General features: G+C 48.9%; 1 protein-coding gene and 1 long non-coding RNA gene across 2 annotated transcripts; one reads left to right on the forward strand and one right to left on the reverse strand.

Moving 5' to 3' along the window:
- Positions 1–10,302: 10,302 nt before the first annotated feature.
- Positions 10,303–17,267, reverse strand: LOC121102394. The gene is made up of 3 exons (XR_005834488.1): positions 16,679–17,267; positions 12,275–12,465; positions 10,303–10,856 (listed from the first exon to the last, which is right to left on the reverse strand). It is a non-coding gene; the product is annotated as an uncharacterized LOC121102394 (long non-coding RNA).
- Positions 17,268–18,081: 814 nt separating this feature from the next.
- On the forward strand, positions 18,082–39,558 carry WNT5A (Wnt family member 5A). Its single transcript, XM_040628674.1, has 5 exons — positions 18,082–18,752; positions 24,648–24,781; positions 25,992–26,242; positions 30,726–31,018; positions 34,725–39,558. Exons 1-5 carry the CDS (start codon positions 18,747–18,749, stop codon positions 35,181–35,183), a joined length of 1,143 nt encoding a protein of 380 aa, XP_040484608.1. The 5' UTR covers positions 18,082–18,746; the 3' UTR covers positions 35,184–39,558.
- Positions 39,559–70,781: the final 31,223 nt, after the last annotated feature.

Below are 70,781 nucleotides of genomic sequence, written 5' to 3' on the forward strand. Positions count from 1 at the left end.
CAGAATCAGAGTAGGGGTATGGGTTTTAGGAGGAAGACCACGAAGGTAAAATGTTATGCTCACCACAGAGACATCATCGGTACCTATGATCAGCATGACTTCTCACTATCGGGTGTTGACCTTGATCACCTGAGGTCGTGCTTATCAGGTTTCTCCGCTATAGTTACTCTTCCCCCCTGTTTGCGACAGACTTTCAAAGTGCGGACATACATAAATGATCCGATCTCTGTGTCACAATATGCCGCTGGCAAGTGCAGAGGACGTGCTGGCTAGAGAAGAAAACAGTTCTAAAAGCCTTTTGGATCAAAATCGTTGAATCAGCAGCTTTACCGTTTGGACTGGTTTTCCCTTCTATTTGAAAATACCCCTGCCCCCTCCAGCCTTGCCTTCCCCTGTTGAATTACTTAGGCAACAACGGCAGAAATGATCCGCGTGGGGCAAAGCCAGCAGTTCTATAGTTTAAAAACAGATATTGTCTGTGCCACGTAGAGAGGACGCAGGAGAAAACCTTTGCATAAATTCAAGACAAACCCTCCATGTCTGCACAAGTGCGACTCACTGGATAAAGACAGTGTGGCTATTGGAGAGGAGACATATGAATGTTTATTTGAGTAAGGGTATCCGTTAGGATTTTTTTTTTCTTTTGCAAGTATCACCCTCCTCCCCCCCCCAAAAAAGAATAAAAGAACAACAAAAAAAAAGAACACAAGATAACTTGAGCAAAAATAAATATATACACACACATACATGTAGAGTGCTTCATGCAACCGACAGTTGAGAGGTAGTGGGTTTCAGATGCGGCTTGTCCCAGGGGCTCAAATAACGTCTTACTCTCCTTCTCTTGGTTTTGCTTTCTCAGTGTTCATCCATCCTGGAGCACTTTCAAGGTTGCAAGTGAGACCCTAAACCCTAAACCCTTCTCCCTGGAGGAAGAGTCATGTGCTCTTGGACACAAGGGGAATGTAAATTTTCAAATAAGGCAGGAGGCAAACATCAAATGCCCACAGCAGTAGGACACACAGTGGAATGACATTAGAGACTGGTTTATTTTTCCTTCGAATAGAGCTTTGACCCAGGACGCATGTCCAGCCTTAGACAGGCAACCAACCAACATCTCCACCAAAATCTCAGTGGCCACGTGCACGCAAGAGTGGGCGGTGCTCTGTCTGTTTCCAAATCTCATCAGTGGGCATGATTGGTCTCTTAACCGCCTGACATGCGATATGAAAAGAGAAACTGAGACCATCAATGAGAAAATGCTTAGAAAAAATATTATAACAATAAAATTCTGCAAAGTCCTAGAATGGCTTATTTCAATGTTCAGAAGCTATATGCGGAGAAGGAGGTCTTCCTCCTTAGTCGCTTAGTTGGGAGGTATTTGGGTGACTAGACCGAGCACTAGATTTGAGAACAATAGCCTCGGGAAGGAAGTACTGCTACGTGCCCAGCACATGTGAATGTTGCAGAATTTTACGTGAAAGCGGACGGATACAAGCAAACATACCGTGTGGTTTCATTCATAGGAAGCTCAGAAACAGACAAAATCAATCTGTGGGGTTAGGAGTCAACTGGCTACCCTTTGGGAGTTAGTAGCTGGTAAGGCGCAAAAATAGGTTTTCTGGGATGCTGGTAACATTCTGATTGTTGACCTGGAAGTTCGTCAACACGGTTATGTTCAGTTTATGAAAATTCAGCAAGCGATACGATTTGGATACTTTTCTGTCTGTATTTATATCTATTTTAAGAGTTTATCCTAAAAATGTTTGCTATCATTAGGCAAGAATCCAGTTTCAAATTACAGAGGCGAGAAAACTAAAGCCTGTGGAATGAACTCAGGCTTCGAAACCTTCTCCTCTGGCCAGTGCTGTGACTTAGAACTGTTTGACAGGGCAGTAGAGGCAGGCTTGGGGGCCGGGAGCTTGGTGAAGGGTGAGTCGTAGTCCCGTTTCTCCCTTGTCCTCATTCCTCTCCGAACGGCTACACCCGGCCAGCCGGACCCAGGGGTGTTACCTGCCTGACCCCTGGACGTATTTGAGCTCACAGCCTCTGCGAATGTGAAAATCCTACTGCCCAACATCCCAAGAGGTGACCCTGGGCTGCTTCCTTAACCTCTCCATGTTTTCTCATCCTAAAGTGATACTACATTCCCAGAAGTCTTAGTGCTTTTTTGTTTGTTTGTTTGTTTTTTAACAAGGATCAAATGGGCACTTCACACAATGCTGTCCTCATAATAGATTCTGAATGAATGGAAATGATAACGCTTAGTAGTAGTAATATTGTCATAAATAATAAAAATATTTAATGAAGTAAAATTGATGGTCCCTCGCTGACTCCCCGCCATTCTCTCGCAGGAATCGCTGCTGAGCTGGTCCTTGTTCAGATCCCGTTTGCCACGTCAGGGTTTTCCTCGACCCTGTTTAATAACCAGCTCCCAGATCTGGAGATTGGGGGCTGTAAATTTTCCTGGCGACTGTTGCCAATGACAGGGAAGGAAAGACTTGTGTAATTACCACTTGTACTTCCACAAAACACATGAACTCAAGTCAAGAGCGAGCAAGGGTTTTGGACAATAAAACACGGGGCTTTTAAAATACAGAAAAGATCTGCCCAACTTACGTGATAAGAAACGTGTGCCTGGTTAGGAAGACAGAACAAGGACTAATTGCAGTGTAGCAAAGCACCCCTGGAGGGGACCACTTCCCCTTCCCTCCCAAATGCCGCACGCAGCTGGAAGAAGAATCAAGGCTCCGGGATTAGTCGTGGGTTGGTTGGGAATCAGTACCTTTGCCTCTGGCCAAAACCCATGGCTTTGGTTTTCAGCATTCCTTCGGTAATGCGGTGGCTTTCTAAGTTCATTTTATAGCATGGTTGTTTGCAAATGGTGCTATCCTGTTCAACACCCTTCAAACCAGGTAGCTTAATGGGCTCCATGGAAATATCCCGAGACAGCAACATACTAGGATTTTTGGAAATATTCGGACACCATAACTCCATTTGAAAATGCTCAAGATGGTCCTTTGCAAGATGTTGGACTTGCTCCTCCCCCCCTCAAAAAAACTAGTTAAAGATGTTTCATTTCTGAGTGTCATGTTTTCAGTCCATGAGAAAGGAGGTAGAAGTGAGTTTCAGGGAAAGGATGGCTTTGCCATCGCATTCCTCCAAAATGTTTGATTTCTGGAAAGAAGAACACGAGTAAGCTTACTGCCCACCCCCACCCCCTTCAGGGTCTGTGCGTTATTAGCAAGATAGCAAGTAGGCTTAGGTCGAGTTTGTGCTTCTGGAAGGAGCTGTCCACATCAGCACAGGACCAAAGGGGTTGGGAAAGGTTGAGCAAGTTGAACAGTGAGAGGGGCAGAACCGGAATTTTCTAGGATGACCAAGACCACATCTCCTGGACTTGCAGAAATTAAGAAGTCATGGAAGAAGGATTTCGCTAGCAGCCTCATTTGGCTGGTCAAAGAAACCAAATTCAACAAATCCGAAAGTGACCTCTGTGACATCTTCACCAATAAGCTCAGAGTGTGGCTCATCATTTCTACAAGTGTAGATGCCATCCTCCCAAGTTAATAAAACGGGGCCTTATTTCCCTTCTCACAACAACAGTTTCATTGATGTCTCACGTTGCCCCAAACCAGTCAAAACTGATAACAGAATAGTTGATTTTAAATTACATTCGGAGAGGCAGAGCCTTTTGCAAAATTGGACAAGAGGGATGACTTGCAGCGCTGTCCCCAACGGACCCTTTATCTGTACCAGTGCCTTTGCAATGCCAGCTCACAGCGAAGAATCTTCCGGGCTCCCCTGAAAGTCTTCTCTTACCCCAACCGATGACTTTGGCTCACATAACTGTACCTACTGCCAGGGGTACCTAGCCGAAAAGAGTAAGGGCTATTGAACTGAGGACTGAAAGTGAGCTCCAAGGTGAGCCATGGGATTGCAGATTTTGTACAATTCTGAGACAGTTTACGCTCATCGTTCCTCAGTCTAAACATCACAGTAAAATGGCAGATGCCCCTAAACCTTTTTATGGGCTACAGATTATCTGTAAAGAAAAAGAAAATACAAAAAGGACTTCTTTGTAGAACAATTCTCCCTTTACGCTGTGTAGGTGTGATTGAATGTAACGGAGCGAGGTGAAATGGATACCACATTTGGAGCAGGGAGCTGTACTGGCCTTCAGCCAATATTTTGGAGAAATCCGATGTCAGTTTGGACACTGATATTAAACCAATCCGTACAAATTCAGTCAAAGGCAGCTACAGAAATCTCGGGCAAAAGCCAGTCCATTTGTGCAAGGGCATCTAAGTGGGTATGGGCACATGGGGGGACTAGCCAATCGGTTTGTGTCTTAGAGTGGAATTTCAGAAGATAATTGTTCCGTTGCCAGGTCGGTCTAGCTCACCACTTGACCTTGGACTAATTGCTTAATCTCTCTTGGCTTCATGTTTTGTATCTTGAAAGGGAGAATAGTAATAACTTGCAGCTACCTATCTCATCCGGGTATTGAGTGGATTAATGGGGTCATGTTTGTAAGGTCCTGGAAAATTCTCCAGAGACAAAGTTCCACCACTTTCTTGTTTCTGGCTGGTCATGTTTTCAAGCCACAGATGAGAAGGACTGCACTGAATGGGGTCCTGACGGCAGGTGGTTCTCTGCTGCCTTCTCGCTAGAGAATGGACACCTTTTGAAAGTAGAATTTTTCATTCCTATAAAATCTCTGATTCCCTTTTGTTGGGGCAACAATCTGAAATTCCTGCGGTAAACCTGATATTCTCCTCTATCTAAACAGTCCGTGGGACTCTGAGGAAGGTACCGTGATAGCATGGCCACAAGGAATTACCCAGAATATTTCTGCCTTGGTCAACACGTAGATTGACTTTTGGGGTCAGACGGACGTGGGTTGAGTCCTGTCTCTGCCAATTCCTGGCCGGGGGACTCACGGCAAATCTCTTGGCCCTCCTGTGCTTCCGGGCTGGCTGTTGGGAGACAACCTGTAGATAACATGCTTGGCACGATGTCTGACCCCTGGTCGGCTCACAAGAAAAATCACCTAAATTAACAGTGTGCGCCACAGTCCGTGCACGTACCCTCCAGGGCCACAGAGAATGACCCTGAGCGCTCGCCTCTCATTAGCCAGCCAGCCAGGGCTGGCCATTAACAACACCCTCCTCTTGCGAGCGCTTTAGACTTGGGAAAATGGCAAATCGAAAGGAAACAACTCTGTGTCAGAGATTTATCCAAATCCCTATCGTCTATTTTGCTACCGATCTGGCCCAATCCCCTGACTTCCCGGGGGCGACACTGAGGAGTAGCTCTGAATAACTGGCATTTACTAAAAAGGAACTACATGCCAGGCATTGTGCTAACACTGTGTATCTATTTCCTCACGTCATCGTCACAAGGTGGGGACGGTCAATAACCCCTTTTACGGAGGGGGAGCCTGAGGTGCAGTGAGGTGAAGTTTTCCAGTGCCACAGTTATTACATAGAGAAGCCAGATCTCAATCTTCACTCTGACTCCAGAGTCCTGTTCTAACCCAGTGCTGTCCCCCGGAAAATAACGTGAGCCATGTAAGTCATTTTGAATTTGCTAGTAGCCATATGTTTTTTAAAAAGGAAAAAGAAGCAGGAGAAATTAATTTCCATCTGTCTTTAATCCAAAATATCTGAAAATACTATCATTTCAGCACAGTCAATAAAGAGATTATTTTTTTGAAGATTTCTTTCTTTATTTTTGATAGAGAGACAGAGACAGAGAATCTTTTTTTAATATGTTGACAATCACAAATACAGTATTTTTTTTTTAAGATTTTATTTATTTGACAGAGAGAGAGATAGCTAGCGAGAGAGAGAACACAAGCATGGGGAGTGGGAGAGGAAGAAGCAGGCTCCTAGCAGAGAAGCCCGATGCGGGGCTCGATCCCAGAACGCTGGGATCGCGCCCTGAGCCAAAGGCAGACGCTTAACGACTGAGCCACCCAGGTGCCCCGGGAGGGAGACAATCTTAAGCAGATTCTGCCGAGCACGGAACCTGACCAGGGGCTCAATCCTGCAACCCTGAGATCCTGACCTGAGCCAAACCAAGAGTTGGACGCTTAACTGACTGAGACACCCAGGCGCCCCAATATAGAGATTATTAATAAGAAACTTTACCACTTTTTTCTGTTTTCATACCAAGGCTTTGAAAGTCAGTTTATATTTGGCACTTACGGGCTGTCTCAATTTGGACCAGCCGTCTTTCAGCAGTCGGCAGTCGCCTGGGTTCACGATCACTGTTCTGCACACCGTAGCTCTCGGCACTGCACCATCATGCCTGACTCTCGGCAGATTGTATCAACCAGGGTTCCCCAACCGCATTTACCGAGGAAGCAAATCATAGATTTTTCAGTTTGAACAAAGGTAATAAAAAGGGGAGGTTTAGAAGCGTAAGAGAGTTTGGCACGTTACTTTTTATGTTCTCTGTTTATCAAACAATTAGTTCGCCCTCAAAGAATAGCTCTTTTCTGGAACATCCTGCTATCTGAGCTTTATCTTTGCCGTGTGTAATATGCATAGTGACACAAGCTGGTGCAAAGAAATAAACCGTGAACTGACTGACTGAATGAATAGATTCATTAGCATAGCAGAGGATGGGCTTCATGCAGGGAAGCGGTGGAGGCTCCCCGGGGGCAAGAATGTTATCTAATTGGGCCCACCTCTGCAGCCCTGCCTGTAGGCCAGCGCCCAGTACACAGGAAGCTCGCAAAAAGCATTTTTTCGGTGGAATATATTGATGAATCCACATGGAGAAAGTAGATATTTAAAATTTTATTCCTAGTGGGTATCGGGAATCTGAAGTCCTTTCTCTGCCCCGCGTATTTGGATTTTAAGACCCCAAATCAAACCCCGGTGGATATAGCTTATTTAAACCAGTTTATTTATGTTTCCAAATGAAGTAGCAACGGAGAGACCAGAAGAATCAAGAGTCTACTTTAAAAGACAGTTGCTGACTTTCCCACTGATGGTCCCAAGGATGTCAAAGCCAGATGTCCTCCAGTTGTAGGTATAGTCACAGGTTGCATCCTCCATCACTCCGTGGCAGAGTGTTCTGTCTGCAAGAGAAGCTCCTCCCATACTCTCTTCCTGGCTTGGACCTCACTGGCTTATCCTCAAAGCACCCCCAAGATCCCCCCCTGGCTCATATATCGATTGGCCTCCCACTCCACGCCATTCATACAGTGGTGGTGACTCCCCACGGCTATTCCGGGCTGACAAGATGCTCCGTCTGGAGGGAGCCTGAGGGTGGTGTTGGGTCAAGTCTCCTCTAGACTCTCAAGGGCTGGTCCAAACCCAGCACAGAACGGAACGGGTGTTTGGCATTTAACTGTAAAGCTGACTTTGCCTTTTTCGCTCAAACATGAATTTCCCTAAAACGACCCAACATTATTGGATTGCTGGAACTTTTTGAATCGCATGTGATACCACCCAACTGAAACTAGTTTCACCAAGGAAAGGTGAGGAGCGCAATACGGACCTCAGGAACAACTGCGTCCAAGGACTCCAACCAGCTCAGGCTAATAGTGTCTTAGTCTTTCCTCCACGTCTGGGCTGGGCTTGCTTCCTTGTTGTCTTCATTTTCCATGCTGTTTGTGTCATGCAGCACTTCCCAACGCCTCACCCAGAAACACATGTACAGCCAACCTGGGTCGCAGCCTCCAGGGAAGGTCAGCTCCCCTGCTGCACTGTTGCCAAAAAGCAGTCCCGAGACCATCTCTCATTGGGCTAATCTAGGTCACGTGACCCTTCTCCACGGGGCCTTGCTTGAGTCACACGCTCATACCTGGAATTGGAGGGTGGACTCCGCTGGCCTGGAAGGAGAGTGGAGGTGAATCCTTAAAGGGGAATCTGGTGTTTTTTGTTTTTTGTGCTTTTTTAAAAAGGATCTTATTTATTTATTTATTTGACAGGGACAGACAGCAGAGAGGGAACACAAGCAGGGGGAGTGGGAGAGGAAGAAGCAGGCTCCCAGCACAGGAGCCTGATGCTGGGCTCAATCCCAGAACGCTGGGATCACGCCCTGAGCCAAAGGCAGACGCTTAACGACTGAGCCACCCAGGCGCCCCAAGAGTCCGGTGTTTTTTCCCCGGGGAAGGAGGAGACTATGCTGGACAGGCACACTCTAAGCACCCAGACGAAGGGCCCTTATCTCTGCACATAAGCCTTTGTCTCCTCTCTTTAGTATTGAGCCTGCATTTTCTCCTTGCTCCGTCTCCTACGTACCGTATTGTGCAGCATGAATAAACGTCACCCTCCACACCATCATTGCGGGAGCCTGGCTATCCTGCTTTATCGTGAGGACTCGAGAGCAGGGACCGTGGCTCATTCATTTCTGCATCTCCGATGCTTAGCATGATTCCTGGCCCACAGTACATAATTGGGGAAAGTTTGTCAGAAAAAGGAAGAGAAAGATGAACCCTCTGGGGTTCAAACCTCTGGTTGGGGGACCTCGTTCCAAGGCACAGACATTGTTTCACGGCCCGAGTGAAAGCTCTCCATCATGAACAGTGCCGTTTGGGAGCAAACTGAAGAGTGGACCATGATGAGTCGGCTCAGAAAAAGAAGCGATCTAACTTTGGCCTTGTGACCACTTCACGGGGTCTATGGCAACACGCAGTGATTACAGTTTTTGATTTGCATACGGGTTCTTGGTATCCTGAGGCTAATCCTCTGTCAACAAAGAGCGGAGAGCAGATAGAATCCCTTCTCTCTGTGCTTCCGCTTCTGTGAGAATTGACTTCCGGGAGAATTGACTCAGCACCTTCTTCATCCCCGTCTCTCACCCTTCCCACCTCCCTCTCCTCTGCTTTCGTCCCCCCTTACTTCTCCTTTTTCTAGCTCTACCTTCTGGATAATACAGCCCTTACTATTATTCAGGTCAAGTTTGAGGATATTACGTATTATAAAATGCTCACCATAGACCCCATGTCTGTGGGGTAGTCAAGATTGTGGAAAACAGGTTTTGGTTGCAAGTTTGCCCGGTTTCAAACCAGCCTCCCACGCAGAGGTCACCATGCCTCTGCTCTCTGAGCCTCCTAGGAGAAGACAGTGTTTGGGGGCTCTGGTAATGACATGGCTACAGAGTGTTTGTTTCCTGGTGGTGACGCACTGGGTCAGAATCAACCGCTGTCTCCTGCTGGACCCCCCCGTCCCGAAAGTCTAGGGTGGCCAGCTAGAGCAAGGAGGAATTCCTCATGTTAAACTTGGTTCTTAAGCCCTTTTTAAGCCCTGTTCCAAACACACTAAGAAGCCACAGGCCCAATGACATCACCCAAGTAGCAATAACATCCCAGATGTGTTACACATTTTGTGGGCTTCTATCTCACCCATTCATTTGAGCCTGTTTTCTAGAACCTATTAAGGTCTAGCACTTAGTAAGTGCTCAGTAATTATCCCTTGGCTCCACTGGACAAACCAACATGATCTGGCACATACAATACTAATTTGATAAATGAATCCATTACAGTGTGCCATAAATGCTTATTAAATGAATGAGGGATGGTCCAGAGTAGACAACCCATGGATATGTGTTGAATGAGTGAACAATAGAGTGAATAATGAATGAATGCATGCATGCATGAATACCCTATTGGTCGTGCCATAGCCATGCGGTAAGCTGCCCTTCAATTTGTTGTCTGCAGCTGTAATTTCGTCCCAGCGAACTGACTCTAAATTTATGATCTTTTATTTTCTGTTGTTGAATTTTGAAATAGAGACTGCTATCAATACGGACTGAATTCCGTTTTCGAACGGCAAAAAGATATTTTCAAACATCCTTGAATGGAGCGTGCAGAGCCAGGGAGGGATGGTGCCTATGGACCCACTAATCTCTGTTATGACATATCTGCATGACGGAGGGGATCACGCTCCCGGGCTGAGAAAAAGAGGGTTGTCCACGAACAACACATGAGTGGAGCCATCGTGTTCCTGTATATACTCTGTAGATATATGTACAGACTGGAATAGGTGCATTTAATCCTTTGCCATTATTCATTTCACTTCCCTGAATTCTGTGGTATTTCCAAGGAGTGACTGCTTTTCTTCTGGGTTAAGTAGAAATCTTTGCTTAAGTCAAAACCACTTACTTTAAATACATTCAGCGACGTTGGGATCTTTTGCCCTGGGAGTGTTTCTCATGTTTTTCAAAGTCAGTGAATTGTCACTTGACCTTCATGGACACTTATAGATCACTGAATTAAGGATTAAACTGAGTAGAGGAAAGAAGCTTTTATCTGAAATTCACTGATTTATTGAGACAGATTTGGGAAGTCATAACAGTGTCACTTTATTAAGCATTGAAGATTATAATGGCAAAGTATACAAAATTAAGAGAACTTGGGATTTAATTCTGCTATTTAGAATTATTTGTGGTCTCTTTCAAGGAGGTCAAGGATATTTGCATAGAAGAAAGAAATCATATTAAAATCACTCCAGTTAAAATTCAATAAGATGTGGAAATGCTATAAGTCAGAACAGTCCTGAAAAGTTAAAAATGTTCTCAGTTTCCTAGATGGTTTGTGCAAGCTTGGCGTCAGGAAGACAAGTAACTGAACAATGGTAAACTCCGTCTTTCTTACTTAGATATTTTGCTATTGTGTATCTCTCCCTTAAAATATTTCTCCACCATTGGTTTGATATTAAAATTTAAGTGTCACATGGCTGAAATTAACAAAGAGAGATGTTCATATTCGCAGGTAGTTCTGAGATGCCAGGATGTACTTTTCTTCTTTGGGCAAAATCCGTTTTAACAGTCATCCAAATGTGTCCTCATGGTAGGCTTTCCAGGTTGTCATGAAAGGAAGACTGTTCCTCGCTTCTCATCTGGAAAGGATAGATGTGATCTGTATTAGAATCTAGTTTGAACCAAATCTGCTTGGGGCGTCTGGGTGGCTCAGTCAGTTAAGCGTCTGTCTGCCTTCAGTTCAGGTCATGTTCCCATGTTCCAGGGTCCTGGGATTGAGCCCTGAGTGGGGAAATCCCTGCTCAGCGGGGAGCCTGCTTCTTCCTCTCCTTCTCCCTCTGCCCCTGCTTGTGCCCCTGCCCCTCCCCCTCCCCTGCGTGTGTGTGTGTGTGTGTGTGTGTGTGTGTGTGTAAAGAGCAGACGTTTCCTCACAGTTTCTTCTGGAATGCTTTAGTCCACGCCACTGTGTACTTAGGAGAACATTTCATCACCTCAAAAAAAAAAAAAAAAAAAGAGCCAAATCTGCTCATTATCTAGATGGTGTCTGATGAGATTTCATCTGTCTGCCAGCCAGTTTCACAGCATGCCTGAGTCCGAAAAATAGTTTGAGAAAATAATTACACCTTTTCTGGATCCCCCTTCCAGGGAAAGGAACTTAGTGGAAGAGCTTAAAAACATGCTATTATATACCTAGGAGTGCGGCTGGATAATGGGTTGTTTGGGAACCAAAGTGGTCACGAGACGACTGAATCAGATTTCCAAATCCTAACACACAGAATTAGGCACACGATATTGAAAATTCTGGACAATAAGCAAAATAGGACAGAATGAAAATTGCAACATTTTTTCCTCTCTCTCATATGAGAAAGTCAGGTTCTCGGGTAACTGGACTTGTGTCCCCCCGGAAGTGGTTACTCCGCGTTCTAAACCCAGTATCTGGATGCCCAGTGGCCCACAGGGAACACGCATGGATGGATAACAGGAGTGAGTATACCAGCTGTGTTTTATGAAGAAATGCCAGTTAGGAGAAAATTTTTCAGAAGAAACCGTATGACAGGAAAGGAGAGGAAGAGAAGACTGTCTTTCTTCAGAGGAAAACTATTTCTCTTATCAGACTCTTTCCACTTAAGGTAAGCCTTCTGTGGGAGAGGCCAGAGGAAAACGTGTGGGCACGTTTAGGGAACCAGGGAGACACCTTTTAAAAAATAGTTTCCCTTTCTTTATGGGAAGATAAAGTATGGTGGTGAAGCCCTGCTCTTTAGAGCCAGATGACCAGGTCCAAGCTCTTGCTAGCAGTTACATGGCTATGGGTATGATCATTCACTCATTTATTCTGAGCACTTTCTCTGTGCCGGTTACTAGTGAGTATAGGTTTGAACAACACGGACAAGACCCCTGGTCTCCTGGCGTGGATGTTCTCGTGCGGGGAAAACAGAAAATAAAGAAATAAACATGCATGCAAATGAAATCAGATCATTTTAGCTCAGGATGCAAGAAGAACACCAACAGAGGACGTCAGGAGGGGAGCAGGGGCCACATACAGTTGATATATACGCACTGAGGTCCTGCCCTGAAGAGGGTGATGTGCCCAGATCAGAGCAACAGCTTTTCAGGCCGAAGGAGCAGCACATTCACAGGGTACGTTCTGCTGAGTCTTGCAGGCAGGTGGGGACTGGGTTAGACTTTATCTGGTAATCGAGGGAGTCCTTGAGAGACTTTAGGCAGGGGGATGAGAAAATCCGAGCTGCGCTGGTGAGAGAGAGATGGAGATGTCAGGGATAACGCGGGGGGAGCACCAGACCCAGCTCTTTTGGGAGGACAGGGAAGTCAAAGGACACCGCCCCGCAGGAGGTCAGACTTCAACGTGGATTGCAGAGCGTGGATGCTGTGGTTCCTGATGGGGGTGGTGGTGGAGGGAGGGCTTCACTGAAAGCCAGTTAATGAAGACAGGACGAATCTTCGACAGCTCTGCCAAATGGGACATCAGCCAGGCCGGTTGGGGTGGCCGATTCTGCTGGTCTTCGTGCTTGGTGCTTAGTGGAGTGAACGCTGAAGCTTTCAGAAAAGACTCTTTCCAATTAAAGTAAGCTTTGTGTGGGAGGGGCCCAGGAGAAAAGTGTGGGCACACTTGGGGAACCAGGAAGACACCTTTTAAAAATGAGTTTTGTCTTTATAGGTAGATAAAGTATGGTCGTTAAGCCTTTGTAATTGAGAGTCAGATGACCAGGGTTCGTACCCTGGGGGCTGGACACTAAAACAGCTTGAGTTTATAGAAATTGTGACCTCTTCGAACCTTTCCCCTTCTCCATGTCATGCAGATAGTAATGGGGTTTACCTCATGCCGCAGTAAGGACGAAACACATCAATGAATATGAAGGTTCAAACAGGCTGGCATCTGGCTTACAGTCACAGCAGCAATGTTACCAGCGATCATTACTACTCATCAGTCATTATTGAGTCAGGCACTTCTCAGCCTCATACTTACTGACTTGAATCACGCAGACACCGCAGATAATCGTGTAACTGCCTCCCACCTTTCTCTTCTTTTCCTGGACCCCTGCCCCTACCCTCCTCAGGCAACTCATGTCTCCAGGTTTGACCCAGGGACCCAGGGACAGACATTCCTCGTGTTGAAATAATCACAACACTTATTTGCCACGGGCAGAGGCTGGACCGAGGCCTTTAGAACATTATCTCAATTGTTAGAACATCCCTAACCTGTTCCGTTTTACAGGTGAGGAAATCAAGGCTCAGAAGGGGAAGTGACCACTCAGTCAGCAAGAGGCAGAGCTGGGATTCAGACTTAGGCGTTTTTGACCCTGATGTCCCTTAAAACTAAAAAAAGAGAGAGAGGGAGAAAGAAAGAAAGAGGAAGGAAGGAAGGAAGGAAGGAAGGAAGGAAGGAAGGAAGGAAGGAAGAGAAAGACATCCATTCAGACCCCCCAAAAGCACCATTGACAATAAAAAATAAAGAGGGCTCTCAGTGAGGGGAACACAGCACTAAGAAAGCTTGAGTCAGCCCAGTGTCCAAATGTCCTCTAGTCCTCTACCCGCAAGGGAGTCCCTGTCCTTCCCAGCCCAGTGGCTGGTGGCATCGAGACAGGACAGAATTACTTTGACTGTGGCCATGCAGGGGTGAGGAAGCCCCCGTCCCCCTTCCGGCCTCTTTGTCCTGTTTAGGGCTCCATCTGTGGGCCCCTCCCAGGCAGCCCGGCTGGTCTTGACTCTGAGGTGAAGGAGTAAACATCTTGGGGTGCTTTATTAGTTTATTTCAGAAGATGGAGCCTGTTTGTCCCTGGGGCCCATCCCTCTTTTATGGCTTCCAGCCCTTCTTAACAAATTCTAGTGACTGGAGAGAAAACCGCTTTCTACGGTGGATCATTAAAACACCACCATAAACCCAGGGCCATAAAATATTATTTGCCAGGCATAAAAGGGGGGTAGATTTTCCCAGAATGACAACCCAGTCCCTGCTTTCTCCCACTGGGAAAGGCGGCCCAGGGATGCGATCGTTCATAAATTCCTTATCTTGCGCTCTGTTTTGTGAAATAACCCTGTTGGGAGAGCAGCCAAGAATATTGATTTATTTGTTCCACGGACTCAAAAGCATTTTTAATGAGTGGAGCGTCGTGATGCCTTGCCAGTGTGTCTGCAGATGACTCAATGTGGGGGCACACGCCCAAATGCACACGGTTTGCAAGGGGAGTTGGACAAACGGGGGTCTACCGAACAAGAACCTTTGAGGTGGAGATGGGGAGGCATCGGTGCCCCTCCTTTGAACTGTCTGCTCACCTCCTAGCCAATTCCATTAACACCCGGGGGCGGACTGGCTCTTACAACCCAGCCTGGTTTTCCAGAAAGGCACTTCTGGACTGAGGATTCAAAGTGGATTTCCAGTGGGTTGCCCTTGACATCTTTCTCTGGAAATAATCCTTTCAGCCATTCATGCATTCATTTGGTCGTTTGACAGATAGTTTTGAACACCTACTAGGTGCCGAGCACTGCCTAAGTGCTGGTGTTCTAGCCATGAAAGATACTGTTAGGGGGAGCTCTCTGCATCCTTGTGGGGTGAAACCTCAGCACACCCATTATTAGTATCTTCAGAGAAAATTCACAATCCCGTATCTGAAGTCTTTGGGGCCAGATCAGTGTGTCAGATATTTCAGATTTTTTGGGGATGATAAAATGGGGGGGGCATATAATGATTTAGTTTGCAAACAGCTCCAGTGAAATCTGGGGAAGTACCCAATAACTCAATGCTGTTCGTATTTCTTCAACGAAAAGTGTAACTATTCCCCGCAACTGGTATAAATCAAGACTATATATGGTCTTGTCACATGAGGTCCAGTTCTGCCACCAAAGGAGTCTGAAAACTTCTGTTTTCAGAGCTGCCGTTTCAAGAGTGGCTATGGAGTGCCTGGCAAGTGACCCACGCTGAGTGCTCTGTGACCCTCCCTGTTCATTCTTGCCACGTGCCTGATTTTCAAGGTCATCCATTTCCTTTTCACTGCACCCCTGCCACAGGTCATTATATTTCTCTGTCTTTAGTTTGTTTGTGTGTTTATATGTGTATTTGAGAGGATTCTGAGGCACTGAGAAGCTAAGTGACTTGTCCAAGATTTGCCAGCTAGAAAGTAGCCCAGGAGGGTTGGAACTTCCGCGTCTGCCCTCAACCACTACCTAACACCACCTTCCTCTAGAGAAAACACAGCAAAATAGGAAATAAAAATTATTGGGGCTGTGTCTACATAAGCAAAGGCAACTGGGGAAAAGCAGGCAATAATCCAGATAATTCAGAATTTGGCAAGTTTTAGAAAAAGGTTTGTGTTAGATAGCCAATGTTTCTGGATAGGCTGTAGGGATGGAAGCAAGTTAACAGCCCTTCTATTTTAGCAATAAGATCATCTATATGGACTCAGGGACACTCAGGCATGGAGTGGTTTCAGCACCCCTTGAGAGCTCCATTCTTGAACAACTCATGTCCTGCCACTTGCGGGTGTCTTCACATGCGTACTGGGTCTGCTGAATCACTGCCTCTGGGCATCTAGGTTGCCTGCCCAGGAGATAGGAATGCCCCTTTGGCCACGGGGATCCCAGGCTTCCATTGCTGGTCAAAACCAAAAAGGGAGAGAGGGAACTGGGAAGGGGCCCTGCCAAGGGGCTGTTCTCCCTGCACAGACCCCTCATGTTTAGACCCTCCTCTCTAATTGGCAGATCTCGGACTAGACTGGAAAACTGGAGAATGCCCACAGGTCATTGTAAAGTGACTAGGCCATTGTTAAGGCCTAAAGAATGTGAGGGGACCGGGGACTCAGGAGATGAAGGGGAGATGTCTCAAGAGGAGATTTGATGACCTTGGGCTCCCCCTCCCTAAGGCTTCCTGCACCCCTGGCTGAATAAAGCAAAGTCAGAGGGAGAAAGGGCGTGTCTTGCAGTCCCTGGGAAGCCCACACTGCCATTTTGGTGCGTGTAGCAAAAGGAGGCCAGGGCTGGGGAGGAGTCCCGTCAGCTGAGAGAAGTAAGGTCCAGGAAGGGGCCGCGAAGGGTTGGGCAGAGTCTCAGGAGCCTTTCCCGCGCAACATGGGGCGGTCAGCCAAGGGTGGGAGTTGGGGATGGAAGAACAAAACAGCCACCACCACCCTGAAGAACCCAGGCTGCAGTTTCCCCCTTAAGGTCAAGTGCATGCTGCTGGATGGAGGAAATTGAATCCCGTGTGCGAGTGTGTGTGTGTGTGTGTGTGTGTGTGTTCGTTCTATCTGGGATGTCTAGAGGATGGGGAGGACTGAAAACAAGAACGGTGCTCCAGGGTGAGGCATGGTTTGGGGGCGGCGCCCTGGCATGCTGGACTTCGGGGCACACATCCACCAACCGCGTCCCCGCAGGGACAACCACAGGTGTCCGCAATTGTCTAGAAGTTCCAGTGCCTGGAATCCGGTTTTGCCGAACTTCGCAAGCTTCTCACCTGAGGGCAACCGCCTCGATCCACCGGGCAGCACCACACGTCGCGTCCGGGTGCGCTGGGTCGCAGCCGGAGGCTGAATCGCGCGCGCCCCGGTACCCAAAGCTACTGCACTGGGGCGATGCAGGCAGGATGTGGGCGTCTACCCTGTTCTCCAGCCCCGGGGCTTAGGGACCCTCCCTCAGGGGTAAGAATGGGGAGGAGGTCCTCCCAGAAGTTCCGTGCTAGGACAACAGGCCCCCTGCAGCTCCAGTGGGAACGGCCCGGGACAGGCGAGCCAAAGGGTCCAGACCGGGAAGTTGGGGTTCAGCCTCCCGAGGGTCCGTGGCTTTGGAAGATAGCAGACAGCCGGGCGGCGGGCAGATAGCGGCTGCGGAGTGGACCTCTCTCTTTCAGCAGATGCTTGGGGGATGGGGAGCCCAGAGAAGGGGGCTCGAGCAGGGAGCGTATTCCACCCCCCCTGCACCCCAGCCGTGGTACGGCTTTAAAATCCTGCGGAGTTTGTCATAGGCCGGCCACACCACGCATGCGCATAGGCGAAGTTGAGTTTTTTTCTTTCTTTTCTCCCCCTTTTCCTCTCTCTTTCCAGCCGCCTTTGGTTCTGCAACTTAAAAAAAAAATTTTTTTCCCCCTCTGAGAACAGCAGGGGAAAGAGGAGTCCGGAGAGAGGGAGAGAGAGTGAGGCAGTTGGCTAGGAGGGCCAGGGGGTGGGTGGGGGGGTCGCGGTCCCTGCGGTGGGTCAGTCTGTCTGCGGGGCACAGGATCGCGTGGAAGGCTGCCGCAAGCTCCAAGGCGCCGCCTCCGCCGCCCAGAGTCCGGTTCGGTGCGGCCGCCGCCGAGCGAGCTCCTCCCGCCGCCTCCGCCGCCGCCGCGCCGTGCCCCCAACCGCCCGCCGCCCGCCTGCTCGCTCGCCCGCCCCTCGGGTCCCGGCGCCAAACGAGGAGGTGGGCAGCCCCGCCGGCCATGGACCGCCAGAGCTGAACAGCCGCCGCGGAGCCCCTGGCCCTCGCCCCTCCCCAGCCCCACGCCCGCGGTGCCCTCGCCCCTCTTCGCCCTTCGCCTAGGGAAGGCGGGGAAAAGACGGGGATTAACCCGAAGAGAGAAAGAAGGGAGTGGGGAGGGGGGAGCCAGTGTCTCCCCTAGGGCAATCGCCCATCGCCCCCGAAACCACTGCGCGGCGCGTTCGAGGGACGACTTTTACCCAATTTGCGCCCCCTTTTTGCCAAACCCTAAAATGAAAGGACAAAAGTTGGCGCTGACTCTTGTAGTCCGGATGGCGACTTGTGCATTTTCAGCGGCATCTCCCGGAGAAAAAGCCAGGCGCGCCTGATTGTTCTGTGGCCCCAAAGCTTCAGTGTGTGGGGGTGGGGGTGGGGGGTGGGTGTGTGTCTGTGTGTGTACACAGACGTCCACACACTCGCGGCCGCAGGATCAGCGCCTGGAAGCAGACGTTTCGGCCACAGACTTGGAGAGGAGGAGCTGGAGATCAGGAGGCGTGAGCCGCTGGGAGTTTGCAGAATCCGTGGTGTGAATGAACTGGGGGCACCTGGGCGCGCGGATCGCCCCCGCCCCCGCCCCGGGCCAGAGTTGAGTAGTGGGGCATTTTTTTCACCCTCTTGTGAAGAATTTTTTTTTTTTATTATTTGTTGTAAAGTCTTTTGCACAATCACGCCCACATTTGGGGTTGGAAAGCCCTAATTACCGCCGTCGCTGATGGACGTTGGAGAGGGAGCGCCTCGCCGCGGAACAGTCGCCTGCACGCCCTCGCCGGACCCGCGGCTCCCTTGTTGCGCGCCCGCCCGGCTTTGCTCCTGCTGCCGGCCCGCAGGCTTCGGCGCCCCTTCGGTTCCGGGCGCATCCCGGCGCTGCTCCGGCTCGGGCCCTCGGACTCGGGCGCCAGTGACCGCTTCGCCACCGATTTCCTGAGCCTGCCGGACGCGCCCAGGAGGAGCCCGAAGCTCTGCGCCGGATCGTCCCCCCAGGCTTAACCCGGCCGCTCCGCTCGGATTCCTCGGCTGCCCTAGCTCTGGTGGCGACTTCCTCCCCGCGGCCGCGTCCCCTCCCCCTCGCCATGAAGGTAGGTGTTCTGTGCGCTGCGGACGCTCGCCACTTTTTTCCCCTTTACTTTTTTGCTTTTGGAAGTTAACTGACCCCCCCCACCACCACACACACACCTCTTCCTATCCCTCCGTTTCTTCTACTGCCTCCAGAAGATGGAACTCCTGTGTAGCTGGCAGGGACCCTTACCCTTTCGCCCACCGCCCCCTCCCCCCCGCGCACTGCCTCTGTCTCCCGGGAGACTTCTCGTCCCACCAAAAGTTCTGCAAACCTTTTAGACTTTGGAGAAAAAGTGAGGCTGAGCCAGGGCAGAAGAACTGAGACTTTCTTTTTGCCCCGAGAAACACCAGTGTAATTTACTATGTATATTTCAGTACCAGGATAATGATTCAATTCAACAAATATTTACGAAGTGCCCACTGCGCGGGTACCAAGAGGGTGTGTGGCCGGGGCTCGGAAAGGGGAGGAGGACTCCTTGGTTGGGAGACCGGGCAGCAGGACTAGGAGCCGACACCCTAGAGCAGTGCACCGCCTCCTCTTCCCTTGTCCTCTGCTGCAGGAGGCCAGGTTGCAGGCTCGTCCCAGTCAGGGAATCCCAGCGCTGCAGGCCCGTGTGCCTTTAAGAGTGCCTTGTGGGGGGCCAGCGCGCACCCCGGCGCGGGAGCTTGGTCGCATTATTAGCATTATTAGCCGCCACTGGGTGAGCTTCGGCACTTTGCCGCGGCGATGGGGGCGGGGAGTGTTGGCAGTGGTGGCTTTAATCCCGTCCGCTGCGAGAGCGCGCCCCGGCCCCCTGCGCGGAATCTGCCTTGTCCTTTGGAAACATTTGGGCCTCCGCTTTGGGAGAGCGGGCGGGGGGCAGTTTGTGAACTCTTGTTTGTTTTAATTGTCAGTTGTATGTTAAAGCCGAGTCACACACTCCGAGGGTCACCGGGAGTTCACTTTTGCGAAAAGTTAACATTTCTTCCTGCAATATAACTTGTTATTTTCCAAACAACTTCTCCTCTGTGTGTCCTCCAAGCTTCGATCCTTATTTCCACTTTTTTTGAACCTCTCCCATTTTACTTTTCTAGAAAATAAGGTCGGAATTAGAATTAAGATGTTTCCTAGAGCAAACAAATTCCCGCTCGCCCTCCCAGAAAACTTTTAAAAAGAACCCCCAATCCGGAGACCCCAGGGGCCTTGTTTTACTCTCCAATTCCAGTTTGGCATCGGGGCCCCTTCTCCTCTCCCGTTTTTTAAATGGACAGCCCGCTGTTTGGAAGGCACTTGGAGCCAGGGGTGGGATCGCACCTCTTCAGCCCCTGCCCTCCCGCCAAGATTCACTGCTGCTCCAGCCTGATATGGAGATTTCGTTTCTAGACAGCCTCTGCCAGGGGAGCTTCGAGGGGGAGATGCTGAGAGCGCGCAAGCTGTGGAGACGCCGTGGAAATTGTGTTCGAGTGTGTAGACCTGTGCCCAGCGTGTGGGGGGCGAGGGGAGTAAAGGGTCAATTCTCAAGTCTTGGGCTTATTAGCTAGCCTTAGTCCCACCGGGCCCAACAAAGGAGGACCCTCCCCAGGAGGACTGGCCGGAGAGTCCCTGGTTTTTTCCTTTCCTCACCGTAGCGCCCCGGTGCACAAGGGGTTAGCGCCTTGCGCACCGAGCTCAGCTCTTCCCGTTGCCTTTTCATTCTCGCAGTGCGGTGCCGGCTGCCCCCTGTTGGCTGCCTTGAGGTAGGACGCCTGGGAGTCTGTTCCTTGGGGTGGGCAGTCAGCTGCTTGCCTCTCCCTCCCACCTCTGGCTGCGCTTGTCCTTCCCGACCACCAGGTCCTCCTCTTTCGCGAGTGCCCCTTGGAGGCCCCCAGAAGACAAGCTGCTCTGCGTGGCCGCCGCAGCACGGAAGGGGCCAGGGGTCCGATCCAGCAAACGGGGCTTCGGCGAAGGGAGGAAGGGTTTAACTCCTCCCCAGGGCTTAGGAACAGGAGCGTAACCCTAGGAGGCCTAGGGTACGGCCTTGGCGCTCCCACCAGTGCTGTGAAAGACGACAAGTGTTGATTTCTCTTTCTCGGCCTCCCTTTCTTCGTCTATTACAAAGTGAAGTTGAAACTGCCTCTGAAGGGTGAGGGTTGAACTGATCCTTAATTTTATTTCTCCTTCACTCTGCTTTTCCTCTGGATAAAGTTGAGAGCCTGTGCTTGGAGGTTAACCTGTGCGAGAAGGTGTAAGTGATGTGAGAGAGGAGAGAGAGAAAGTCTTGAAGTCAGAAGAGACTTGTCCTGGGATGGAAGTGGGGAGTCAGGGTACAGAACTGGGCTTGGCCTCTGCTCTTCGTTTGGAGACGCCTTGTTCTCGGACCTGCTGTTCAGGCCTGAGCCGGGCGATCCTTGTACTGATTTGGGCGAAAGGAGCCTCCTACACCTCCTCTCTCGGGCTTCCCTACACCCCCCCCAACACACACACACACACACACACACACACACACACACACACACACACACCATGAGGCTTAGGGAAGCCCTATGTCCTTGTCTGCTCCCCCAAAGCGGACCTCCTGTCGGTCTCGCCAGGCTCATCCCTATCCGATCCCGCTTCTCTTTCGGCACTTCCTGGGGCAGGGCGTCCCAACTTTGTGGTTGCAGCCTTTTTATCTCCCTCAATTTTCTGTTTCTCTCCTGTAGGGAGAGATCACAGTGGGGAAACAAGTTTATTTCCTACTAAGAGCAGGGATTCTTGGAGTTTCCTCTCCTTTTAGCCACCGCGAGACCAGGTCAAACTCATTTCTGACTCCTAGCTGGTTTCCCTCTTCGTTTCCATTCTCCCAGACTTGGGGGACCCTGGACGCAAGAAAACCTAGTGGAAGGAGATGCGCAGACCGAATGAAGTAGCGCCCGAGAATCTTCTTTCTGCCTTTGCGGAAGTTCTCCTTAGGTGCCGCGGGGCTGAGGACTTGGGTGCTGGGCGCCCGTTTGGACGCTTTCTGTGGCCTGGGAACCTCCTCTAACCAGAGGGATGGTTTCCTCCCTCCCACACCTCATCACCCCCAGCCTGCACCCCAGTGGATAAAGAAGGCTTAGGAACACCTTCAATCCAATGCGGAGGTTTTGGAGGAGAGACAGAATAAGCGTCACTGCGTTGGGCTGCTCTGGCTTTAGAAACTGGGGCGCACGAATGCTCTACCCCCTCACCCCTCCCCTGCGCTAGAACCTTTCAAGGGCCCGCAATCCACCACCCCATCGCAAGCTAGGAACAGACTCTGAGGATCTTTACATAAGTGGGCTTCTCGTGGCCCTGAAAGTGTTCGAAAACATTTAGCCCGTTCTTTAGTAAACTCAGCCTCTGCGCAGAACTTTTGTTTTATCCCTGGTATAACCGTCTCCGGAGAGGTCTCATTTCGTACTATTTGGATCAGATCTCTTGGTAAACAGGCAGGGGTGTTTACCCTACAGAGTCGATGTATTTATTAGTGAGTTCGCTGTGGGTTCTTTCAGCCCTTCAAACTTGTGGGGCCTTTTTTTTGGTTGCACGGGGATTGGAGCGGGAAGAGGGCCAAGGTGTTTCCGGGCAAGCACGCGGGGTTAAGTGGAGACGCGACTCGCAGGGCTCTCCTGCCGGATCCCCTTTGGGACACTTCTGGCCTGCCCCCAGTCTAGAGCTGGGGTGACCCGAGTCTTGGAGACCCAATGACCCACTCCCAGTTAGGAACGGGCGGACTCTCCCCGGGGTCATCGGGCCCAAAGTCGGTTCGGTTTGTGTGGCTTCGCCTATAACAAAGAGATCCGCTGTAATCCGCCGAATCTGTTATCAATTTCTCTGCTGCCCGCGCCCCGCCCCGCGCGCCCCGCCCGTCGGGAAGCTCGGAAAGTGCGCGCGGCCAGCAGCCATCTCCGCCCGCGTCTCGGAAGCACGTCGGTGCGTGTGTGTCTATGAACGCGTTTGAGTGTGTGAATGTGCATGGGTGTGTTGTGAGTGTGTGTGCGCGCGCGGCCTTGGCCGCGGAGGGGGAGAGTCGATTTTGCAGCCTGGGCCGCGCGCGAAGGCAGATCTCGCAGCCCACCCCCTCCCCTGGAGGAAACTTGACACTTCGGGCGGGGGTGGGGAGGGAGACCGAGCCTTCTCTCTCCTAGGCTGGGGAAACCCCAGGTTTCTATTCTCCGGGATGCGCCCCTAGCTTTGCGGCGTTTGGAGAACGAGTGGGCCAAGGGCTCAGAGCCCTGGTTAGCGGGCACGGGGGACCACATAAGCATTTCCTCTTGGAGAAGCCCGGAGCTGTCCTGGTCAAAAGGACGGCTGGCACAGTAAAGCCGTGGCACGCTCTTGTGCCCCCTCGCTTTTCCCGGGCTGCTTAGGTCCCCTCTGTCCCTTTGACGGCTCACGTTCCAGGTCCTTCGGCCTCCTGGAGGAGGCTCACCTTTCCTTTCCCGAGGAAGGGGCTCCCTCGGGGGCTGAGGGTGGTGCAGCGCAGCCGGGTTACGCTTATCAGAAACGTAAAAGGGGATTTTGGAAACCCGTTCCTCCCACCCGCACGGGCCACTGCCTCGCGCCCCGCCGCCTACAGGTGGAGAAGTCACCAGTGGGGAGGAACGGCCGCGAAAGCTTTCAAGGCCGCCCCCTGTCCCCGAAATTCTTCACGACGGGAAACTTCGCGGCCGGGCCCTCTGCGCCCTTGAATCCAGGGGCTCAGCCGTGGCGCGGGAGCCAGCGCGTCTCTGGCGCCGCCGAGGGCTCACTCTCACCGGCTGTGGCCTCGCTCTGCACCCTCACCGTTCGGGACTTACCGAACCGAGTCTGAATTGGGCTGGAGGGTGGGGTGGAGGTGTTCTAAGGCCAGGCTCACAGTGCCGCGATGGCGAAGTGGCCGACAACCCCAGACCGAGACCAAAGGAAACTGGAGTCCCCCTTGGTTTCCTTTCCTTTTTCTCCGTGGCAGCTGTCAGGAGTGGGGACAGAACGGGGGCGGGAGGGAGAGTGAAATGAAAACTCAGAATTGGTGGGAGGGCAGGGAAGGGATCCTCTCCCAGGACAGCGGGACCCGGACCCCCTTCTCTCCTCAGGGGTGCTATCCCTTCTCTGGGGTACACTGAGTTGCAGGAGGAGGCCGCAGGCAGGGGAGGGGGCACTGTTTTCCGGTTTCCTTCGTTGAGAGAACAGATCTCTCTCCCCGTTATCCCCGGTGCCCCCCATCTCCTTCCCACTCCAATCTGGTTGAACAGTGTCCTAAGGAAACCCAGGCTGCCCTTCCCCCTCTGGAAGTGGCTTCCCCCAAAGCGGCCTGTAAACTGATTAGGAAACATACACTGTTAATTCCGAGCTGCATTTCCCAGCTGGGCACTCTCGCGCACGCCGCTCCCCGGGGCCTCGCCCCCCACCCCCTGCCCTTCCCTCCCGCGTCCTGCCCCCACCCCCACCCCCGCGCCGGCCACCCCGCCTCCTCCGCAGCCGCCGGCGGCGTGCTCCACTTGCCTTCGCGCTCCTCTCGCCCATGGAATTAAGTCCGGCTCCACTTGTTGCTCGGCCCAGGTCGGGGAGCGGACGAGGGTGGCTGCGGGTTCCCGAGTGAATCCCCGAGGAGGGACCCAGCACAGCGCGGACTAGAGGGGAGCGAGGGGGTGCGGGAAGCGAACAAGCAGCAAAGAGGCAGCAGGCAGCGCTTGGCACCGGGGCTTTGACTCAACAGCATTGAGACATGTTTGTAATCGCTGGCGTGCCCCGCGCGCAGGATCCCAGCGAAATCAGATTTCCTGGTGAGGTTGCGTGGGAGGATTAATTTGGAAAAAGAAACTGCCTATATCTTGCCATCAAAAAACTCACGGAGGAGAAGCGCAGTCAATCAACAGTAAACTTAAGAGACCCCGGATGCTTCCGTTGTTTAAACTTGTATGCTTGAAAATTATCTGAGAGGCAATAAACATCTGCTTCTTTCTTCCCTCTCCAGAAGTCGATTGGAATATTAAGCCCAGGAGTTGCTTTGGGGACGGCTGGAAGTGCAATGTCTTCCAAGTTCTTCCTAATGGCTTTGGCCATATTTTTCTCCTTCGCCCAGGTTGTAATAGAAGCCAATTCTTGGTGGTAAGTTCCTTCTAAGTACATGTTGTTTTATTTTATTTTTTTAAAAAGATTCATGGGTACGATGCTGCACTATTTAAAGCTGAATCGTGAGTTTGAGTGCCTTTATCTGATAGACACGTGCATAATATATTTTGTTTATTTATCTGGAAATCAGAATTTTCTTTCGACTTGTTAATATCGTCAGGCTTAATCTTTGGCTCCTTAGGGAATGGGACCCTATAAATCTACACCTTTTTCTATGAGGCCCTTGTGCAGATGTCTGCTTATAGTACATCATGTAATAGAAGGGGACCAAAATCCACTTCTCTAATAATTGTAAGTCTATCGATAAAATTTTGCCACCTCTAGGTAGTAAAAGTGAGTTCCAGCTTTTATTTTCTGTCACTTGAGGTTATTAACCTTCAGGGTCTGAGGTAGGCAGAGTGTTCTAGGAAGACAGCTACACTGCAAGTGGGGAAGTATTGGGGCTTGAAATTGGAGGTGAACATGAAGTAGCCAAACGTCCCTAAATGAGCGTTTCTCTCTGGTTAGGGCCCTTGTAGATAGACTGCAGTATATCCAGAGGATTATTTTTGACGGCGTTCTGGATATTTTTTCCCTGTAAATGAGCAGCATTTTTTCTGGCTGTCAAATATGACTTGTCTTCACTGGATACCCTGTCTTGGGTCTTTCACAATCACATAAGGAGCCCTTTTAAAATGTCCAGAACATGGTGAATTTTCTTCAGTCTCTATACTCCTGTCCCAGTTCTTGCATCAGTCAGAAGGAGCTGCTCTCTCCTCCTCCCCACGTCTAATTGTGTCTCCTTGCAGCATTCGTGTGTTCTCAAGGCAGATCTGTCCAATTTGTGGGGCAAAGTGAGTCACACTTTCTCTAATGTCAGAGGCCCGTCCCCAAAGCCGCCATCTCCCCCCCTTTTCTGAGTGCATTTAGGAAATATGGGTTCAGGTAGGTGGCAACGGGGGCAAGGAAGGGAGTGTAAACCTAACTGAGGAGCCAGATGGTGGGGTGGGGACCATACAATACTTCGTTTTCTGAGCGCAGTTTAAACAGAGAAGTTTTATGAAGCCCTTCTCCTACTTTGTCATGAGGACAAGCAGGAGAGAAAAAGCATCTGTGTGCTGCGAACTCTGTCTTGCTGACAAGCGTTCAGGGGGCCTACCTCGAGAGTTCACGTAAATCTTGAATGCACATCTCCCCCCCTTTCTAGGTCGCTAGGTATGAATAACCCTGTTCAGATGTCAGAAGTATATATCATAGGAGCACAGCCTCTCTGCAGCCAGCTGGCAGGACTTTCTCAAGGACAGAAGAAACTGTGCCACTTGTACCAAGACCACATGCAGTACATTGGAGAAGGCGCGAAGACGGGCATCAAAGAGTGCCAGTACCAGTTCCGGCACCGGCGGTGGAACTGCAGCACCGTGGATAACACCTCCGTTTTCGGCAGGGTCATGCAGATAGGTAGGACACTGCGCCACAGACGTTTAAATACAGACCAAGCCTTCTCCCGCACAAGGGCTTCCGTGTGCACTTAGGGGCTTGCTAAGGAGGGAATCTCCCAGCAGGATGAGGGCAGGGGGAATTTGCCTCACTGCTGCTACTGGCCTCAATTCCTGTTCCCACTCCTTGATGATAATAAGTTTGGGGCCTCCTTTAGCCAAATCACAAGGGACGCATCAGAGACACCTTCGTTTTTCGGAACACTGAATTTTTTCTAAAAAGCCTTGTGTTTGGAAGAGAAGCAGAACGCTTATTTTGGTCTCTCGAAAGGAGGTGAGGAAAGATGAGTCATTTAGATCCTTTTAAACTTTGAAACTCTTAACGGTTAGAAGTCTCTTAAGCCACAATTCAAATGGCCCACGCATCACACTAAATACTGTCCTCTTTCAAATGCTGGCTATGTTGGAAGTGAATAAGGTTTTAATTTTCTTAATATAGATATTTCCTGAGGCTATAGAGATATATATGTTAAAAGCTTTATTTTTAGTCCCAGAAAGAATTTTAATTAGAAGTGATCCAATTTACGTTGCGATTTTGGCAGTTGATATAAAAGCACATGCTTCAGATCCCAACCTAGAAACTTAGAAAAAGTCCTAAATGTATGGCTCACAGATTCTTTATGTTAAACATATCATTGAACTTGGTATTCCACGCAGGGAGGAGGTGGCATAAAAATGGGGCTAAAGGCAAAGAATTTGGAAACTCAGTTTGCCTCTGGTTTGGTTTAATAGCATAGGATACTATCCGACAGATGTGATCCCATGTGTGTTTTCTAGTGTGAATATTTTAGGTCCATTTAGTATTATGCAAACAAGCCCTTATAATTAATATGACCGCGGTGATTCCTAAAATAAGAAGCCATTTATCAAAGCAATTAACTGTTTAGACTGACTGAAGATAAAAAAGTTGGCCTAATATCCGTCACGGACGGATAAAATGCTTTTTTAAAAACCCTGAAAAGTGCATTCATTGAGAACAAAAAAGAGTTGTCAGTGGATGTTTGAGCCAAGGGACTTCATATACTAAAATAATACGGGACTGGAAGCCATTCCTCTAATTGAATGGCAAAAGGGTCTGCAGCCCCCGCCTGCAGTTTCATAGGGCTTTGTCCTTCCCGTTAATGATTAAAATGTGCTAATGTCTATACTGGGGTCTGAATCTAGGAGCTAAGCGGCAGGCACACAGGACATGTGTTCCCTTGCCCTGAACATGGACTGCCCCGTCTAAGTTAACTGGCGTGGTGCAGATTCCCTTCTGCGTGGTGATATTGTGAGTAAGCTCAAAACCTGTTTTTTTTTTAGCTGTGTCAGAATGGTAAGTTGTCAGCTTTCCTTTCTCACCTTTGCCTTCTATAGTCCCCCCTAAACTGCCTTCCTCTCAAAGGCTGGGAGCAGTTTTTCACATGTATATGAATTTGCAAAAGCCATACATTTTTGATGGTAACCAGGAAGCAAAACAGCAATTGGAATGGTTTTTCTGTGTCGTCACTGGAACAGGGCTTTGATTTAAGATCCTCTTCTCGTCTTCCTATGTAGCCTGTGTTGGGCCAAAATGTTCAGAATAAGCTATCATTTGCTAAGTGGATTTGAGTTCTGCTGGAGATTTATTTAAAATGTGGTCCAAGATTCAAAGAGTCTGCTTCCTCAGGGAACAAGCAGAACCTTTGGTACAAAGGCTTATGGTTAATTGTCCCTTGCAAATACACTGTCTGGTCCTCAGCTGTGTGGTACTCCCATCTGGGTTGGTGGCAAGTGGGTGGGATTAGACCTCCTGGCAGCCTCCCAGGGCACCCTGCTAGATACTGCCATCAAGTTAGCTGATGTCCTGGGCATCTGAGAGCACACCCCATCCTCCTTTGCCCAAAGTCCCCCAGGTTTCTGGGGTCTTATAGCAGGAAGCTGCTGCTGGGCTTTCCGAGGAACACTGCTGGGGCCTTCTCTTCTGTTTACTTAAAAAAAGAGATGGAGAGAAGGAAAACCAGAATAGACTTTTGTAGAAGGGGAACATGGACCCAACCCCAACAGTGGGAAATTTACTTGGCTTTCACTTTTCTATTTATGAGTCTGTTTGAAGAGAAGGAGCTAAGGGAAAATTTAAGACACCTTTGATGTTGCAAGAGGTGTCTGTGTGTCTGTGTGTGTGTGTGTGTGTGTGTGTGTGTGTATGCACGCACGCGTGTGCACTCACTCCAGAGCACTTAGTACAACCAGGGATATGGGGAGCAATTCGTGTCCGTGAGAATCTGACCCTGTGATGGGGCCAGTGTCTGAGAAACTCAGGCTGCCATTTCCATCCCTCTTTGACTCATTTTTCTAGGGTGCCAGTTGCCTGGGAGGCACTGTGCACAATTGGCCAGTGAAGGGCCCACTCTTCAATTTGGAAACTTTCTCATTTTTCATCACGCTATCCTTTCCTCCAGCTTTTGTCTCCGTCTCTTCTTTGTCTCCACACTGTGAAAAGACATATAAGAAAGGCTCCATTTTTAAGGGGTGTGAGGGTCTGAAGAGATGTAGATTTCGCAGTGGAGGGAAACCTACCCGAACCAGCAGTGTTCCATCCGGGATGGCTGTGTCCACAGGCTATTAGCCAAAGAGCACTTTTCAAACGGACGTTTTTCCCTGCAGTGACCAATGAGCGTTAAGATTTCTACCAGGTTTGGGTTCCAGGGAAAAAAAAAAAAAAAAAAAACAAAAAACGGAAACGCTCAAGGTAGACCCCTGGAAAAAAACGGCATTATTGTGTTTTGTATAAAAGCCCTTTTATGCACTGTCTACTCACAGGACGGTGCCTTATGTTCTTCTATCTCCACAGGACTGTTTATCCGTCTTCCTCTAGCTACCTCCTTATTCTACAAGTCTCCCATCCAGGGCCACAACTTTTTCTGTACTATCAGTGTTAATCCTCAGATAACTCCCTAGAATCTATCTGTTCACCTCATTTCTCTCCGCTCCCTGATGGGCCCTGCCTCTCTCATTTGAGCTAGATAGATGTAACACCCCTTAGGAAATTTCTAGATCCTCCTGCCAACCACCAGCACACTCCTCAAATTATTCATTTTTTAAATTGTGGGAGGGAAGGTCTGTGGTAACTGGGAGCCTTTGCCATTCCTGGAAGAAGGAATCACAAATGTCTGTAGATTGAAGAGTAGAACTCAAGTCCCAGAAAGGGCAGCTGCTGAATCCTGGAATTGGCATAGCCATCCCCTTCAGACTGACCCTTCTAGTTGGGGCTGAGTCCTGTTGTCAGGTGTTCTTCTGCTGTACCACCTCCCCCCTAACCGCCCCCCCTGAAAAAAAAGATGGTTAGCAAGCTATTTAAGTGTCGGAGAAACTTACTCTGGTACAGGGATTTCAGCGCCAAAAGTGGCTTTTTTTCCCCCAGGCATCTAGTTCAATACCCTTATTTTATAGTTGAAGAAAGTGGGTCCCCCCACCTCCCACTACACCCCTCTGCCCAGCTTCAGTGGGCAGGGTGTTAACCCCTTCTCTCTGGTACCACTACATTTGTATCAAGTGGCTTCTTGTTACACGTAGAAACGTCTCCACGTACAAGTGGGAGTTGAGGTAGTCTATGATTGCCTCCATTTTCCTCCTGACAAATGGGACTCCTCTGTCCGTGTTGTACAGGGAAGTAGTCTTCACAGGTTTTGGGAAGAGGAAGACTTTTCTTTTCCCCTTAGATTGTGCTTTCTTCCTTCTTGCTACTTATTCCAACACTCTGAGGCTGTGGGGCGGTGGGGCGTTGCAGAAATATGGTAAGAGATAGCAGGCTGTTTTAAAAGTAGACCTCCATCCTCCTGAATGAGAAGTACCAGGCCAGTCAACTTGGGATTTAAGAAGAGGCGAGTTTCCTTATAATACTCTAGGAACAGGTTTAGAAATGTCCTCTGGGGACGTCAAGAGCCTTGTCCTGAGACAGGCCCCATGCTGCATGGTGATGGAGCAGGGGGAGCCAGGCCCCAGGAGTGGAGCTGCTGCGGCCTCTGGGTGCCAGGGCCTAAGACTTGTCAGAGGCTCTAAGCCCAGCAAATTCTGTGCTCCCGCCCGAGGTAACCCAAAATGAAAATGACACCAAACCTTAAAATAAGTGTAAGGAAGACTCCCCACATTCTGTTCTCCCTCCATGACTCCTTTCGTGTGCGTTTCGGGAAGTAAGTTTCCAGGATTTTCAGGGGCTGGAGGGAAGAGCAATCGGGCGCTGCTGCCCCCGCGGCTCTGGGCTCCCGAGTGTCGGAGCGGGGACGTCAGCGGTCCGCTGCTCCTGGCACTTGCTGCCGCCGCCTGGAGCGCCGGCTCTCCGGCCTCCCCTGGGGCTGGGGGCCGGCCCGGCTGTGTCCGGGCTGGGGCGTCCCCGGCCCCTCCGCGCCGGGGGCCCGGGCCGCTGGCCGGGTGGCCGGGTGGGTTTCCCGGGGCCCTCGGAGGTGACCCCCGCGTCCCGCCCGCAGGCAGCCGCGAGACGGCCTTCACGTACGCGGTGAGCGCCGCGGGGGTGGTGAACGCCATGAGCCGCGCGTGCCGCGAGGGCGAGCTGTCCACCTGCGGCTGCAGCCGCGCCGCGCGCCCCAAGGACCTGCCGCGGGACTGGCTGTGGGGCGGCTGCGGGGACAACATCGACTACGGCTACCGCTTCGCCAAGGAGTTCGTGGACGCGCGCGAGCGGGAGCGCATCCACGCCAAGGGCTCGTACGAGAGCGCGCGCATCCTCATGAACTTGCACAACAACGAGGCCGGCCGCAGGGTGAGTCCCGCCCCGCCTGCCCCGGCCCGCTCCGGTCCCCAGGCGCGGCTGGCGGCGTCCCCGGCCCTCGGTGCCGCCCCGCGCCGCCCTCCAGGTGTACCTGCACCCCGGTCGCTCTCGGCGCCCGGCCCCTTCCTCCCCTTCTGACGCCGGCTGTGTCTCGGGTCGCTTTCCCTGCCTCTCAGCTCCCCTGTCTCCTTCCCTTCCTCCCGCCCCACCTCCACCTAGGCCTCTGCACGCCCCAGAAAGGCCTCCTGGAGGTGAATCATCCCGCCCTGCCTGGCCCCCTCCAGCAAAGGTGCTCCTGCAGTTGCCTGAGAAGAGAGCTTTCTCTGCTTTTTAAATTAGTCCCCAGTGCAATTGGCCAGCCCAGCTCAGAAATAAAAATGTGAATCAAGTTCGCCCTCCTCCCTGGAACATGTTTGTGGTTGGGCTTAAATTTGGGAGAGGGAGTTCTTTATCCCGGTAGGTGCCCGGTGGAGAAAGCCCTCAGCTCAGCTACCAGGACTTAGCTTTTCCCTCACTTGCCTTCTCCTTGCCCCCCCTCATGACATTAGATAGCAGGCCTGACAGATTGAGGGTTTTGTTTTGTTTTAAGAACTTTTCTAGGAAAACTACAGCATTTTTAGGAGTGTGGAATTTTATGGGTCTGCCCATCAGGCCAATCCAGGGTGGCTCTGCATAGAAGAGAGAGCCACTCAGAAGTGCCCAGAGAGACCAGCTTTGCAAGCCCTCACCAGCCTTCTGGGTCCACTCTTTCCTTCCCCTGGTGGGAAGCTTCTCCACAATAGTTAAAAAGACCCTTTTTTTCCTGCGGTTAAACACATGGCACTTTATGGCTGCTTTAAAATGAAGGGGTGAAACTTTTCTTAACTTTGGCAGCATTGAAAACCAGGGTCATTATTTTTTTCGCAGAACCCAAGGTAGGTGCCAGGAACTTTCTGGTCAGATTTTTCACTCTTCTGTATTTTGGGGTGAGGAAAAGGGAAGATAATCACAGAGTAAAATATAGAGGACTGGGAGGAGCCTTAGAACCCTCTAACCACACACCCTCATTTTTAAAGCTTGGGAAACTGAGGCCCTAGAGAACCACTTCATGGCCATGGGGGAAAATTGATGGATTGAGATTCAAGTCCAGGCACGTTTTTATTAAACTCATGCGTCACAGCTCAGGGGTAAAAGGGCGATTGGTTTTGGAATGAAAGAAATCTAGGTTAAGATCCAGTTCTGGTCCTTTCCGTGTATGAGCCTCAGTTTCCACATTTCCACACTTGTTGGATGGCCGTGGCATGAACTATCACTTGGGGTTATGGGAGGACTAACTGGGACCATATAGGAGGTGGCTCCATACGAAGTTACCAATGCTTGGCCAGCTCTGACCAGTAGAATAAGAGTTTCACGTGGTTCAGTCCAAGGGCTGAGTTTTTGTCAGCCTGTAGTAAGTGCTTGATAAACCATAACTTAATTGTTAGACGTTATGAAGTAGGGAATAGAGAAGTCAAAGATTATCTAGACAATTCCAGCTAACCTAGCTTCTCACATTGATGTTAAGCATGTGGAAGTGTTGGGGAAGGACTAAACTTGGCAGATTTTTGCCTGTGGTGCCCTGAGGGGTCACATTATTGCTCCGGAGGGAGTGTGGCCTCTCCTTTCTCAAGCCTCCCGTTGCTGTCTCTCCCCACTGCAGCTGACCAAGGCCACATAATGGACACGTTAGCCCCACTCTCTGTGGGAGCCCATAAAGCTTGCCCCTGTCCTCACAGGGGGCACACCCCATTACTCTGAGCATACAGTGTGCCCAGGGCCTCAGACCAGAAGTGACTCCAGGACAGAAATGTGGTTGACTCTTCTGGGCCCCATTGTATCCATATTTGGTACTTTCATCCATGGAGGGGATTTCTTTGACTTCTCTCATGAAGAGAAATGATCAGGGGCTTAGCAACTAAGGAGAGAAGGTCAAAGGGATTTCCAAGTGGGAAGAGGGGATTTTGGAGAATTGGAAAAGCACCTTTGCTACTAGAATGTCATTTTAACATCCACATTGTTAATAGTGAGTGAGTTTCTTTTTGTAGGTTTTATAAACTTGAGCAGTGAGCTGCTCTTGGATCCTGACAGATGAGGTTACATAGAAGACAGTTTTTCTCCAGGACAGTGGGGGTAGGGAAGAGGAAATTTGGACACTGTGCCAGGAAATCCTATTAGAATCGCCTCGGGGCATTCGCTTTTTATTTTCCTCAAAGGGGAGCAAAGGTTAAATACATTTGCAAAACCCTTCCACACATTAGCTGAGTGCCTGAAACTCTTTATGCCAAAGGAGTACATTTTGACCCCCCCTTTTTAAAAAAGCCCCTTATGAATCCTTAGAGGACGAAGGGAACTGTTCTGGGTGGAAGGAGCCGTCCAACCTCTAGGTTCCTGACAGGCCGTCTGCAGCTTGCCAGCACCACTCGGACTCTGGAGGGTGACTGGCACAGGAGCTGTGGGCAGTGGGGACTTTAGACAGGCAGCCATCATCTCCCAGACGGCTGGGCACAGTGCTGTGAGGCCAGGCCAGTGAACACTGCTATTGGGAGGCCAAGGTGACCGGGTGAGAGCCCAGGACCAGCACCCAGACGCCAGGGGCGCATCACCCTGGAGAAAGAGCAGATTCACTGATAGCATCCTGTATGCCCAGCACTTTCCTTGCATCCCCTAATTTCATCCTTAGAACAGCATGGCGAGGTTCGTACCATTACAGTTCCCCTTCCCCGGTGGAATGAAGAGGCTCCGAGAGGTGAAGCCAGTTGCCTAATTTCAGGGGCAGAGTTAGGACAAAACTCGCATCCACCTAGGTCTGGTGTGGGTGCTCTTAGCTTAGGCAGTGTGCGGGGTGGGGGGGGGGTGGTTAGGGACTGTGCAGGAAGCAGGAGTGAGAATGCCTGAGATCCAGACCTGGTTTCTCCACATTCTAGCTCTGTGGCCTCTGCAGGCCACTTACCTGTCTGTGCCATGTGCCATCATCCAATCCATTATAATGTTATTTGGGAGGATTCAATGAGATAAATAGTATAAAGGCTCCGATGGCAGTGCCTGGCACACAGAAGTAATAACAGTGACTGAGATTTGAACCCTGATCCCACCTGGGCTGGCCCCCCTCCCACCCTCCTACTTAGCAGCTGGGTGCCCATGGGCAAGTCACAGAGCATGAGCTTGGAATCCCAACTGCCTGGGTTCAAATCCTGGCACCGCTGCCTTCCAGTGGCTGGGTAACAACTCTGTGGGCCTCACTTTTCCTGTCTGTGAAATGGGCACAATACTAGCACTTCTGTCATAGGCTGGCTGAGGGGTTAATCCAGGTGATGAAGGCGAGGAATTGGAATCATCTCTGGGACGAGCATTCCCAACGTATTAGTTGCTGTAACGTTTTCCTGGAAAAAAAAGAAGCAACTGGAGTGAACTTTTCCTGTTCCCATTTAAAAGCTGGTTGTTGCTCACAGTGATGTGTACTATTGAGGGGCTAAGAGCCTATTTATTTTGTAGACTTCTAAAGAAGGCCACCCCAGCCTTCTGGTAGCACAGGAGGAGGAGGACCTAGGCCGGGCCCTGGCGGAGCCAGTGATCCCCGCTCCACGGGGAAGGGACAGGGGAGCTTTGGGAACCTACCCTCTGGCGCGGGGCTCCGGGCTCCCCTGCGGGTGGGTGCACTGACTGTCCCGTCTCCCCACAGACGGTGTACAACCTGGCCGACGTGGCCTGCAAGTGCCACGGGGTGTCGGGCTCCTGTAGCCTCAAGACGTGCTGGCTGCAGCTGGCCGACTTCCGCAAGGTGGGCGACGCGCTGAAGGAGAAGTACGACAGCGCGGCGGCCATGCGGCTCAACAGCCGGGGCAAGCTGGTGCAGGTCAACAGCCGCTTCAACTCGCCCACCACGCAGGACCTGGTCTACATCGACCCGAGCCCCGACTACTGCGTGCGCAACGAGAGCACCGGCTCGCTGGGCACGCAGGGCCGCCTGTGCAACAAGACGTCAGAGGGCATGGACGGCTGCGAGCTCATGTGCTGCGGCCGCGGCTACGACCAGTTCAAGACCGTGCAGACGGAACGCTGCCACTGCAAGTTCCACTGGTGCTGTTACGTCAAGTGCAAGAAGTGCACGGAGATCGTGGACCAGTTCGTGTGCAAATAGCGGGCGCCCGCCGCCCGCCCGTCACCCAGCCCCGCTCCCAGGACCCACTTATTTATAGAAAGTACAGTGATTCTGGTTTTTCCTTTAATATTGTTTTATTCCCCCCCAAGCATTGCAACCGGAACCATTTTCTTTTTTCTGTTCCCATCTAAGAACTCTGTGGTTTATTATTAATATTATAATTATTATTTGGCAATAATGGGGGGGTTAGGAACCAAGACAAATATTTATTTTGTGCATCTTTGAAAAGGTAAGACAAGACTTCTTTTGATGGTATAGGATGAGGGGGGATTACATGTACCCTTAGTTGTGTGCACATCTATTAGGGAAAGGAAAGATGTTTTCTTTTTCTCAACTATAGGGTCGAATATAGGACAGGTAGCATCCAGCTGGAAGGGGGTGGTACAACTCTATGCACGATTCAGCTTCTGTGACCAATATGAATAGTAAATGCTCTGGGGAAAGTGGAGAGGTCTTGAGAAACAAACAAAAATGAGACCCCCCCCCTCTTCCCTAGGGGCTGGCAGCCTGAAACATTTTCAAAATGGTAATTTACAACGTAACAGCGAGAATCTCACATCCCTCAAAGATCTATCATTTGTCTCATTTTTGTCAAACGTTCAATTTGCAGAAGGTCCTGTACTAGTAGCTACTGAAACTTGGGGAACAGGGAGGAAAGCCCCGGAAGTTAAAAACCTTAAAAACGCCTGTATCGAGATACGGATTTGACACTGTTACAGGAATTAGGTTATCAGATTGGAAAAGGATCTCCGAACGATTCTGGGTACTAGCCTTTTTGTTTGGAGAGAGGCGGGGAGGTTGGCTTGAATATAAAAAGAAAAATATGCTGTAATTTTCTTAGGGATGCTTGGTTAATAAATGATAATGATGAAAATAATAAATGAATTCCGTTCACAGATCCTCAGCCCAAACAACAAGGTAACTTCGTGCAGGTCAGCACTACACCAGAGCAGAGACCCTGTGCGAAGGGGAAACCATGAAATCGGCCCTCCCTCTTGACCCCGAGTCCTGATTCCTCCTTGCCTTGCTGCGATGTGATGCTGGCCCAAAGGCAGCTCCACTGGGTCCCCTTTGGTTGTGGGACAGGAAATGAAACATTACAAGCTCCACTTGGGAAACAGTTTGCTACTTAGGGATTTTTTTTTTCCCCCTAGAACTTTTATTTTGAGGAGCAGTCGTTTTATATGTTTTAATGACATTACATGGCTACTGGAGTTCCCAGACGCATTGCAGCATTTCACTCTTGTGATCCCGTGTGTAGACTATCCACTCTAGCTTTTCCTATTATACTGCCGGTGTACCCTAAGACTGTTCCTAGTGTACTCGAACAGTTGCATTTATAAGGGGGGGGGGTATGGTTTAATGGTGCCTGATATCTCAAAAGTCTTTTGTACATAACATATATATATATACACACACATCTATATATAAATATAAATATAATTATATCTCAGTGCAGCCAGTGACTTATAGTTTACTCTGGGGTTATTTCTCGGATTAGAGCATCGTTATCCTTCATGGCCATCCAATTGGGATTTTTCCAAGAGGTTTCCAGGTTGAGCTTGGGCTGCGGCCCTGATGCGATCGGTCACACCTGGAGCATCACAGAGCAGCCTTGTTTCTGAGGAATCTGGAAGGTCCTACTGCTAATGCACGTTGGTTTGAAGATTTCTCTTTTCGTCCCTGTGCCACCCCCTTCTCTCCAACCTCCATTTCTGTACACTTTCCAGAAAGGGCATTACTCGTTTGTCATAGACGTGGAAACGAAGAGAGATTCAAAACTCAGAAGCATTGTCCACGTTTCCATTTCCTTGGTTCATTTTGCAGAGTGGAAACCGGTGCCTGTTAGATCTGGTTGTACCTGTTTGAGTCCGTAAGGAAAATCGAGCTCATGACATGCATAGCTAGTTTTAAAAAAAGAAAAAAATAATTTTTTTAGGAAACACCTGTTTCCTAAAAGTGCCATCAAATGTGTTCTTATCTCACACTTAAGCGCTGTTTGAAAAGTTTGGAAAGATACACATCTCCCGCGACCCTCCTAGGCTCAGTGGCGTTCACAGTCACCTCCACCACCTGTGGCTCTTTAATTTATTGCACGAAGATATTCTCGTCCCCTCAGTTGCAGTGAATTGCAAGCAGAAGATCTTGAAATTAAAAAGCACTAATTAGTTTAAAATGTCACTTTTTTGGTTTTTATTATACAAAAACCATGAAGTAATTTTTTTATTTGCTAAACCAGATTTTGTTCCTTTTTAGTGATTCATGTTTATGAAGAGAGTTGAGTTTAACAATCCTAGTTTTTAAAAGAAACTATTTAATGTAAGATATTCTACTTGTCATTCAGATATTATGTATATCTTCTATGGCCTTTATTCTGTACTTTTAATGTACATATTTCTGTCTTGCGTGATTTGTATATTTCACTGGTTTAAAAAACAAACATCGAAAGGCTTATGCCAAATGGAAGATAGAATATAAAATAAAACGTTGCTTGTATATCGGTAAGTGGTTTCAATTGTCCTTCAGATATTTCATGTGGAAGCTTTTTTTTTGAGAAACCATGAGGGATAGTTTAGAATGCCTACATGTCAGAATAATAGAAGAGTAGAGAGTTTTACCAAAACCAAGCTTTGGGAGCTTCAAAAGATTTCTATATGTAACAGAACAAAAGGGGAATTCTCTTTCCTATATATGTTCCTCAAAAAAAAAAAAAAAAAGAAATCAAGCAGATGGCTTAAAGCTGGTTATAGGATTGCTCACATTCTTTTAGCATTATGCATGTAACTTAATTGTTTTAGAGCGTGTTGCTGTTGTAACATCTCCGAGGAGAACTGAAAAGGCACATGCTTTTATCCATGACCAGTATTTTAGTCCAAAAGTATATTTGTGTTTACCGCTGCGTCTGTTGCACCTCTCTGTTTGAAGTTACTACGGACAGATTGTCTTTATGCCCCCTTTGAAAACAGTTCTATGAAAAGCAAGCCTCAGTCTGCAGAGAATGAAACTCATTGGAAACTAAAGGTTCGTTGTGTTAAGTGCAATTAATAGGAGTTCTTGTGCTTTCTGAAAATGTACACCGAAATCTGGCCAGTGCTGCCCAGATTGATACATTAGCCCTTTGCTTTTTTCTTTCCGGATAACCTTGTAACATATTGAAACCTTTTAAGGATGCCAAGAATGCATTATTCCACAAAAAAACAGTAGACCAACATATAGAGTGTTTAAAATAGCATTTCTGGGCGAATTCAAACGCTTGTGGTTCTAGGACTCACATCTGTTTCAGTTTTTCCTCAGTTGTATATTGACCAGTGTGCTTTATTGCAAAAACATATACTTCATTTAGGGGCGTCAGCATATTTTCCCTTCTCATCCTGGAGTGCATTCAAGATCTTCCCAATACAGGAAAATTAACAAAAAATTTATATATAGGCAGCAGCAAACAGAGCCATGTTCAAAATAGTAATTATGGGCTCAAGGAAAAGGAAGACTGTTCTAAGTTTTAGTCGGGTTTATCTGTTCAGTTCTTCGAGCTGCTGAGCTATGGAGACTGGTTTAGTAGCCTCCCCAAACCCTTTTCTCTTACGGTTTTGCCAATACCAATTTTCAATTTGTTTTTGCAAAACGTTATTCAGTCCACTGGGATTATCAAATATGACGTTCTAGCAGGATAAGGGCTCCAAATGAGAGACTGGTACTGGATGACTCCAAGAGCTCGTTAGCAGAAACAGTCCCCAAAGACTGAGTGGTGCATAATATAGAGACAGATAGAAAAGGTACTTATAACTTGAAGCCTATATGTAATGCAAATACGCACCAAGGCATAGGTCGAAGATACTGCATTATCACTGTAAAGTATACTTTTAAAATATTTATTTTTTTAAAAAAGTATTTTTTAGTCTCCTCTCTCTCTATGCAATGGGGAGAACCAGAGGCCGTGTTTTGAAAGTAAGACGATGAAATGAGTTTTTAATACAGGAAACATTTGGCAATGTGGGAATTAAAACTTAGGGAATTCATCTTTTACCTGTTTGCACAAACTTTAAACTTAAAGCTGATGATTGGATGGTATTTTATTTTAGTGAAACAACATCTTGTTAGACAACTTTTAAAAATGGATATAGAATGATTAAGGGTTGGTATGATTTTTTTTTAAAGCAAAAAATGTATCGATTTGACTTTAGATTTCATTCAAATGCTGTCTCAGTATTTCAAAAGCAAAAAAGAAACGAGGGAAATTGCCGCTTAGATCAGTTTTATATGCAGTGTACAATTTGCTGGGCTAGAAATGAGATAAAGATTATTTATTTTTGTTCATACCTTGTACTTTTCTATTAAAATCATTTTATGAAATTGGCGCAGTCGCGTGTGTGTTTAGCTGAGATGGTGTCCGTGGCCGTCGAGCATGGTGATGGCTTAGGGCGTCCAGAGAAAGAAATTCACGTTTCATGCATGTGTGTGATATTGTGGTCCCATTTTGAGGGTTTACTTTGTGTTTTCGGGCTCATTTTTGTTTTGCCTGATGCTTATCTTTCTTTCTTTCTTTCTGCTGCTGCTAACATATAAGGGTCATGTTGGGAGATTATTACTCAGTGTCGGAATGGAGCACGGTGACATGGGATTATGACAAAATTCCAGGGCAAGAGAAGAAAGACTAGATTTGAGGGGAGAGAGAAAATCATGTTCGAAATAAACTGAAACATCTGAAATACTCTGCTGGTTGCTTTTCACATAGTGCATGGTTTCGAGCCAGGTGTTTAAGACCTCGGCACTGTTGGCATCTGGGGCTGGGTTAATTTTTCATTGTGGGAGCTTCTCCTGCGCGATGGAGGGTTAGCTCCATCCCTGGCCTCTAACCACTAGATGCCAGCAGTACCCCCCCCAATTCGTGACAGCCAAAAATGTCTCCAGACATTGCAGAATGTGCCCCAGGGACCAAAATCACCCCCAGTTGAGAACCACAGCTTCAGGCGGGGGGACTGAGGTCCTGAGTACTTGAGGAATACAGGCTAAGTACAAGGGGGGGGGGACTATTCACTTGCCTAAATTAAATAATGAGCTAGAAAATTCCCATGCAAGTTTTCCTGTGAGGAAATGGAGATGCAACATCTTCATAGGGCAGCCCGGCTTAGCTGTTAAGAACATAGATTGTTTGGATTCAAATCCTGGTACCAACATTTGCTGTGTCACCTTGGGGAAGTTGCATAACCTCTCTGTGCCCCTGAACCCTTGGCTTTAAAATGGGAGGCAGTACTATACCCACCCCTTAGAGTTGTTGTGGAGATAAAATGAGTTAATGTGTCTGCAGTGCTTAGCGCACGGTTCTAGTCCATAGTAAGTGCTCGCTAAACGCTCGCTAGGAAGGATAGAGTAAGTCTGAAGACTAAACCCAAGAAACGTGAGCCAGTTCTGTTTCACAGTCCCACCGGGCCAGCGTGATGCTAGGAAGGCACACTTGTGGCCCACTGTCTACACCACGTTTCTGGATGTGTTTTGTGTGACTGGCAAAGCATTTTAAAAAAATGCTCAAAAGAGTTGCCAACAAGATGAGTATTTGCACATCAGATTTGGATTTCTGGCTTGAAAACTGGGAAGAGCCGGCCACCTGGATACGTGATATCACCGGCTCTCTGTAGCAACAGTTAGCTGGAGCCGAGCAGCCGCTGCCCCTTTGAGCCAGCCATTAATGTCACCTAACTGACCCCTGTAGGTTCTTGCACTTGTGATGGTTTTTAAAGGTGTTTTTCTGCTAAATCAGAGTCTCTCAACCTTACCATGGTGGACATGGGGGGCCAGCCATTCTTGGCTGTGAGGGACTGACTTTCTTATGCATCGTAGCGTGATTAGTGGCATCCCAAGGCCTCTCTCCACGAGATGCCGATCGCACCTACCCAGCACTAACAACCAACCGTGTCTCCAGACATTGTCGATGCTCCCTGGGACGGGGGCGGCTCTATCACCCTCGTTGAAACCCACTGGGCTAAACTGAAAAGATCTGGATTTATAAATCAGCCAACGAGGTTAAACAAAGAAATAAAGAAGATTAGTCTCTGGTGTAAAGAACTGCCTGGTGCAGCACGGGAGCTCAATAACTATTTTACGAGAGAATGAAAACCACATCCATTCTTAGGTTGTAGCCCCACCGTCATTCTCGAATCTCTGATCTTCGTGTCCTCCACTGAAACACGGGCATACGAGCAATTAGGTTGGATACTGAAATTACATGATATAACCTGCCAAAGGCCACCTCCAAAGCCCAAAAATAGTAGCGACTTAAGAGGGGGGGATTAGTATCAAAAACAAAGACAATGAATTATCAGTGAAATTGTTCTAACCAGCCTGCCCCAGTAGCTTGACAAAGGTATGTTCTGTTCTTTGATTTTTGATCTCGAGCTGCAATTTCTAAAGAGCCTTCCATCACTCAAAGACCCAGGAGATGCTCAACAGAAGGCGTGTCACGACCAAACAAGCTTGGGAGATGACAGACGACGGCTTACTGCCCACTGAGAGATGTACGATGTTCCCTGGCTATGCTAAAACAGAAGAACAGCACCAAAGACCCCTGCTGCTTAACTCGGAGTTGGTCGGAGGTTTTGACTTCTGTCCATTTAGCACCTGTTCCTACCCCGTGGTGAGCTGGGAAGCGCTGGGGCTGAGCGCCCCTCTCTCTGGCAGGTGCTGTGGAGTCCAGAGCTGCCTGGCTTGGGGTCCGTGGCTGCCCAGGGGATGGGGCACGACCTCGTGCCATGTCTGGAGAGCTGGAGTCTGTTCCTCGTACCCGTGGAGGCTGGTCCCGAGTGGCGGCTCGTCTCCTTTGAAGCGTGGGTCCATAGGAGGGGAAGAATGTGCTCAGGGAAGCGAAGAGGGGAGTCTGGAGACACAGAAAGACCACAAAGGTGCAGAAAAGGAAGACAGGAAGGGGAACAGAGAAGGGTAGAAAGGGAGAGAGGAAGGTGTAAAAAGCAGAGGAGGTGAAGGAAGCCAAGAGGGGGTCCAGATGTCCTTTGCCCATCACCTTTGGACAAATCTCATTTCTAATGGTTTAAAAAACGGTGGGGTAGGAAAGTCGTATTCGACAAACATTTATTCTGTACCTGGTACTTGCTCAGCGTTTTATCTTTCACTCATTTCAGTAAGATTTTCAAGAATCTTCTGAGGTAATGCTGTTACCTTCATTTTATAGATGAAGAAATGGAAGTTTAAAGAACTTAAGTCTGACCCAAGAGCGGATTTGTCCACCACAAATTCATGCTCTTCCTTTACCAACGTGGAATTGATCCTGAGAGAGGGCTGTCTACCCCAAAACTGCATTTCCCAGGTTCCCTTGCATCTAGGTGTGACCAGAGGGCTAGTTTCTAGCAATGGAACATATGGTGTCTGTGGCTTTTGGAGCAGGGAGTTTTCGAGAAGCCAGTCCGAGTCCTCTGTGGTAGCTTTCCCTTCCACCAGTCGGGAGCAGCAGGCTCTGACGTGCTAGGCATTCATGAAGCCAGGGCAAGAAAGAAACCTGGGTCCTCGGTCACTCCCCCCCCCCCCCCCCGCCCACAGAGGAAAGCCATGCGCTAACCAGAAACTCCCTCCTTAGACCGTTATGTGACTAAATTATAAACTTCTATCAACTGACAGGCATCTTGGCGTTTGATTACAGCAGGTAGTCATTCTACCCGGCATACTGCTTCTCCTGGTACTTCAGTCCACCTGCCACACTCCTGCGGTCAGGACCCAGGTCGGTCCCCGAGTCCTTGGACACAATGGGGGTCCCTGGGCAGAAGGGTCACAGATTGGGAAGGTCCCTTGCACATCTTCCCATTCCACCCCCAGACGACACTGGCCCCTGAGAAGCATGCCATTGCACCTGGAGAACACCATCCCCTGGAAAGCTCAGACATGTCCTGACGCATCCACGTTCATTATCAAAGAGGGCTCCTCCCTCCATCAACCAGGGTCCCTCCCGGCCATCTAAGAAAATAGGCCTCGTTCAGTAAAGGTGGGGCTTTTTCCTGCTTCTGACATAGCTTGTGTGTTATTTGGGGCAAATCTCTTCCCCTTGCTGAGCCTCTGATTTCCTTTTTGTTGTTTTTTCTCTAAAGCTCCTTCCAACTCATTTACTGCTTTATCATTTACTCAGTAGGATGGATAGTTAATGGACATTTACCATATGCTAGGCACTGATTTAGGGGATGGGTTACAGAGGTGCACAAAGCAAACGTGGCCCAGGCCTCCCTGAGAAATGGGCAGTCACGATGACAGGAGATCAGGGAAGGATGGAGTGCTGGAGGGGGCCCAGAGGGGAAAGCCAAACCCAGACTTGGATATCAAGGGTGCTCCCTAGAGAAAGTGACATTTTAGCTGAGCTTTTAAAGGCGAGTAGGGGCTACCTAGTTTAAGTGGGAGAAGCATGGGTAACAGCATTCAAGAAGGAGAGCACTGCTTGTGCAAAGGCCCGGGGGTAGGAGAAGATGTGGTCCATCTAAGGAACTGTGATTTGAGGGGTACATCAGCTTGTGAAGGGGAAGGGGAATGGTGGGCGAGGAGGATGGGGTGCACCGCAGCTCACACTACAGTTAGGTGGGGCCTAGATAGCTTCCTTTGGGGGATAGGGAATCATGGGAAGATATCTGACAGCGGTGGGACATATAAGAACTGACCTTTAATGACCCTGTGGAGACATCTACCTCCTCAGTTCCTTAGCTCTTGGACCCTGAAGGACTTCATGATCTTGGGGACATTTTGGTGTTGCATTGCCTTGGCTTAAAACCCTGCAATCCTGGGCTTCTACCCCAACTTGGGAAGGCCTTAAAGACGCTGTAACTGAGAAGATTCTAGCCACATGGTTGCCAACCTCTGTTCCACTAGTGTGACCTGCTGTAAGTTCTACCTCACACTCCTGTCCCAGGGCCGCCCTCTACGTACACACTCCCCCCACCCACCAAAGGGCTCTCCTCATGCCACTCGCCTCAGACGCCAGGTGAGCTGTGCCCTCCAACGGTGACCTGGGGACAGTGATGCTAACTCCATGCCAGACTCAGCCCGAGATTTGATTCACGGGCTTCATCTCATTCATTCTTCATAACAAGCTCATCCAATATGGATATGAACGTCATCCCCATTTTACAGATGTGAAAGCTGAGGCCAGGAGAAATTAAGTCACTCCCTTTATCAGTTTACTGCTGAATGATACACAATAATCGCATGTAACCTTAGTGGCTAAAAACAATCACCACTGTATTTGCTTGTGGTCCTGTGGGCCAACAGTTCGGACGGAGTTAGCTGGGGTTCCTCTGCTCTTACCTGGGGCCTGGCAGGTCAGCTAGGGGCTCGAGGATCCTGCATGGCCTCACTCGCAAGTCAGTGCTTGACTGTGGCTGCTGCCCTGGCTTTTCTCTCGATGTGGTCTCTCAGCTTCAGGGAGGCTGGCCTGGCCTCCATCATGCCGTGGGACCACATTCCATGCAGGTGAGAAAAGGAGCTTCAAGGCCTCTGGAGGCCTGAATTCAGAAGTTACACTGTATCACTTCGGCAGCACCGTATCAGTCCAAGCATCCCACGGGGAGCCTGGGTTCACGGAGGTGGAGAATTAGCCTCGGCTTCTGGCTGAGAGCAGTGGCAACGTCACATTGCAAAGGGGATCCGTACAGGATCGCAGTTGTTACGGTAGCTTTGCAAACAGTCTCTCCCATGGGTCAAGATTTCAGCGTGTTTGAGTGGCGGTCTATCTCCCCTCTCTCCTGTGACAGCACCTGCAGGAGGATACCCTTCTCTCACCCCTAGAAAGCCACCATAAGCGTGGTGCAGAGGGGAGGCCAAAGAATTTGGAGCTCAGAAAGCCTGGCTCCAAGCTTTGCTTTTCTTAGCTGTGTGTCCTTGGGCCGGTTACTTACCTCTCTGAGCTTCATTCAGTGTTCTTATGGGTAAGAACTAGGCTAGGCACCAGGAAGGCACTCAAGTGGTAGTAAGGATGGTGGAGCTGGTGGTGATCACTGGCATGGGGAGAAACCAGCCACATTCCATCGCTGGCTTTCAATGACTCATGAGCCTCCCTGATTCAGCAAATTGCAGGGCGCTCCCTTCAAGGCACTGGGAGGGGGCTCCTGAAGGTTCTTGATCAGGTTCAGGCTGGAGAAGTAGAGGGTGGGGAGTCAGAGGATGGGCTTAGCCTCAGCTCAGACATGCCGAGTCCTCCCCGCTCCATGGGAAACTCTGCGGAATGAGTTCCCATGTCTTAGGAGAGACTATGACATGAGCAGGGTGGGGGTGTACCTCCTTACAGAGCAGGATTCTGAGGCTGGGAAGAGCAGCCCGGGCTCCTGAATCCTAGGCACACCCTTTGCCCCACTTCACTTCCTGTGGGTAGCAAACTGCGCCCCCTGGGCAGGGCACTAAGCTTCCCCCGGGCCTCAGTCTTCCTGTCTGTAAAATGGACGTAAGAAGATCTGGTTTATTAGCAACTGCTCCCATTAACTAAGCACGTAATATTTTTACTTACCTTATGTTGTTTGAGCTCACAGCATCTGACAAAAAGAAGGGTTTCTGTCTCTATTTTATAGAAGCAAAAGAAGCTTCACCAGATTCAATATGTTTCCCAGACTAAAGAGCTGGTAAGAAGCAAAGCCAGGTCTCTTGGCCCACCGGGGTTGCTGGGCAGAGAAAGATGGAGAGCTAGAAATGCTACAAATGTAACATTTCATTCCTGACCCAGAGTCACTTGTGCTAGTCTTCAAGTTGAGGCCACCTCAGAGGTCTCATTCTTGTGCCATCAGAGCGCCCCAGTGGGTGTCAGGCAGAGTTTCCCTCTGCACGTGGACCAGCGCGGGGAGAATCCTGGACCTGGGCTGTACGAAGGGCCCCAGCAAGACTTTCACTATCTGGATTCTGGTCCCACGCTGGCCACCACTTTGCTGTGTGACTTTGGGCACATTCCTTTCCTTCTCTGGGCCTTGCTCTCTGACACATGCACCGTGGTTTGGACGGGGAAGCCCGAGTGAGTTTGATTTCCTGCAGAGCAATGTCGTGTCCCCGTGTCCCAGCAAGTGGAGTCTCTAGCAAGGTGGAAGAACAGAACTTCAAGGCCTGATGCTTGGGAATAAAAGGAATGCAAACCAGAGCTGGCCCACGCTGCTTGGGCCCAGCAGTCCCGTGATGGAAGGAAAGCTTCTCTTCAGGAAGCCCTCCTTCCGCGCCCGCCCTCGAGCCCACCACATCCACTGTGATGTGAGCTGTGGAATCAGAAACCCCTGCAGAGTCTTCGGCAAGTTTCTCGACCTTTCTGAGTTCTCCTTTCCTCGTCTGTAAAGGGGGCACACCATATCCACGGTGCAGGGGTTTCGTGAGGATTACAGGGCCAAGTATTTGCGCGGTGACAGGCACACGGGGTAACCACCGAATAAATGGAGCCCATTATATTATTATCTTCCTCCACTAGCGGTCCTGTCCGCCCCGGAGAGAGAAGCCTGATCGATTATTTAGTGGCAGACAATTCATTAGCTAATCCGACACGGAGTTCCGCGCACTGTCTCCGGAGTCCCAGTGTTCCGAGAGAAGACCCTGAAAGGGGGCCATTCTCCCCGCCCGCCGCGCCCCCGCAGTCTCTACGGAGGGATTTCTGGCATCGCCCCGTGGATTTCCTTTCCTAGGGCCTCTCTGACTTCCACGATTCAGGCTGTGCATGGGGGCTGTCTGCTCTGCCTCTTTGATTCCCCGTTTCCCGGATGCCTCTGAGCGCCGGGCCTTTTGTGGGGTGCAGAAATGAAGACGACCCTCTGCTGCGGGGAGCAGCGCCGTGTCTGCCCGGGGCTCTGCCCCACAGCGCAGTTTCAGGGTGAACAGGGGCAGAAGACTCAACCCCGGCTTCCCGGGGGAGCCTCCGAGAGCTGGCAGAAAAACCGCACTCCAAGCACGTTTTCAGCGAGTAGTGTAAACCACTTGAATCTGGGTCCGAAAACCAAGAAACCAGTTCTGAGTGTTTTCACCCCTCCCACCGCTTCCTCCTAAATTTCATTAGGGCTGACAATTTGTATATCCACTTACAGGGTAATGTGATTTAAATGGCTGACCGTAACTGCTAGAACCGACGTCTCCCTGGGCGCGGTGAGCAGAGGGGGCGGCTGGGGACGCTTCCCAGGGCGGTGGGGCCCTGTCCCCATCCGTGCGGTGGCCTGAACGTGACCTGTCAGACGTGGTGTTCACCCTGGGAGATGCGGCGACAGCCTCTGGGCCCCCTTCCCCCTTCCCCCTGCAATCACTTGTGTGCTTGGAGGCCCAGCTATCTTGGAGTTTTGGGCACGCAGTAAAACCCGCGCGACCACAAGGCCCTTCTCGAGCCAGGGCTGGCGGAGGAGACAGCCAAGTCCCTTGGCCGGGCAGCTACATGGTGAGGCAGAATTGATAGTGTGTGTCCTGCTTCGTGGCTTGCCTTTTTGTTTTGGCTTTGTAACTAAAACAGAGCTGATGTCTCAGAAATGGGATGTTCCGTTGTATTTGATCCCCTATCACCATTTTACACACATTGTGTGCGCCTGTGTGCGTGTATGTGTGTGCGTGTGTGTATGTGTGTGTGTGTGGCAAGCAGTTAACATATCATGGATTGAATCTGGGTTTGAATCCTTGCCCTGTCTCACTCGGTGACCTCAGGCATGTCATTTTCTCTCTCTGAGTACCGGTCTATAAAACTAAGCTGGTGTTCCCTGCCCGGCTCATGTGGCACTGTCCAAAACCTGAGCTGGTAGCCGCCTGTGGCTATTTAAATGTGAGTTAATTAAAATAAAATAATCCAGTTCCTCAGTTGCATTAGCCACATTTCAAGCGCTCAATAGCCACATATCCAAAATGACAGGGCGGCCATAGGACCTCCCACCATGGAGGAAAGGTCTCTTGGTAGCACTGGCCCAGAACCATGCCCGCCCCCCACCAGAGGCTCAAAACGCCCCCAAAGGAGAAAGAGTGGCCCCCACCGTCTTTAGCACAAGCACCTGTGGCCAACAGGGAAGTGATTGAAATCAGAAAAATCATCTTACAGGGAACAGTGTCCCTAGAATTTAGAATTTGTAACTCACAGATCAGCTGCCTTGTCCTGTGGACCTTTTTCCCTGTATGTGTAAGGCCCAGACATGGGAAAACACGCCATAGAGACGCAGACGCAAAACGGAGGGCTGTAACGTGGCAGGTGCTCAGAGCGCCAATGGCTCTAGGCTACACTAGTTAAGGGTCTTTACGGTGCAGTCACAGAGTCCAACATGACACAAGCTTGCTGGAAGATGCTGGGATGTCTCCTGGAATCCAAGAAAGACTTGAGCCATCAAGGTGGTCAGAAAGTCATGAACTTGCCCTCTGCTGTGCTTTCCAAATTTGACGGAGCTCCGGCATCAGCTAGGATAGTCATAATATACAGATTCTAGGGCTCGCCCTTGGATATTCGCATGCATCAGGCTTGGAGTGAGTCCTGGGAAGCTGTATTTTTCTAGGTTCCTCAAGTGACACTGGAGTTGCCATCTGGAAACCTGTGTCCCCAGCTCTCCCGATGATCTGTCCTGTTAGGAATCTGTCAGATTGGTTTGGGGTTTGGAGCCAGAGGATCTGATTGCCCGCCTGACAGCCCATTGTCCCATCAGCCTGTGGAAGGGCAGGCGGGGAGCTGCTACTCCCTGGCTCAAGCCTGATACGTGGGTTTCCTAGAATTGCCATATGATCCAGCAAACCCACTTCTGGGTGTGTCTCTGAAATGATTGAAATCAAGATTGCAAAGAGATATTTGCATTCCTGTTTATTCACAATAGCCAAGACAGGAAAACAACCTAAACATCCATCAACAGAAGAATGGATAAAGAAAATGTGCCATATACATATAATGGGATATTATTCAGCCTTAAACAAGGGAAATCCTGCCGTGTGTGACAACAAGGATGAAACTGAAGAATGGTATGCCAAGTGAAATAAGGCGGTCACAGAGGGACAAACACCGCACGAGCGCACTCCCAAGAGGGACCCCAAACAGTCGAAATCATAGAGACAAAGATGGAGGAGGGGCACACGGGGAGTTGTTGAACAATAGCAAGTTCCAGTCATGCAAGATGGCTGCCTTCTAGAGCTCTGCCACAGAACATTATGGCTGCGGTTAACAGCACGGTGCTGTGCACACGGAACTTTGTGAAGAGGGATGCTCTCTTGTTAAGTGTCCTTAGCACAATTTTTAAAAAAAGAGGAGAGGATTTGGAGGAGGAGTTCAGAGAACACAGACACGTCTCCTACAAGGGCCATGCCGTTTTCGGTGCTTTCTCTTGTGAGGCCTACGAGGTGCCGAGGCCGGCTGTCATGGGTTTGCAGACAACTAATACAAAGAACTAGATTTTTCTACTTTGGCGGGGGGGGGGGGCACTGCTTAAAGGTATTTCTCTTACTATTTGGTGTGCTGTCAATTTTGCCAATTATCAACGAAGAATTTGTCGTTAACCCTGGGAACGTGTGATTTTTAAGGCGTGCTTCAAGTGCCTGGCGTGGTGATAGGCAAGGGTCTTCACCCCCTTTTTGCCCTCAGACAGAATAGTCCTTCGTAATGGAAATCAGTGGGCAAAAAGATTGGTGTGTGTGTGTGTGTGTGTGTGTATCAGAGAGAGAGAGAGCGAGAGAGGGAAAACAGCCCGAACAGAGTACACCAAACACCACTCACAGTAATTATCTCTAAGTGGCAGAATCAGTTTTCAATTTCATCACTCTTTAGGTTCTAATTTTTCTGTGATGAACATTAATTTTGGGCAATAATTAAAGGTCATTTTAAAATATAAATAGAGAAGTGAAATAAGGATTGACATGTTTGAAATGACGTCTCGTGAACTGTGGAAAAGGGTTACTGAGGGCTACCTGTGTGCTGGAAGCTGGGACAGTTTCTCTTTCCAGCGGTAGAAGATGGCCCAGCCGTCTGGCAGGTGGAATCACACACCCCCCTCGCCAGGCGGTGATAGCAGCAGGATTTTCTAGGCTGGCTACTGAGTCAGCCCGGGGACTTCAAGAAGTTTTTCCTGTGTACCTCAGACAGTGCCCAGCAGCTGGTATGTGTGCAAAAGTGTAGGATGAATGAATGAATGAATGAATGAGTGAATGCAGGAAGGAAGGAAGGAAGGAAGGAAGGAAGGAAGGAAGGAAGGAAGGAAGGAAGAATTTAGCTCGGACTTACACAGTAAAGTTTGGGGAAGAGGGAGAATCAAAAGGGAATTATTTGGCACAGAGCATTTGGGTCCCTTTAGGTTTCTTCCCTGGGGATGCAAGAAGGAGGGACCACTGATACGTAAGCTACGTGGCATTCAGATACGTGGCATTCAGTGGGACACGTGAGGACCTGTGCGGGGCAGTAGCAGGAGTCAGATGACTTGGCCAGCGGTGGAGGGAAACGAAGCCCCGTTGAGCCTGGGGGGGGCGGTCTCGTTGCTTGAGGCAGGCGGTACGGGGGTTCGCATGCCCCTAGCATAGTGATGCATCGGCAGCCAACGGGTGAGCTCCCCCTTGGTTTTGACGGAGTGCCCCCTTTCTATGAATGTATTTTCCCAACGACTTGGAGATGTAAATGAATTGATGGCAATCGGACCCATTTCTTCACCTTAGTATCTTTCTGCCAAAAGGAGGCTTTCATTATAATATAGTGTCTTTAAAGCTAGCAATGCTTTGAACCTCCAAGTCTATTGGGTTGGGCATTAATATGGCTACCATTGTCTTTTTTGGGGTTGGTATTTTGCTCTTTTGATCCTTCTATTCAACTACTCCGTGTCTTTAGGTTGTGAGTGTTTCTTTTAAACATCCAGGGTTGGAATATTTTTTTTAGTCTTTAATTTTTTAAATCTTCTTTTATCTCTAGCTTTTAATTGAAAAGTTTTATTCATTATATTGCTTCTGATCCTTGATATATTTTGAGCTTTGTATGTGTCCTGCTTTTTATTTCTTTTATCTTCTTTTCCCTTCTTTTAGACAATTTTTGTTCCCTTTCCCTCATTCTATTTTTCCACCCTTTTGTTTTGGAAGCTATACTTTCCATCTAATTTTTAAATGTGGACCCCGTAGGTACCTAAACCTTTGTGCTTAATAGAACGTATGGTTAATCAGTGCCTCCATTCTCTTCGCAAACAAGGAGAGGTTCTTGGATTATTTTAATTCTATTTGCCTTCCTCCTAATGTAATGCTCTTGTTTGACCAGTATAGTGGTTGTTTTAATATCCAAGAATAGACATCATAATTATTATTTTACACAGTCAGTGTGTGTGTAGATTTTTTTTTCAAAGATTTATCTATTTATTTTAGAGAAAGGAGAGAGAGAGAAAGAGAGACAGCACATAAGCCAGGGGAGGGAGGGGCAGGGGGAGAGAGATGGAGAAAATCTCAAGCAGACTCCCCACCAAGCACGAAGTCCAGTGTGGGGCCGATCCCACAACCCCAAGATCATGACCCCAGCCCAAACCAAGAGCCGGCTTCCTAACCAACTGAGCCAACCAAGTGGCCCATAGATTTTCTAACCTATTTGCCAACATTTGGTCCTTTAGACCTTCTGTGATCTGAACTCATTTTCCTTAGTGACTGAACTACAGCCTTTAGAAGTTCCACAGTGAGTTGCTGAGAATTGCCTCAGTTTTTGTTTTATTGAAAATGTCTTCCTTTGACCAGAAATGTTGAGTGGAAGTTTTCTTGAGTATACAATTACAATTCTTTATCCATTCCTTGTAATCGGCAAAATGCATATAGCCAAACTCAGTGCTAGATACCGAGGCATCAGGGATGAGCTAGTGTAGACTCTGTCTTATGGGATTAACCAGATAATTGGAAAAACAGACGATGAAACCATCCCACGAATAAATGCAGAAGTGCAATTGGTAACTGACACAGAGGACTCAGGGTGCACTGAGAGTTTATAATAAAGAGCTTGACCCAATCTGTGGAATCAGGAAAGGTTTCCTTCAAAGAAAAGGAAATTGAGCTGAAGAGTAAACTGAGGCTTGATGAGTAAGCAGGAGGGACCTTGGCAAAGGCAAGGCTGAGGAGTGGAGTCAGGGGAGAGTGTACCAGTCATAAAAGAAAAAGAAAAAGAAAAAGAAAGCACATGCAAAGGCCCTGTGGTGGAATAGCATCTCAGGAATAGAACCTGAAAGATGGCCCATGTGACAAGAAGACCAAAAATGAGGTGATGGTGGTCGACTGGGTTGGAAAGGTCAGCTGGGGGGTCATGAAGAGCTTGTAAAGCTTGGGGCTTTATACCAAAATGCTGTTATTTCTATTTGTAATTCATAGTAGAGAAGTTGAAGGAAGAAAGGAAACAGAAAAGGCTGGCAGACAGACAGACAGGTTTGGTTCACAAGGAAAAGGCAAGACCCAGCCTGAAATACAAGGCACTTGCTTTCCAAGTCCCCCGGCTAACCGTTTATAGCCAGGAATATATTTAAGCTTCCTGTCTGGTATTCTTGAAAGGGATGTAGCTTGAGAAAGCTCACTTTATGGAGAGGAGAAAGACGGATATCAATTCTTTTATCTTTTTTTTTTTTAAGATTTTATTTATTTGTCAGAGAGAGAGAGAGCAAGTGCACGAGCAGGGGGAGGGGCAGAGGGAGAGTGAGAGGGAGAAGCAGACTCCCCACTGAGCAGGGAGCCAGATGTGAGGCTCAATCCCAGGACCCCGGGATCATGATCTGAGCCAAAGGCAGATGCTTAACCGACTGAACCACCCAGGCGTCCCTATCAATTCTTTTCTTGCCCAGTTTTTCAAAATACTTGGTAAAAAGCATTAAATTACTGCCAGTAGACTCCTGGCCCCTCGTAGAAAACCACCAATAAGCCCCTCTTCCCGACACTAAAATCAGAGTTTTCCATCATCTTCTTTTTTTTTTTTAAAGATTTTATTTATATATTTATTTGAGAGAGAGCGAGCGAGCATGAGCGGAGGGGGGGCAGAGGGAGAGGGTGAAGCCGACTTCCTGCTGAGCCCCATCCAGGTGCCCTGAGTCCCCGCCTTCCGAATGCAACTTCAGAATACACTTGGACGTGCAGCACGTAATTATTTCAGAGAAATGAATTTTTATTTCCTGGGAGCTAGTGTTTTGTATGTGTTGGCGTATTGTCAATAATCGTGCCCATGTCTGAGAGCAACCAGAGTGACTACCGTAAGCCGCTTACAACCGTAACCTGTGGATTTTTGTTTTGTGTTGGTTTTAGCTCTCTTTGAATATAATTCCTTGATAAGACATATTCCTTCTTTGTTGGAGTCTTTTTTTTTTTTTTTACATTTAACTTTCATATACATTTTTAGGAATACAATACATACCAATGTATCAGGTCGTTTGTGATACATGGCTGTTGTCAGTCGATGATTTAGGTAACGGATAAATACGGTTTTCCCTCCCATTCTATGGGAAATAGTTTGCTGAAGAATCTAGTGACATAAGCAGGTGGTATGGGGCATTTCATCCTAAACGAGAGAGCCGACCTTCAGACTCAGCAGCCCGTGGCTTGTACAGCAGCCCGAGTGGGGAGAGTGGAAAGAACGAGGTTGCCCGGAGGGCGGACAGGCCTGTGTTAGAATCTCCGGTATGCTGCTACTGCTTGAGTCATCTGGGTCGCCGACCAATGCTCTCTGGGTCTCAGTCTCTCCCTGTCTGTAGAGCTAGAAATAACATTATTTTATAGAACTTAAGATTTAATATGGCATTGCTCGTTAAGAACAAGTTACTGGGAACCACGCAATAAATATTAGTATTTACCTCCCTGTTTGCTTATCTGTTCCCAAAGCCAGGCTGTTCAAACCTCCACATTGTTTATTTTGCTACCCACAAGTTAGAATCCCAAAGTTCGGGTAAATATCATAATGTTGCATTTCTTGAAAACAAATGTCTAATTCCAGCCGGTGTCAGATTCAGTAGAACATTTCTCTGACCTGTTTTATTTTTTTTCTCCAGAGCCAAATGATCAAAACCTGTGCCAATTCTCTCACGCTAGCATTTAAAGAAATACACCAACAGATAGCATAGTACATTATCAAAATATTGAAAAGAGAGAATACCCAATGCTGGTGGGGATACGGTGAGCAGATGCTCTCATGCGTCCGCCACGCAGGGTGGGTCGGGAGTCATAACGCAGCTCACGTGGGCAATCTCAGTCATCCTGCGTCCGGCAATCCATCCTAAGGACGTGGTCAGGGGTTTGTAGGTGAATCAAAATTTGTGTAGCAGTGTGTTCCTCGTGGCATTATTTACGGTGGTGTGCTGTTAGAAACCACCTAAACGTCTAACCACGGGGAAATGGTTAAATAAATTACAGTACCACCGGATGATGAAATGTTATTTGAGTCTTCAAATGTGGTTTACGAAGAAATTTTAGTGACAAAGGAAAATAGCTCTAATCGAAGATGGAAGGGGAAAGGGAGGCCACAGAAGAGTATCTGTAGCCCGAGCCCGGCTGTGCAAGGATCTTAGAGGTCTCCCTCTTTATACAGGCCTTACAAAGATTGGGGGACATGCACAAAAAATGAAGAGTGTGTTTTCTCTGGGTGGCAGGATCGATATGCATTTTCTTTTGTACACCTAAAACCATGTCTGCAATGCGCACTGTTCCTTTAGGGATCAGGAAAAGGAATTGTGTTGTTTTTTAAAGCATGGTCTGGACCCCGTGTTGTGAAGAGAGAGAACACCCCACCTGGCTGGTGTCCAGATGAGCCCCCCTGGGCTTGTTTCTCACACACCACAGACGGTTCCAGCCCAGTTCTTTTCTTGGTTGAAAGGTCCAAGAGATGTGGAGAGAAGACTGTCTTTCCGTGCTGGCTACAAGGGCCTCTGTGCCATGAAGCACTGAGCTCTGGAGATTTCTGTGAGGTTCCTCATCTTCTGGGCTTTTCTAAACAAGGAGTGAAAGCAGACTGACCTCCTGTCTCAGTCTGCTCAGGCTGCCACAGCAAAATACCAGAGAACAGTGGCTGGGACAACAGGAGTTTGGTTATTTTCTCATAGTTCTGGAGGGTGAGATCAGGGTACCCTCACGGTCAGCTTCTGGGGAGGGGTCTCTTCCTGACTTGCAGACCGCCATCTTCTCGTGTGACAGGGAGAGCAGGGGGAGAACAGGAGACTCACTAATCCCATCAAGAGGACCCCATCCTCTGGCCCCCATCTAACCCTGATTACCTCCCAATCATGTTGGGGGTTAGGGTTTCAATATAGGAATGGGGGGGAGGGCAAACATTCCGTCCACAACACCTATGTTCTCCCGGCCCCCTCCCTCTCACCCTCATCATCATGGCACCCTCAAGACCATTGCTGTAGACTAGGGAAGGGGGACCAAGAGTGGCCCAGGGCACATGTCTCATCGTCCAGGAGCTCCCAGCCTAGTGGAGAACAAGACTGGGTCCTCATTAATACCAACAGCTAAAGCTCATGGAGCACTTACTACATGGCTCTTGTAGGCACTGTTTGTGTTTCTAACGGGCCTAAAACAACTCAAGTGTATTGTCTTATGGCTGTGCAGGTTAGAATAGAAGTCTGACAGTGGGTCTCATGGGCTCAAATCAAAGGTGGCAGGGTTCCATTCCTGGGGGCTCGAAGAGAGTCTGTTCCTTCTCTTTCCAGTCCTAGAGGTGGTCTGCCCTCCCTGGCTCGCATCCCTTTCAGCAATGGCATCGCTTTGACCTTGCTTCCAGTGCCACTGGTCCTCTTCTAGCATTGTGTTGTTTATTTCATTTTTAAAAAAGATTTTATTTTTAAGTAATCTCTACACCCAACGTGGGGCTTGAACTCACAACCCTGAGATCAAGAGTCATGTGATCTACCAACTGAGCCAGTAAGGTTCCTCGCTAGCATTGTTTTCAGTGCAATCCTTGCTCAATTTAATCCTCACAGCAACTCTGAGATAATTCCTGCCATTTTACAAACGAGGAAACTGAGGCAGAGAGGGACTAAGAAGCTTGCACAACATCGTGGACCTCGAAAATGATAAAGCTGGGGTTCAAACCTTGGTCTGTCTGTGCTCTTCTGACAACACAGGAGAGCACAGAAATTTACAGACTGACTTGTTGGCTTCAGAGCCTGGCTCGGCCTGATCCTGAGCCATACCCTCTATCACTCCGAGCCTCGGTTTTCTCATCTGTAAATTGGGCATGATTGTTGTCACATGGAATAGCTGCAAGGCTTAAATGCTACAGGTGAAGTTGTTTGGTGAGCATCTGACCACAGACAGTAGGGGGTTCCTTCTGCCCCGGTGGTGAGTGCTTTTGGAGTTGTTAAGAGCGGGAAGTGTGGGCGCTGCTGGACTGAAGGCAAGGAAGCCTGGGGTGGTGGGAGAGAGCGTCCCAGCAGAGGAGGAGCTTGACTACTCAAAGGAAGGGCAGGTGGGGAGATGGTCGCCAGCGAGGGAGCTCCCGAGGAGAAGCTGTGGAAGCAGGGAGCATCCAGTCCCTGTCACTCTGCGGGGGTGTCAGTGCCCGACAGGTATGCAGCGAGGGTGACAGGCTGGGCTCAGGGGGCCCCCAGCTGTTGGGCACGAACACTGGGGCAAAGTGGGTGTGGCTGGCAGCAAGCAGCCCCAGAAGGAGGGCAAGTCTGGGCCCATGTTCCCTGCACCCCGGGAGCCAGGAGCTCATTAAAGCGGAGGGAAGGAGTAATTACGTGCAAACTTCTGAAGGTAAAAGACCACGAGGAGTGGGGGCGGGGGGTGGGGGTTGTTCTTTGCCCTGCATGGGCAGCATGCCAGGAAGGTAGAAGGGATGAAAAGAGGATGGAGATGGCTTCCAGGGTCCAGGAGATGGCTAAGGTCAGCACAGGGCCAGTGAAGCCACCAGGGCTGCCTGGAAGGCAAGGGAGAGTGGCCTTGGGTTGATGTGACCTGTCAGGAGGAGCTCCCAGGGGACCTCTGGAGCAAGGGAGGGGCAGACTTTAGCAAGGAGGATGTGACTGAGCCATCGGGGTGGAGGGGGAGGAAGAAGTACCAGGAACGGTTGTGTCCAGGGCGTCTATTCTGTGCTGTCAGACAGAAATGGGATGCCAACCACCTATCATTTGAAATTGACTAATTGCCTATAAAAACAGCAAAAGGAAAGAGGTGAAATTAATTCTGATAATACATTTAACCCAATGTCAAAAATATGGATCATTTCCACATGAGATCAATCTGAACATTATTACTGAGATCATTCGCGTTTGTGCAAAGTCTTCAAGATCCAGAGTGTATTTCACGCAGAAAGTCTTGACTGTGCCTTGTTCCGGGAGCCACGGCGGGCTCCTGCGGGACAGTGCAGCTCTGGACCCAGAACAAGTTTGTGTGATGTTGACTGCAGTTGTGTCTTTTCCCTGGTGGCAGGGCTGTGGGGGTCCTTGGACCAGGAGCCGTGAGCAGGGGACGTGCCTGGCCAGCCTCTGTTCTCTCTGCTCTGCTGAGCTGTGGGCTGGTCTCCGCGGCAAGCCCAGAGTTAAACATTAACCCTGGATTTCTCAGGGATCGCCCACACCAAAGAAGTGTTTTAGAAAATTAACTCCTCTCAATCCTGAAGCAGTCTTGTCTTCTGAGGAGTGGGGTGGGCTGAGCAATGAGTCCATTGTAGCAACTGACGTTGTGTCGAGCTCGTGAGATAGTGCTGGGAATTGAATTTGATGAGAAGGTTTGATTTGAGAGCGATGGCGGAGGGTGGAGGAGAGTGAACTTAGGAGAGGAGCTCGTTGGTACAGGTGGCCAGGTGCTGTGGATGGGAGCTTTGCCTCTGCTTTCAAGCTTCTCTTAGCTCCTTGCATCTCCTTGATTTGAGAGAAGAGGAATTGGCTTCTACAAGGATTCTTTTATGTTCCTGAAATATTGGTGGGTTGTGGATATTGTGTGTGTTATGAAACAAGCTTTGGTGATGGGTCATTCTGGGTTTGATTTTAAGCTTTATGCCCATGGGGGCATTAGGTCACCTTTCTGCCCCTCAGTTTCTTTCTCTATGAAGTGGGAACAGGAATACTTATGATTTGAGGGTTTATTCAAAGGATTAAATGAGAGAATGTATGCAAAGCTCTTTACCTGGGACATGAGGGCTCAGTAGATTGGAAATAATTTATGGGTTACTATTACTGTCATTACCGTCATTATTCATGGAGCAGGGCCTGGGCTGAGTTTGTGGTTTGGGTCAGCAGAGGCAACAGGAGAAGGATAGTGGTGGGGGGTGTGGAGGGATGTCTCCTGACCAAAGCAAGTATGAAAGGGGGGTCTTTGAGGGGGTAGAGCCAGAGGCCTTTCAGAAGGGTAGGGCAAGAGTCGGGGAGACCCAGGGAACTTGTCCTTGACTGGCAGGCCCCAGCTTTCTGGCCATAACCATGAACTCTGTCTGGGGGTCATGTTCTTTCCTACAGGTTTCCAGCTCCACCTCCCATGTCCAGAGTTACCCAAACATTTTCCAAACCAGTCTGACCCCTTTCTAATATGTTCCAGATGCGTGTGCAAGAAACTGGAAAAATGCAGAGCCAAGTGGGAAGTTATGCATTTATAGCACTGTGTTGGGCCCAAAGATTTTGGCCAGTGGGCACTCTGTCCCAGGGGAGGGGCTGCCTGTATTCCTTCTCCTCTCCTTATGTCCCCAAGGAGGAGCTTTCTGCAGCCCCTTCCCAAGTGTGGCATTTAGAACTGGCGTTGGCATGGCGGTTTTGTCTCAGGCATGCACTTTGACCCTCAGACCCATCAGTAGGGCTTTGGTCTGCTCATTTTCTGAATATGTATTGAGCATCAATTATGATTTGCTTTGTATTTTTTAATTAAGATATTAACTGGCATGTAACATATTAGTTTCAGTTATACTATATTTATTAGTGCTTAGTGATTTATGAAAATAGTTTTGATCTCACAGACTCCCTGAAAGGGTCTTGAGAACCTCCTAGGGGTCCAGGCATCACACTTGGGGAACTACTTCTTTAAAGGAAAAAAAGTACATGGGGCTATGGGAGCTTAAAACAAGTCAACCTGGCCTAGACTAGGAGACAGGAGACTAGATGAAAAAGGAGGACATCAGAGAGTGTTTAAGACATAGGCATAGCATGTGCAAAGGTCCAGTGGTGAGGTAGAGCATGGTACCCGAGAGAGGAGCTAAAGGAAGACTGAATGAATCCTCTGCCTAGGGTATGCTGGGACAGTAACAAATTCCATCTACCCCTTAAATTCTTATTATTATTGAGATTGAGATGTTGTGACATGCCAAGTACAGAGTTATCCCTTCCGTCTTGTAGCCGACAGTCTAGAAGGGGACAGCAGAGGCCTGTTCCCATCTAGCATTACTGTGATACGCATAGAGACGGGGGAGCTGGGTTTGATATGTGTGCATGCAGTAGGGGCACAAAAGTCAGATGTGGGAAGTCAAGGGTGCGGGGAAGGTTCTGTTCAGCTTCAAAGGGTAAGTAGGGGTGATCCAGGCTCAGGGGGAGGTATGGGTGCACCAAGCTTAAGAACAGGAGGGTTCAAAGTTCTGGAAGAAGAGATAGCATGGACTTTGGTGGCAATGGGAAGGGCACGCTGGGGAAAGTTGGGGAGACTGGGAAGGGCGTGTGCCATCTGGTGCAGCGTGTCCGTCGGATCGGCTGACTCTGAGCTCTAAACCCGGGGTGCTTGGTTGGTAAGCTCACAGGCTGGCTTCTGAGCCATGCCTTCAGATCTTGAGGGTAGGTCACTATCTTTTTGGACTACCTTAGAGAGTTTGCACTGCTTGGAGCCTGTTGGCCTAGGCTCTGCTGTAAACTACCTGTGTGACCTCAGATCAGTGACTCAACCTCTCATGACTTAGCTCACTCATCCCTGTAATAGGAGCCATACTAGCACCTGCCGCGTGTGATTAGTGTAGGGATTCAGGGAGTTATCTGTGCAGTTATAGGGCTTGACTATTATTACTGGCAAATTCCTCATCCACAAGAGGGATGCTTATCCCGTCCTACCTGCTTCAGATGATGCTGGGGTGGTAGGCATAGCATCTTAGCTTTGGTGTCACTCTGGGGGATTCCTGATTCCAAGTCCCGTGTGATTCAGGTGATCTCCACCGTCCCTGTGCTTCTGTGTGTCCTGCACAAGTGGCTCTCTGGGCAGTGCTCGTGCACGCCCCATGATGGTGAGATTGGAGGCGAGGGAGTGTTACTCAAGCAGATTACTTCATTCTTGGTAAGGACACCAGAAGGGAAAAATCAAGTCAGAAAAGTGCAAATCTAGCATTTGTGCCCATTCCTTCCTTTTTAGGAAATGTGATGCAAGTGTATTTCAACAGGGAAGAGAAGACCCTCCCGTGGTCCTCTTCTCTATTAGTTCTCTAACGTATGTTGATGGGCCGAGAGCCCGAGCAAATCAGCAACAAGAGTGGAACGAACTGGAAGAACAGCCGTTGCATAATCTACTTTTGAACAAGGGAAAAGCCACTAGAAGGAAGACAAATAAAGACGACATGGTGGACGAGCGTGGTTGCTGTACATGATCCGGTCCTGTTGTTCCCAAGCACCCAGCTGTCACTTAGGGTGAATAGGGTGAACCCCTCCTAACCCTGCCCATCGCTGGATGGAGGAAAGCCAGGCTGGGCACGAGTCTTTTGACCCATGAAAACCTGCTTCTGTGGGATCTGCAAAAGCGGGGCTCTCCCCAGATGTTGGCCACACCGCAAAGTTCATCCAACTCGCTTTTTCCCTGAGTGGGTTCCCCTGAACGTGGATTGTGGACTTGGGACCCAGGCTCTTTCTCCCTCTGGGCTGCTGAGCCCTCCCCGGCTGGGATATGTTCAGTCTTCCGCCAGCCCTGGGAACGCTGCTTCCTGCCTCCCTGCACAGAAGGACCTGCCCGTCCACGGCTCCTCTCCCTGCTCACCCCCACAGCTTTGAGTAGAAGGACCATCTTGCTATGCGATGGAAAGAATACCAACCGTGCCTTCCTGAGTCCTGCTTTACTACAACAGTGAAAGCAGGTGCAGGTGGGACAAGAGCTTGACAGGCAAGAGTTCTGACACCTGGAGCCAAACTGCACAGGCTTGAATCCTGGCCTCACCAGTTCACAGGAGAGCAGTTGCGATAAATGACACTATAATTTGCCCATCTGAGAAGTGGGATAATAAGACCTATGCAGTAGGTTTTTAGAAAAAATAAAAGTACTTGAAATGGGATCTGTTATATAGTAGGCCCTCAATAAATATTCGCGAGGGCGGCTGTTTGCCAGGCAGTGTGCTTAACCCTTTGTGTGTGTCGGTCTCGCTTATCCTCACAATAGACTGATGAGGGGGTCACTATAAGTGTTCCCATTTGCAGATGTCTGGTCAACCCCCGAAGTCACATAGCTAGGAAGAGCCAATCCCAATTCCCACGGCTTCTAAAGCTCCTGCTCTCACCCCGTCTCCGTGTTGCCTCCTGCAATAAATGGTTTCCAGGCCTCATGTTTTACTTTCTAGCTGGGGGACCTTGGTTAAGCCAGTTCCTTCATCTGAGCCCCAGTTGTTCACCCCCCCTCCATAAAAGGATAAGACAAAGCCTGAGAGCTGTAGTGGAGAAGAAAGTGACCACGACATTGGACTCCACTGAGATCCGGCCATGGCTCCCCTGCTCATTCTTGGAGAGACTTTGACAAAGTCACTCCGGGCTCCCTGCCCCGGTTTCTCCCACCTGTGAGAAGGAGAGGTTTGCCCTGATGGCTTCTGAGGCTCTGCCTCTACTGGACACCTTGAGCTGCTTCTGGGGAAGCTGAGAGCCAGACACCCTGAGAAAGCAACGGAGCACATAAGCCTCCGAACTGATAAAGCAGCGGGGGCTTCCAGTCCCAGGCTTGCTGAAAGCTGGCGTGGAAATGGCAAGAGGAGCCCCGTCTGGGAAGCCGCACCTGACCGAGAAGGCCTCCAAAGGTTGAGGAGCAAACACACTGGGATTTCACCTGCTTGGGCTCGAGTCCTGGCTTTGCCTCTTACCTGCTATCAGTGTGACCTTGTTGGACAGGTCGCTTACTCTCTCTAGACCTCCGTTTCCCATCTGTTAAAATGGGGTAGTTAAGTGACCCCTTCCTAGGATTGCTGAGTGAAATGAGGTCATTCAGGTCATGGGCTTAGCCCCGAGAGTGTAAGTGTAGCATGTAAACTGCTGCCTATGGCTGTGATTTTTGCACCCATGGACCTAGACTCTAGTCTCCTTGAGGACAGGCACCTGTCTACCAGTGTCTGTACCCCCAGGTCCAGGTGCTCATCGCATGTCTCTGAAATAGGGAATATGCTCCTTCCTGCTATAGGTGAGGTGCCCGGGACCCGGAGAGGGGATGCTCCGTGCCCAAACAGCCGGCTGGTGGAAGCAGCAATACCGGAACCCCAGCTCCTCATTTTGAGCTAGCGGTGTTTCCATGGCAGTGCGTAAAACCCTGAATTTTGTCAAGACCGTCCCTTGAAGGTTTTCCTGGTACTTGGAATATCGTCACTTAGTGCCATGGAGTGCGGGTGGCGATTTCATGCCTTGGATCTGCACTGGACCTTGGGAGCTGGCAAACGCTGCTTAACACTGATTTGGGGAGGCGCTCACAGCCTGAAATAATGCGGAGGGGATCTCTAGGGTACAAATTGGGTCATTTTATGCTTGCGTACTTACAAGATGGGGCTTGCCAAGGAGATGGGGAACCAGTGCCAGTGGTGCCTGAGAAGTGACCCTGCTAATCGTGTTTCCAGTGACCCCAATACGTCCCAGGGCTCACAGAAGTCCAGAGCTTTGTCTCCCTAACTCCCCAGGCATTCCAAGCTGAGCTCTTCTGCTGAAAACAGGAGGTGAGTTTTCACAGGCCCCGAGTTGCTTTCAGCGGAGCAGGAGGCATTTTTCCTGAGCCCTATATAATGAGGTGTGGTGACCTCCTGTAATGAAAACTCGTCCCCCCTCCAGGAATCCTGCCTCATGCCAAGGGACCGTAGGTAGTGACTGACATGTGTGACTTGAGATAATGGGACTAATCATCAGCGACTATCAGATGGTCAAATGGATGTCCACAGAACATTCCTCTGGTTGGAAGGGAGGACGTACTTAGAGCATCTGGCTGCTGGTAGCCACAGCAGCCCCGTGGCCTGTGGGCAGGGACGTGGCCAATTCATGAGTAGGATCTTCAGGGTGAGTCTTTCTAAACACACAGCTTCAGAGGGTAGGTTTGTCAGATTTCCCATCTCCATCGCCAGCCTCTTCCCAGAGATCAAGATCCTTAGGTCCAACCCCCATTTGACATCTTTCCTTGAACATTTTAAAGACGAGTTCTTGATGTCTCCCCCAACTCCTCTGCAAACTAACCCCCGTCCCTGCCCGTCTCAGCAACCGTGCCACCACCTGCCCGGTATAAGCCAGAGGTCCAGCCCTACCCTCGCCTCTGCCCCTTCCCTGCAGTCAGTCCAGGGCTCGGTGTTGTGGGTTCTACCTCCAACCTGTGCCTTGATTCTACCCAGAATCTGCATTTCCACACCACTGCTCTGGTGTGAGCCTCCTGCATTCTTTTCCTGGGCACCTGGAGTAATCCTCCCCACCCCCCATGCTCCTAGGCCGTGGGCGTGCTTCCACCCTGCCTTCCTCTCTCTCCCAGCCTGCCCCCTGCCCATTCCCACACGCCGCAGCACACGTCCTGCCTGACCCTTCACACCGCCAGGGCTTCGGACTTGGTCATTTCTACCGCCTGGAGCTCTGGTCCCGGTGGCCCTTCCCAAACTGGTTGTTTGTCCTCCTTGGGGGGAGGGGGGAGAGGAGTCCCATCTCTGTGCGATGCCTTCCCTGACCCCTGCTGTCAGGGCCTCCCTGAGTCTCACTCTGACCATGTCCTCCAGAGTCTTCCTTAGTCTGTAATCATCTTATTTTCCTGTTTAGTCTGCCTTCTGAAGAGCAAGGCTTTTCAGTAAAGGGTCAGATAAAACATATTTTAAGCTCTGCGGCCACACGGTCTCTGTCACACTGATTCATCTCTGCTGTGTTAGTGCGAAAGTGCCCAGTGAGGCACCACGCAAGGGAACGGAGGGGGCTGTGTTCCAGCACTCTATTTGTGGATGTGGAAATTTGAAATTCATGTCATTTTCATGTGTCAGGAAATATCCTCCTTTTGATGAAAAAAAAAAAAAGTCTTTAAAAACGTAAAAACCATTCCTGGCTCTGTCCTGGGACAGATTTGGCCTGTGGACTGGAGTTTGCCAGTTTCTGTTCTAGAATGTAAGCCCCGTGAAGCCAGCGGCCCGTGTGCCTTGTCCTTCCCAGTACCCCAACTCCGCACCAGTTCTCGGGACGGAGAACTTGCTCACTAAGTAGCGGAGGGAGGAAGGAAGGCGGAGAAGGCTGTATCGGGGGCTGATCAGACGCATCTCAAACATGGAGCCATCATGTTTCTGAAAACAAGGAATAAAGGAGCAAGGAACAAAAGAAGGACAACTGCAGAGATAGGCATTTGAAGACTTGTCAACAGCTATTTCTGGACATCAAGTCCTTCCTCCTGCCTCTAGCCAAGACAACAATCGACCACCCACGAGCTGTATTTTCTAGGCTCAGAGATTCTTCCCAGTCCAGCAAGAACCCTCCAAACTGGTGTCCCAGCCAGGCTGTCAGAACTCTAACCCGTGGAGAGGTCACAGGCGTTTTGTCCTGGCACAGGCAGTCAACATCTGAGTAAATTAACACCTACCTGCTTTGATGAGGAAAGTTATTCTTGATCTTTAAAAATGAGAATCCATCTTCAATCCCATCTGGTGTTTGTATCATTTGTCTTCCTTAGTCTTCACCTTGACCACTGGCTCAGAATAAATATTTCTCTGATTTTTTTTTTCTAATAGCATTTGTCCCCCCTGCTATAGCTTTGAGTCAAAATACTTTTCTTAATAATACTCTCAGAGGGAAAATATTTGGCTCTCTCCTCCATAATTTTTGATGGAACCTGTTTATTGCCTTGTGGTCATTCCACTGGCGGTCATTCGATGCTTTGGACGGCTGAATGAGGCCCCGTTTGGGCAGCGTCTCTGGACACCATTTGGAAACATTTGGAAAGTTTAAAGAAAACTCAGGCAACTGGTTGTATTTGGGGGAAAATATAACTAGACTCTACCTCTCACCTCATATCAAAATCCTGGACGAGTTAAAGACTTAAACAAGGAGAAAAGATGAATGAACATTTAAAACACATGATTTCGGGAACGTGAATGTCTCTAAATACGTTACCGAAAGCAGAAACGTAAATACGAAGACAATCACATAAGAGTTAAAAAATCATTAGCACAGCCCCCCACCCCAGTCCGTTAGAATCATGAGAAACCACAACCTTACGGAGTTATTTGCTGACAAAGGGTTAATTTATTTGAACGTTTTTATTTACCTCTTTTTTTGTGAGAACACTTACATTCTTCTTTCGTAGCATATTTGAATTACATAATGCAGTATTACCAACTACAGTCATCATGTTATACATTTGATCTTCTGATCTTGTTTATCTTATAACCAAAAGCTTGTATCCTTTTACCAGTCTCTCCTTATTTCTCCTACCAGCCAGCCCCTGGTGACAACTTCTTTTTTTTTTTTTTTTAAAGATTTTATTTATTTATTCGATAGAGAGAAAGAACACAGCAGGGGGAGTGGGAGAGGAAGAAGCAGGCTCATAGCGGAGGAGCCTGATGTGGGGCTCGATCCCAGATCGCTGGGATCACGCCCTGAGCTGAAGGCAGATGCTTAACCGCTGTGCCACCCAGGCGCCCCCCTGGTGACAACTTCTATACTCTGTTTCTGAATTGGACTTTTTTTTTTTTTAACACAGAAGTGCAATTTTGCATGTAGTATTTGTCTTTGTCTGGCTTAGCTCACGTAGCATAACGCCCTCCATGTTCATCCATGGGGTCACAAATGACAGGATTTCTCTATTTTTTAAAGGCTGAAGAATATTCCGTTGTTCTTGATCTGTTTGTGCGTTGGTGCACACAGACCCTGACTATTGTGAATAATGCTTCAGTGAACATGAGAGGACAGGTGTCTTCAAGATAATGATTTTGTTTGCTTTGGCTATACGCGCAGAGGTGGGATTGCTGGACCGTATTGTAGTTCTAACCCTCCATCCCGTCTTCCAGAGTGGCTGCATCAGTGCACCTTCCCACCAACCGTGCATGAGAGTTCTCTTCTCTCCACATCCTCGCCAGTGTTCCTCTCCTGTCTTTTTGATAAGAGCCCATCTGACAGGTGTGAGGTGCTCGCTCATTGTGGTTTTGATCTGCATTTCCTTGATGATGAGTGATGTTAAGCAGGCTTCATTTCTTTAATGTGTAAAACGATCGAATCATGGACAGAAAAACAATTGAAAAATTGGTAGAGAATATGTAGAATTGTATACATAAGGACGTTAACAGAAGAACAGGTGAAGGACATAAGCAAATGACTCACAAAATACATTCAACTAGCCAACAAATATTTGAAAAAGATGTTCAATCTTTTTTAGCAATAACCGCCCCCCCAAAACCCCTGAGATACCACGTTCTGCCTGTCAAATTGTGAAGAATAAAAACGAAAAAGGGTAAGTGTGTGGTCGACATTGGTGAGGCAGCATAGTTGTGCGTTGGCCAGGTTCCAAACTCAATGGCTCTGCTTCTCACGATTGAGATTCGCATAGTATTTCCTTGATCACCATGAGGATGGGGACTCTGTCGGACTCGGGCACCACCAGTGTGCTCCTAATGGGGGCTCCATAAGAACTGGTTGAATGAATGGATCCCCGAATAGACACCAAGGATGCTAGAGTGTCTTGAGCAACAAAACTTTGGAGACTCTCTCCGCGGTCGACGTGGGGTTGCTTAAGTGTATCAACAGTCTAGGTTGCCAAGCGACCAGTAGTTTCACAAACTACCTACCAGCGGGTTGACTAAATTGATGTGAATTCGGTCAACATGGTGCCTTGGGGGATGGTGTCTTCTATTCCATCAGGCATTCATGCCAAGCACACTCTGGGTGCTTCTCTGTTGAACTGGAGCCTAAGCGTATAAACACTTTCTGTGTTAAAGGGTTCGATAAATTCATATTCACCCATTGCTGGATTCTTACAGGACTAACACACCAAGTGAAGTGTGCCTTTCTTCCAGACCCTCTCTGCTGTCAGGATTTTGTAGAAAATACTCTCTTCCACTTTAACAGGTGCCGTATACACACCTTCAGTCCTGGAGCTCACGCCCGCGTCAAAAACCTTGGAGAATAGCATTCCTGCTTGCGGCGATCTAATTAAACTTCGGCTGTCAACAAGCAGTGGCCCCCAATGGACAGATCAAACCTATTTTTAGGTTGCAAGTGTTATAAGAAGAAGTATTTAATTAGAATGGGAGATGTTTAAAATAGCTTTCTCTCTTAACATGGGTGCCTGCTGGCTTGTTTTCCCTGATGTCATTAATCACCAACAGACGGACGTCAGAATTCACAGTCGGCTACAGCTCCTGTTGAAATCTGCCTTCTTTGGGTAATTTGTTGCATAACTCAAAATGCCAAGTCTCTCCAGATCCCGGCACTTTCCTGCAAGCCAAAGGCACCAGAACTTTCGATAATTCTGTTGAATGCATTTCTTCAGAACGAGAGTCCCGGCGGGATATTTCTTCCACCGAGGTCTGTGGTTCTTGGTGTCTGTAGAAAGATGGTCCTGTTCAGACTGAGGAAATAGAGAATGTTCTGTGGTCTCAGGCCCAAGAAGGGCTTGATGATGCCTCTGGACCTGCGTGAGGAGCTGGGCTGTAGAGAAATTGATAGAAGGAAGATAAAAAACTGCATCTCTGTTAGGTTTCACACCTAGTTTTTGATATTCCTTCATGATTTTTCTGGATCAACAAGTTAAAATCTTTGGGAATTCGAGAACTAGGCTGACGTGGCTTTCCCTAACAGTTGTGCTGTAGGAAGTCCTGTAGATTAGACTTTATGTGACAAAGATCACACAGGTACTTAATCCATGGCAGGTGCTGTTCTAAGTGCTTTCTGTGTGTTTAACTCCTGTAATCACCAGGATACCCCTTTGAGGCATGTGTTGTTTTACTCCCATTTTAAAGATGAGGAAACTGAAGCACGGGAAGGAAACTGAGGCATGGGAAGGATACAAACACCTTCCCAGAGCCACTCACTAAAGGGTGGTAGGAACAGGATTAAAAGAGTCTGACTCTGGAGTTGGGTGCTTGTCCACATCTTCTGTTTTAGTACTTTATGATGAATAAGGAGCTTTTTCTTCATCCCTGGTGGATTTTCACTAGAACTTCACCTTCAGGCTTCCTACAAATGATCACCCTTCTCCCAAACTCAAAAGCTGTTAGAAAGTCATTATTTGTGAGAGGAAGAAGGACTTTTCTATTTCACTTTTGGGAGCAAACATTCAATCTGTATGATTCTTCAGTCCAATGTTTCTGCCTCTAGAATTGTACTGTAAAGAAATAATCCAAAGCGTATATAGAAAAATCTATTTAAAGTAAACAGAGACCTTTTGTCAGTCATGTTCCTAGTATATTCAGAGCCTAGAATAGCTTCTAGCAGATGGTGGACATTTGGCAAAGAATTATTAATGAGCAAACTGCAAATTACAAACAAAAACCAAAGATACACATAAGACCTCCATGTCTACCCAGAGGACGACATGGTTTTATATCCATTGATGGTATGCTATATAGACGTTAGAAATCATATTTACAGAAGAAATTTCACTAATAGTAGCTTTAAAAGAATCTACTAAGGGGATAAATCAAGCACCAAAACTTTAAGGACCTTATTTTCTTGGTTCTCTTAATCAGCAAAATGGTGTGTTTGTGGTTTTAAACTGATTAAATTCACTTCCATGCTTCACTAATAGTTGTCCATAGTTGGCCAGTTGTGGTTGATTTTATCCTATCCTTTGGATTGAGGGTGTTTCTCACCTTTCTTATAATCTATTTTCTTTTGTGATCAAAGGAAATAAATGTTTAAAATGGTATCTTCCAGGGGCGCCTGGGTGGCACAGTGGTTGGGCGTCTGCCTTCGGCTCAGGGCGTGATCCCGGCGTTATGGGATCGAGCCCCACATCAGGCTCCTCTGCTGGGAGCCTGCTTCTTCCTCTCCCACTCCCCCTGCCTGTGTTCCCTCTCTCGCTGGCTGTCTCTGTCTCTGTCAAATAAATAAATAAAATCTTAAAAAAAAAATGGTATCTTCCAGGGGGTCACAAAAAGAAGGAGCAAAGGTAACTAAGGACAGAAGAGAATGTTGATCAGAAAAAACACCAAAAGTCAATAGTGGTTGTATTTGCCTGATGGGATTGCATTTAAAATTGCACTTCTCTTAATTTATGTCAATTGCCAAATTTTTAATAATGAAAACATATTATTTAAACAAATATATATTTCTTTAATGGAAAAAGAAGATTCTGGGTGGGTTAGGTTTAAAATTGGCTGCAGCATCTGCCCCTGGTCAGGAGTTTCACTGTGGTCCCCGCATGCACCGTTTGCCTCTTCGGCCCCCCGCCCCTCCTTGTTCTTATGATCCTGGCCATCTTGCTGACCAGCTGGGACTACCCCTGTGCCTGGCACATAACAGGCTTCCATATGTTTGTTTAATGACCGAACTGAATAGCGGTGGAGTACATTTTTAATTTAATATTTAAAAACAGATTTGCTTTGTAAGGCTCAGGGTTCTTCCCGTGTCACTCATGTCTAATGACCCCTCCTCTCCGGGGTCAGATTCCTGCTTCCTGGTGGGTCTGAGGTTGTGGTGCATTGTGTCCTCTTGCTGCTGTGAAGGTATAGGGCATATCAGGAGCCCCTGTTGAGACAGAAGCCTTTGCACCAGCTGGAGGAGAAAGTACTTGTCTGGGAAACATAACCTTTAGGCTCAGACCTCTACCTCTGATGGTATCTAGCCATCTATGCTGGATGTTTTTGGTGGAGGGGCTGGGGGTGACAGGTAAGGATTGAGAATAGTCACAAAGCTCAGAATGGCCACTGGGGGTCAGTCTTATGCATGGGAGGTACAACGGCCCCCAGTCCCCCTCCTCCCCTAGTTAGTATCTTCCCAGCCCCATTAACTGGTATCTGAGATTCTGCCACAAGAGAGAGAGGTTTTTAATTTAAGATTTCTGTCAGGGCTAATATTTAAATATTGTCAAACTTTGATACCTCAGTGTGACTGAAGTTCTCTGAAAGCACATTTGGGGTCAGGAAGGCCTGCCTGCCTCTTCCCGGCCAGGTTTTGTGTTAGGAGCTGTATTATAGGGTGGCTGAAGAATTTATCATCCAAACCGGGATGCTTTTGGGAGTGGAAGGAGGAGTTCATTGGATGGAGAGCTGGGGCAACAGGCAAAAACTGGGAGTAACGTGTATCAACAGGGTGGCGTGGGCTCCCTGTGTATGGAGAGACCTTGTCTATGTTTGTAGAAATGATAAGCTAAGTGTCCTCCCCATTTTATAGATAAGGAAGAAAAGCTAAGAGACGTGCCCGAAGTCCCTGTTTTGGAAGTGTGTGCTCTGATCTCCCCTCAAGGCATCAGGTCAGGGAAGAGACGTCCCTGAGGGCAGAGCGGGAGAGCAGGATAGAACGAGGAACGATTGGCGGCCCTTTGTTCATGACTTTGCCAGGATCGGTTGTGGCTACAGCCTGGCAGGGGTCTCGGGTCGGACTCTGGCTAAGAAAGTCCACCGAC

Source organism: Ursus maritimus, unplaced genomic scaffold (assembly GCF_017311325.1).
Source record: "Ursus maritimus isolate PB19 unplaced genomic scaffold, ASM1731132v1 scaffold_14, whole genome shotgun sequence".
In the NCBI taxonomy this organism is placed as follows: domain Eukaryota; kingdom Metazoa; phylum Chordata; class Mammalia; order Carnivora; family Ursidae; genus Ursus; species Ursus maritimus.

Coding starts and splice junctions, on each gene's coding strand:
- WNT5A (XM_040628674.1), top strand. Junction 24,782..25,991: donor ATAGAAGCCAATTCTTGGTG/GTAAGTTCCTTC, acceptor CCCCCTTTCTAG/GTCGCTAGGTATGAATAACC. Junction 31,019..34,724: donor ACAACGAGGCCGGCCGCAGG/GTGAGTCCCGCC, acceptor GTCTCCCCACAG/ACGGTGTACAACCTGGCCGA.